The 72089-nt window shown below is 44.5% G+C and overlaps 2 protein-coding genes across 5 annotated transcripts in view; one reads left to right on the top strand and one right to left on the bottom strand.

Annotated features, from left to right (window-relative positions):
- Positions 1–34112: 34112 nt before the first annotated feature.
- On the bottom strand, positions 34113–61840 carry ITIH6 (inter-alpha-trypsin inhibitor heavy chain family member 6; the record flags this gene model as incomplete). Its single annotated transcript, XM_079765795.1, has 13 exons — positions 34113–34324; positions 35213–35590; positions 36488–36601; positions 36783–36818; positions 37852–37944; positions 39893–41959; positions 42899–43070; positions 46963–47079; positions 51808–51977; positions 54087–54334; positions 55148–55258; positions 60245–60399; positions 61739–61840. The coding sequence occupies 13 exons, from the start codon at positions 61838–61840 to the stop codon at positions 34113–34115; spliced, it is 3975 nt and encodes a 1324-aa protein (XP_079621921.1).
- A 9035-nt stretch (positions 61841–70875) lies between these two features.
- The window catches only part of LOC307095823 (melanoma-associated antigen D2), an 8251-nt gene continuing 7037 nt past the window's right edge, over positions 70876–72089 (top strand). For 2 of the 4 annotated variants that reach the window (XM_079765385.1, XM_079765384.1), the window contains exon 1: positions 70876–70959. The gene's annotated coding sequence lies outside the window, so the exon portion shown is untranslated. Of the gene's footprint in view, positions 71036–71506; positions 71579–72089 lie in introns of those variants that run through there. The other 2 variants (XM_079765386.1, XM_079765387.1) reach the window with 2 other exon arrangements.

Raw genomic sequence — 72089 nt, 5'->3', positions numbered from 1 at the left:
AGAGGACATGAAGAGCCATTTCTCCAAAGAAGATATACAGATGGCAAATAGACATATGAAAAGATGCTTAACAGCACTAATTATCAGTGAAATGCAAGTCAAAACCACAATGAGATGCCACCTCGTACCAGTCAGAATAGCTATTATCAAAAAGTCAAGAACTAACAAGTGTTGGTGAGGATGTGGAGAAAAGGGAACCCTTGTATTGTTGGTGGGAATGCATATTGCTATAGCCACTATGAAAAACAGTATGTAGATTCCTTCAAAAAACTCAACTAGAACTACCATTTGACCCAGCAATTCCACTTCTGGGTGTTTATCCAAAGAAAACAAAAACACTAATTCAAAAGATATATGCACTCCCATGTTCATTGCAGCGTTCTTTACAATATAGATGAATAGATAATGAAGATGTAGTGTATATACAATGGAATATTACTCTGCAATAAAAAGAACAAAATGTTGCCATTTGCAATAACATGGATGATCTAGAGGGTATTATGCTAAGTGAAATAAGTCAGGCAGAGAAAGACAAATACCACATGATTTCATTTATATGTGGAATCTAAAAACAAAAGAAACAAAAAGACAGACTCATAGAAACTTATGGTTGCCAGAAGAGAGTGAGGTGGGAGAGATGGGTGAAAAAAGTGAAGGGAAATATAGTTCATCTTGTGATAACTTTTCAAAGTGACAGATGATTACTAGACTTAGTATGGTGATCATAACATATATATGGAAGATAAAATGTTAAATCACTATATAGTATACCTGAAATGAATGTGATATTGTATATCAACTTAAATAAAAAATGTCTAATACCATGATTTTTAATAAATTTACAGAATTGTGGTTTCATTACCTCAATCCATTTTTAGAACAGTTACATTATTCTCCCTCAAATCCTTTATGCCCATGAACCCTTAATCCCAATTCCCATCCTGAACTCCAAGCAACCATTAACCTAGTTTCTGTCTCTAATAGATTTGCTTTTTCTAAACATTTCATATAAATAAAATCATATTATATGGAGTCTTTTGCCTTTGGGCTCTCTCAGCATAATGTTTTTGAGTTTACTCCATAAAGTTGCATATTTCAGTAGTCCTTTCCTTTTAATGTGGAATAATGCTCCATTTTAGGGCCCTATGACATTTTATTTATTTAGTCACTGGATGATGTATACTTGAATTTTTTCCATAGCGTGTCTATTGTGATGTTGCTATAAACATTTATGCCCAAAATTTGAGTGAACATATGTTTCTATTTTCCATGCTTTGCTACTAAGAGTGGAGTTGCTGCATAATATAATAAAATTGTTTAACTTGTTAGGAAATAGCCAAGCCATTTTCCAGAGGCTGCATTATATTTACATTTCCACCAGCAATGAATGAAAGTTTCTTCAAATTCTATTAAACTTTTGTTATTGTCTGTTTTAAAAAATATATATTTCTTTATTGATTTCAAAGAGAAAGGAAGAGGGAGAGAGAGAAACATCAATGATGAGAGAGAATTCATTGGTCAGCTGCCTCCTGCACACCCCCCACCGGGGATCAAGCCCACAACTCGGGTATGTGCCCTTGGCTGGAATCGAACCCGGGACCCTTCAGTCCGCAGGCCAACACTCTATCCACTGAGCCAAACCAGCTAGGGCTATTGTCTGTTTTTTAAAAAATATATTTTTATTGATTTCAGAGAGGAAGGGAAAGAGAGAGAGACAGAAACATCAATGATGAGAGAAAGAATCATTGATCGGCTGCCTCCTGCTCACCCACTACTGGGAATCGAGCCTGCAACTGGGCATGTGCCCTGACTGGGAATTGAACCATAATAGGTCTATGCTCAACCACTGAGCGACCACAGCCAGGCTCTATTTTTTATTATTATAGCAATTCTAGCAGCTGTACAGTAGCATCTCATTGTGGTTTAATTTGCATTACTCTTATGACTAATTATGTTGAGAATTTTCACATGTGCTTATTAGCCATTCTTGGCTTGTCTTTGGTGTAATGTCTACACAAATTGTTTGTTTGTTTATCTAGTGGGGTTGTTTGTCTTCATATTGTTGAATTGTAAGCATTATTTATATATTGCAGATATAAGTCCTTTATATGAAATATTATTTGCGAGTATTTTATCATAGTCAATGGCTTGTCTTTTTATTTCCTTAATTGTATCTTCTGAAGTGCAATCATTTTAAATTTTAAAGAAATCCAATTTAACAATTTTTTTGAATCATGCTTTTGTTGTCATATTTAAGAGCACTTTGCTTAACTCAAGTCCATAAAGGTTTTTCCCTATGTTTTCTTTTAAAATTTTATAGTTTTATCTCTTACATTTAGGTCTGTGATCCATTTTAGTTCATTTTTGTATAGGTATGAGGCCAGAGTCTAAGTTTATATATATACAATTCTTCTTTAAAAATACCCTCACTTGAGGATATATTTATTGATTTTGTGTGTGTGAGAGAGAAATATCAATGTGAGAGAGACACATTGATTGGTTGCCTCCTACACCCATCCCCTCAGTGTGCTGGACGATGCTCTAACCACTGCTCAACCACCTGCCAGGGCATTCATAGTATTCTTTAATAATCCTTTATATTGCTGTGGTATCAATTGTAACTTCTCTTTCATTTCTGATTTTATATATTTTGGGCACTTTCTCTTTTTTTCTTGATGATTCTGGCTAAAGGTTTGTCAAATTTTCTTATTTTTTTAAAGAACCAGCTCTTTGTTTAATTGATTTCTTTCTTTTGTTTTAATTTCTATTTTGTTTATTTCTGCTCTGATCTTTACTATTTCCTTCCTTCTACTTACTTTGGCTTTTTTTTTTCTAGTTCTTTTAGGCATAATGTTAGGTTGTTTATTTTGGATTTTCTTGTTTGTTGAGGTAGGCTTGTATAGCTACGAACTTCCTCTTAGAAATGCTTTCTCTGCATCCCATAAATTTTGGGGAGTTGTGTTTTCATTTTCATTTGTCTCAAGGTATTTTGGGATTTCCTGTTTGATTTACTCTTTGATCCTTTGGTTTTTTAGTGGCATGTTGTTTAGTCTTCAAGGGCATTTGTTTTTTCCCAGTTTTCTTCTTGTAATTGATTTCTCGTTTCATAGCATTGTGGTTGTAAAAGATGCATGACGTGATTTCAGTTTTTTAAAAAATTTTATTGAGATTTGAAAAGAATGTGTATTCCGCAGTTTTTGGAAGACATGTTCTATAAATATCTATTCAGTCAATTTGGTCTAATGTGAGGGTAAAGGGCATTGTTTCCTTGATTTTCTGTCCAGATGGTTTGTCCATTGATTTAAATGGGTTCAAGTCCCCTACTATTATTGTAGATTGTCAACTTCTCCCTTTATGGCTGTTAATTTTTGTTTTATATATTTAAGTGTTTCCATTTGGGTATACTGTATAGATGTTTGCCATTATTATATCCTCTTCTTTCATTGACCCGTTTATCATTATGCAATGTCCTCCTTTGTCTCTCCTTTTTTTAAAAAAATATTTTTATTGATTTCAGAGAGGAAGGGAGAGAAGAGATAGAAACATCAGTGATGAGAGAGAATCATTGATCAACTGCCTCCTACATGCCCCCTACTGGGGATTGAACCCACAACCCAGACATGTACCCTGACCAGGAATTGAACTATGACCTCCTGGTTCATAGGTTGATGCTCAACCACTGTGGAAGGCAGAGGTACTGAGGCGCGCGCGTGGAAAGGGCAGGCAACTGAGTGTGCAGCTTGCTTTCTCAAGTGGGAGGGAGATAAAAGCTCCCGACTGCACTGAACTCCAGTTCTGGGTGAGACTCTAGGGACCCAGACTCATATGGGGAGAAACTGGACTGTCTGGCAGTGGGCAGAACTCGAGGGTGGCTTTCTCTTAGAGGTGCTTGCAGCGATTACCACAGGACACTGAGACACAGGGGCCTATTAGGGCAGGGCTGACGGGAAACCAATGCTGTCTGCTCTGCCCTGAGACTCTACCCCATCCAAGCTGAGCACAGAGGCTTTTGCAAGTCTTGTCTCATAAGGGTGTCTCCAGCACAGAAGTTCTCCCAGCGTAGACACAGCTGATCCTCACAGCCAATTGGCCTGGAGGTCAGTTCCTCCCAGTGACACCAACAACAATCAAGGCTTAACTACAACAAGACTGTGCATACAGCCCACAAAGGGGTGCACCAAGAGTGTCCACCTCAGGTAACTGGGGAGGCTGAGCCACTGGGCCCTATAGGATACCTAGCACACAAAGCTACTCTATTAACTCAGGGAAGCAGCCAAAATGCAGAGACAAAGAAACAGATCACAAATGAAAGAAGTGGAGGAAAGCAAACTATTGGATATAGAGTTCAAAACCACGGTTATAAGGTTTTTCAAGAATTTTCTAGAAAAGGCCGATAAACTTAGCAAGACCCTCGAGGATATGAAAAAGGACCAACTAGAAATTAAGCATACACTGACTGAAATAAAAAATATTATACAGAGATCTAACAGCAGACTAGAGGATGGCAAGAATCAAGTCAAAGATTTGAAATACAAAGAAGCAAAAAACACTCAACTGGAAAAGCAAAAAGAAATAAGAATAAAAAAATATGAAGATAGTGTAAGGAGCCTCTGGGACAACTTCAAATGTACCAACATCAGAATTATGGGGGTGCCAGAAGAAGAGAGAGAGCAAGATACTGAAAACTTATTTGAAGAAATAATGACTGAAAACTTCCCCCACCTGGTGAAAGAAATAGACTTACAAGTCCAGGAAGCGCACAGAACCCCAAACAAAAGGAATCCAAAGAGGACCACATCAAGACACATCATAATTAAAATGCCAAGAGCAAAAGACAAAGAGAGAATATTAAAAGCAGCAAGAGAAAAACAGTTACCTACAAGGGAGCACCCATACGATTGTCAGCTGATTTCTCAACAGAAACTATGCAGGCCAGACAGGAGTTGCAAGAAATATTCAAAGTGATGAATAGCAAGAACCTACAACCAAGATTACTCTACCCAGCAAAGCTATCATTCAGAATTGAAGGTCAGATAAAGAGCTTCACAGATAAGAAAAAGCTAAAGGAGTTCATCACCACCAAACCAGTATTATATGAAATGCTGAAAGGTATTCTTTAAGAAGAGGAAGAAGAAAAAAAAGGTAAAGATAAAAATTATGAACAACAAATACATATCTATCAACAAGTGAATCTAAAACTCAAGTGAATTAAAAATCTGAGGAACAGAATAAACTGGTGAATATAATAGAATCAGGGGCATAGAATGGGAGTGGATTGATAATTCTCAGGGGGAAAGGGGTGTCTGTGTGGGGGGTACGGGAAGAGACTGGAAAAAAATCATACACTTATGGATGAGGACAGTGGTGAGGGGTAAGGGCAGAGGGTGGGGTGGGAACCGGGTGGAGGGGAGTTATAGGGGAAAAAAGAGGAACAGTTGTAATAATCTGAACAATAAAGATTTATTAAATTAAAAATATATATTTTATTGATTTTTACAGAGAGTAAGGGAGAGGTATAGAAAGTTAGAAACATCAATGAAAGAGAAACATTGATCAGCTGCCTCGTGTATGCCCCCTACTGGGGATGTGCCCGCAATCAAGGTACATGCCCTTGACCAGAATCGAACCCAGGACCCTTCAGTTTGTGGGGCCGACGCTCTATCCACTGAGCCAAACCGGTTTTGGCCCTTCCTGATTCTTAATCACTACACTGTGTCTCTGCCCCTTTTACCAGTCTTGATATGGCTTCTTTATATCCTCAGTTACATGACTTCTGTTCAGCTAGTCTTCAGGTGGTTCTCAATGATGGTTGTTCTATAATTTAGTTGTAATTTTGATGTGGTCCTGGGAGGAGGCAAGCACAGCATTTATATACTCTGCCATCTTGACTGAAAGTCTTAATTATAGTTGTTTTTAATTCCTGGTCTGATAATTCCAACACCACTGCCATATCTGAGTCTGGTTCTGGTGCTTACTTTATTTCTTCAAACTTTTTTTTTTTAATGTTTAGTATGCCTTATAGGTTTTTAAAAAATAGCCAGACATCATGTACTGGGTTAAATGAACTGCTGTAAATAGGTCTTTAGTAATGTAGTAAGGTATGGGGAGGGGAAACTTTCTATCTATATATATAAAAGGCTAATATGCAAAGTGTCCCCTCAGGAGTTCGAGCGGGAGACTGGGAGTTCAATTGCTTGCTATGACATGTGCTGACCACCAGGGGTGGCATGGAACATGGCAGGCCACCAGCAACGGTGGTGGGGCACTGAGGGAGCAAGGGAAGGAGGAGGCGGGGAGGTGGGGAGGCAGGGAGGCAGGGAAGCGGGGAATCTGATCAGCCCTGATCGCTGGCCAGGTCCAGGGACCCTACCCATGCACAAATTTTGTGCACCAGCCTCTAGTAGGTCTATGATTAGGTCTAAGTTTTTTAGTGAGCCTGTACTTCTGGACTGTGAACTTAACAAGTGTTTCTCAGTGTTTTTTTCTCTCCCATTAGGTAGAACAGGATGTCTATAGGCAGATGGAGTTGGGTATTTCTTTTGTCCTAGTTTAGTTAGGCTTTAATAACACCCGAATAGTTTAAGCTCGGGTAAAAGAGATTCTCTTGAGGGGAGGCCTTGTTGAAAAGATCCACATTCTCTGGCATATTTCAACATGGTTCCTTTTAACTCCCCCTTGCTAGAAGTATGAAGGGACTTTGATACTCACTGTAAGAGCCTGTTTGAGCTTTTGAAAGTAAAACTCACAAATGTGTGAGGTCCCTCTGACTGCCTCCCCCTGAAGTTTTATCTCTCAGACTGAGCCATACTGAGCCTCCAGCAATTTATCAATTACTAGAAGCCTGGTGCATGAAATTCGTGCACAGGGGGCTGGGGATGTTCCTCAGCCCAGCCTGCACTGTCTCCAATCTGAGACCCCTCAAGGGATGTCTGACTGCCTGTTGGGATAGGGCCTAAACGGGCAATCGGAAATCCCTCTCACAATCCAGGACTGCTGGCGCCCAACCGCTCACCTGCCTGCCTGCCTGATTGCCCCTAAGCGCTTCTGCCTGCCAGCCTGATCACCCCCTAACCACTCCCATGCCAGCCTGATCGATGCCTAACTGCTCCCCTGCTGGCCTGATTGACCCTAACTTCCCTCCCCTGCTGGCCTAGTTGCCCCTAACTGCCCTCCCCTGCAGGCCTGATCATCCCCAACTGCCCTCCCCTGCTGGCCTGGTCACTGCTAACTGCCCTCCCTTGCCAGCCTGGTCGCTCCTAACTGCTCTTTCCTGCAGGCCTGGTCCTCCCCAACTTCCCTCCCCTGCAGGCCTTGTCCCCCTCAACTGTCCTCCCCTGGAGGCCTGGTCACCCCCAACTGCTCTCCTCTGCTGGCCCAGTCACCCCTAATTGCCCTCCCCTGCAGGCCTGATCACACACAACTGCCCTCCCCTGTAGGCCTGGTCACCCCCAACTGCCCTCCTCTGCATGCCTGATCGCCCACAACTGTCATCCCCTGCTGGCCATCTTGTGTCCACATGGGGGCAGCCATCTTTGACCACATGGGGGCGGCCATCTTGTGTGTTGGAGTGATGGTCAATTTGCATATTACCCTTTTATTAAATAGGATAGTTCAGGTTTTCCTACCCTGATCTACTCGGAGTTTTCTGCTCATGGGTTTCTGTTTTAGTAAGTTGTGATTGTCTGTATTTGCCTGTCTGTCTCCAGTTTGGGGGGCAGTGGTTTACTCTGTAACCTAACTTTTCTAATGGATCCAAGAAGAGGTACTGATTTGTTAAAATGTTTTGCATTTTACTAGTTGTTAGGATTAAGTGAGGACTTCTAAGGTCCTTACATAATAGACTGGTTCTTATTTTTTATTATTCCTGTATTTCCAAACATATTATTATTTTTTTTAAAATATATTTTTATTGATTTCAGAGAGGAAGGGAGAGGGAGAGAGAGATAGAAACATCAATGATGAGAGAGGATCATTGATTGGCTGCCTCCTGCACGCTCCCCACTGGGGATCGAGCCCACAACCTGGGCATATGCCCTGACTGGGAATTGAACCGGTGACCTCTTGGTTCCTGGGTTGATGCTCAACCGCTGAGCTACACCAGGCTGGGCCAAACATATTATTATATTGATACATGTTTTTGTTGATAGAATAATATTAATCTAATCCTCCTGATCAATCTAATCTTTCTGATCAAAATAATATTAACCAAATCCTTCTACCAGCAAAACATAATGTACAAAATATCCTCAAAATCCTTGACTATGTAGAATATTTTACAACTATTCATTGCATACATGTTTCTAACAATTTCTCCTGACTTTAATATGATATTTTCCTTCCTGAGCAGTACTACCAACAAAAACCCTTTGTTACCATACTTATCTAAGTGGCTTGATATGCTCCAAATCAGTGATTAGAAGGAGAAGACTATGTGGCCTTCAGGTATGTACCCTAGAAAGGGGTGCTCAAATTTTATTAACATAGTGAGTGAGGAGAGTAAATTGATATTTAGGGGAATCTGGGGGACAGGGCTAGAATAAGCCTACTGCAAGTGGGAAATTAGATTTCTTAGACATCCTATGCTTTATCTTAAAAATTCATTTGAGTTTTGCCCTGGCCGATGTGACTCAGTTGGTTGAGTGTTGCCGCATGCACTGAGAGGTCACTGGTTTGATTCCCCATCAGGGCACATGCCTGGGTTGCAGACTTGATCCCCAGTAGGGGGCATGCCGTAGGCAGCTGATCACTTTTTTTTCTCTCTCTCTCCCTTCTTCTCTCTGTAAAATCAACACAAAACATATTAAAAAAATTCATTTGAGTTTTGTATTCTCCATAATATATCTGTTATTTTCATGTAAAATAATACTTCTAATGACTCCCAATGCACAGTGTTCTGGTGTGTCCTTAGCATGTGTTCCATAAGGAAGAAACACTTTATATCAGTTATGCTATGGCTGCATTTTATAGACTCAAAATAACAGTGGTTTAAAAAAGACAGGAATAGACTTCTCTTTTATGTAAAAGTTCCAAGCTGATATGTCAGATTGGCTTTGTGAATTCTGTCCACAGCCTAGGCTTCTTCCATCTTGTTACTCCACAATCACTAAGTGGTTGATTACATCCATATGATACATAGGATTAGCGATCAATGCTGAGGCTATTGCAGCGATTCACCTGATGGTAGCTCAGATTAGCCTAGTGAAGGCAAAGATTGAGAAACCTGGATAGATTCAGGAAATGTGTAAAAGAAAGGTAGACATAAATTAGTGATAAGTTGGCTATAGGGATTGGTGATGTGAGAGAGGGAAAGTTACCAAGTATGTGTCCTACCTGGTGGGATAGATGATGATGATGACTGTCATAGAGATAGGGAAACTTGGAAGAGAAATGAAGTTGAGTTTCGTTTGGGTATGTTGAGGCAATACTGAGTAGTTATTAAGGATACTAGATGCCCAGTGCATGATTGAATCATGCACGTGTAGGGTCCCCTACACGCTTTCGCTTTCGATCACGGGAGAGCTGGGTGCCTGAGCGGACAGGCACCACGCTTTTGCTTTTGATCGCTGGTGCACCAGGCCTTTCAGAAGCCTCCAGCGCAGCAGAGGCTTCTGAAAGGCCTGGTGCCTGAGCGGACAGGCACCCAGCTCCCCCGCTTTTGATGGTCCACGGTGGGACGTGAGCTCGCTGCCCCAGAGGCCCCTTCTGTGCCGCAGCACAGCCATGGCGCAGATGCTGAGCTCGAGCCGCCACTGGCGACGCGAATTCAGCATCCCGCCGGCCCAATTGGCCACCCGGCCACCCCGAATCCCGCCCCCCCCGCGCCTCCTGGCCAATCGTGGGCATAGCGAAGGTACGGTCAATTTGCATATTTGTCTATTATTAGGTAGGATGGGTGCTGAAGTCATATAGAGTGGGATTGAACTGCTAACTCCATATCTAGAAGTCAGTTCTTAACCCTCTCTGTGCCTCAATTTCCTTATTTATAAAATGCAGATAATTATGCTACTTCATATGGTTGTTATGAAGATTAAGTATCTTAGTATATTTAAAGTGCTTAGAATAGTGCCAGGGGCAGAGGAAATGTTAAATAACTGGAAGCTTAGTGGAGTTATAAATATAGGTCTGGAGTTCAGAGGAGGCATCAGAGCTAGAGATACAGCTTTTAAGTGTGCGGAAAAGATTTAACATAGCAGGCTTGGCAGCTATCCTTTGAAGAGCCTGATTGTAAGGTTGGCTGTTGGCTGTAAGTTGGATCTCAGGAGGGTTTTCACCATTCCCAGAACTGACATGAGTGGCTCACTATGCCGAAAATGTCCATAATAAACCATGTGATTTATTCTGAACACTTCCTTTCATTCCTGGAGTCTGGAATTTTGGTACATGCTAGGCAGAGGGTACCTACATAGAGGGTATCTACATGACTAGTCCCAGTAAAAAATCCTGGGTGCTGAGTCTATGATGAACCACTCTGGTAAAGATTTCACATGGCTTGACACACCAGTTGCTAGAGGAATTAAGCATGTCCTATGTGACACCAGTAGAAGAGGAATCTTGGAGGTTCCCTCCAGACTTTGTCCTGTCCGCCTTTCTATTTGCTTATTTTGTTTGTATCCCTTTACTGTAACGAATTTTAGCCAAAAGTATGGCGATATGCTGAGTCTTATGAGTCCTCCTAATGTTACTGAATTTGGAGATGGTCTTAAGGACTCTTGACACCGTGACACATATAGAAATAGGTAGTGATTGAAGTCATCAGTAGTAATAAAATTTCTAAGAAAAGAAAGAGGCTAGGGGGAAGACTAGAACTGAGTCTTGAGGAACCACATTTAATGGTCAAGTTAAGGAAGATTACCTCCCAAACATATGAAGAAAAAAGTAGCAGGGTCAGAGAAAAACCTGAAGATTTTTGTTGTCCTGCAAACAAAGGAATAGAAGTTGTAAGTAAGAGGAGTGGCTAATAGTGTTAAATGATGCTGAAATGTCAAGTAAGATGAAGACCGAGAAGGGTTTGTTTGGATTGGGTAGCAGTATGAGTGAGAAATGAATGTTCACTAATTATTTTGGTGCCTTCAGGGTGGCTTGGGGGCTTAGCAAAGCTTATTCAGAGATTACTTTTTAAAGATTAATACTTCAATTATTAAAGTGTCAAGTCCTAGTTCTCCCTTAAGCTTTTAAAGTCAGTCAACAAATCTTATTATACTATGCATAAGTCTAGCAATGTTGGCAACATTTATGCAGCCTTTGATTAATATTTGGTCCCACTTCCAAATTTAGACTCCTTAGCTCCATTTTACAAATGAGCAAACTGAGAGTCAGAGAGGTTAAATTACTTGCTCAAGGTCACAAGGTCCTAGGTATGTCTAATTCCTCAGTCCCATGCTCTTTTCATTAAACCACGTTCTCTCATAATGATGTTGTGTATTTTATTTCACAGACTCCACCTTCTTTTCTTGTGGCTCTATTTGCCCTTATATTCTTTTTTGTTAAAATATATTTTTATTGATTTCAGAGAGTAAAGGAGAGGGAGAGAGAGATATGGAAACATTAATGATGAGAGAGAATCATCAATTGGCTGCCTCCTGCACACCCCCCACTGGGGATCGAGCCTGCAACCTGGGCATGTGCCTGACCAGGAATTGAACCGTGACCTGGTTCATAGGTTGATGCTCAATCACTGAACCATGCTGGTTGGGCTGCCCCTGTATTCTTAAAATCTGTGAAATACTGTCCAGACTGTTACCAGGAGTCAACTTCTAGGGAAAGATTACTAGACTTTTTTTTTTTTCCTCCCCACAAGGGACCCTGGAAGATGAAATTGCCCAGCTGAGAAAGGCACAGAGATCTGAGGCAGGCCTTTCACTTCCTCTTTCTAGGGTAACAGCAGTTTCTGGGAAGCTGCTGTTACCTATCTTAGGAATAGGTCCCACTTAAAGGGCAGAGACAGGAAGGTAACCCTTCATGCTGTTAAAGATTCCAGCTTTCCTGAATCTGTCACTTTCTAAGCTGCCTGCCCTACAGATTAATAAATGGTCAGAAAGCAGTGCCCCAGTCCCATTGGTTTCACACAGATCTTCTTAGATCTGACCCAGTGCCCAGACCTAGCACTTTACAGGGATTCCCTGCATTGATGGATGCGTGGATTGTTCTGCTGTGAACCATGTTGGAAAGGAGTGGCTGTGTCATTAGGAATGATGCCTGTCTCCCAGCATCTACAAAACAAGTGAAGTGTTGCCATGATGAATGGGAAGAGGACTGCAAACCTGAGTGTATATTCCAAGCTCTACCACTTACTAGATGAGTTACCAAACCACCATCAGCCCTGTCTGCATTGATATAAAGGGATTTGATCTATGTCTTGGGGTCTTTGTGGAGTGACACAATGCACCACATAGAGGTTCCATCAAGTTGTGATGATTCAGATTGTCTGTGCATGTGTCTCCCCCTCAACATTGTGAGCTGCTTAAGGGCAGGAACCCTGCCTGCATCATCTGTGCTCCCCCATATATCCTGAACACCACCCAGAACACAGGAGATGTCAGTAAATGCTTGCAAGCAAAGCTGAACCAGGTGCATCTCTTCATCTGAAAACGGAGGGAATTCAAGCTGGTGGTTCTTTGCAACTCTGACATTCTGTATTTCTATGGAAACGATCATGTGGCTATGTTGATAGCAACCTCCTTTACACAGAAAGTTAAATTTGCTGCATTGTGATCATTGCTATGCTGTTTTTAAATGTCTTTGAGCTGCATGTGAATAGGGCTGGGCCAGATGTGGTTCCTCACTTTCCACCAGGTTGGATGACACAGGCACAGAATTGTTTCACACACAAGAGATTTTGTACCATAGTAATGTGATTACCCATATAAATAGCATTCAATCATTTAGGAAAACACAGCTAGCATAAAATGCTTATAATCTTGGAAAATATTATGTAATATTTACTAAATCCTGTCACAAAGAGTTCTTTACCTTGGAGTCTGAGAAGCATTGGCTTACAAGGGTTCAGCCCTACAGGTAGTAATAAAGGTCTTTGTGAGGCAACTTTAGTAGAGTAAACTCTGTGGAGAGAGAAATCCACACATTTGTAGTTAGTGTGGGTGAAAACTGATTGAGATTAATTTCTTGGCTTTGGTTACTATTGGGGCTTACACCATATCATCGGCCTACAGAGATCTTTGAAAAAAATCTCCATTCCAGACAGTAGATGTTTTTGGTAATGCCTCGCCCAGGACAGGACCCTCTTTCCCATCACTCAATCCCTGAGCTGGCTCTCATCAATACAAATCTGACCCTGAAGTGCTCTTCACATGCATCAGGACAGTCCTTTCTCATATCAGGAGCCCCCTGCTTCTGCTCTGCCCATTTCTATTTGAGCCACACTCAGAGACTCATTCATGCCTGTCAAACACCAAGACCCTTACTCTACTCAGTACATGTGAGGACAACCTCCAACCTGATGTTGCTTGGCACGTCCTGGGCCACACCACCTGCTGTTCCCCCACTTATTTAAGCAGAAACCCTTACCCAGAACCCAGGGTCTTCCTCATTACTTTCAAGCTTCTGGTCAGCCATGCTCTGGTCCAGATCTGTTTCTCCCCTACAGGCAGAATAGGAATAACTATAGTTACCTTGACATGCATTAGAATCTTTTCCATTCTAGGAAGCCATCCCAGAATGCTCTATGTCCACGTCAGGGTCCTTCCCAAAATACAGGTGGGAGTCCTTCTAGTCTATACATGTAGTTTTATATTCAGTACTAGAGGCTCAGTGTACGAAATTTGTGCATGGGAGGGGGAGGGTCCCCTCAGCCCAGCCTGCACCCTCTCTAATCCGGGACCCCTCGGGGGATGGGATGTCCGACTGCTGGTTTAGGCCCAATTCCGGGGATCGGGCCTAAACCAGCAGTCGGACATCCCTCTCACAATCCTGGACTGCTGTCTCCTAACCGCTCACCTGCCTGCCTGCCTGATTGCCCCTAACTGACCCCCCTGCCACCCTGATCACCCTAAATGCCTCTGCCTGCCAGCCTGATCGCCCCCAACTGCCCTCCTCCACCGGCCTGGTTGCCCCTAACTGCCCCCTTCTGCCAGCCTGGTTGCCTCTAACTGCCCCCCTGCCAGCCTGGTTGCCCCCAACTGCCCCCCTTGCTGGCCTGGTCGCCCCACGCAGCCCCAGTTGTCCGTTCGGTTGTTTCGGTTGTGATGGTCGCTTAGGCTTATATATATATATATATATATATATATATATAGATATAGATATAGATATAGATATAGATATAGATATAGATATAGATATAGATATAGATATAGATATAGATATTGTCTATATCTTCTCAATGATACTTCTCACTAGTTTTTCCTAACACAGGGCTCTTATATTCTCTGTAAGCAAGCCTCAAGTCAGGCAGAGGAGTCCATCACTTTATCCATAGGCCTCTACTCAGTTCCACCTCCAGTAGGGACATTCTCCTGTATAGAACTGTGACCTGCTGAGTCCCACCCACATCGGAGACCTTCTTTTCCCAATAGGCTGATCTAAGAAGTCCTACCCAAACTTGGGTCTCTCTGTCCTGCCCACTCTTAGTGTTCTCTATAGGCTTTCCTCTGCTCAATCCCTTCCACAATGAAATTCTTCCCTTTTCTATATGCTCCATCCTCAGTCCCTTCTCATTAGAGGAATCCCACTTTACAAATCTATCTGCAGCTTTAGTCAACAATAGACTTGAGTTCTAATCTTGTCAGTATGTGTAGATCTATCTCATTCTGTTTAATTCTTGCACAGTACATGACCCTGTGCTGTGGAAACATTCCCGTTCATGGTATCACCCTTTTTGGTCTTCCTTCAGCCAAACCTGCACAAGAAATTTTCTGGACAATTTGTGGATTTGTCTGTATCTGTAGAGGTAGGATTTTTAGTAAGTGTTACCATTTGTAGGGGAACTCACTTAGAAATGCAACATGGCTTCATCAGGAAAGGCGTCTGGGAAATGTTGGACTCTCTGTTTAACCTTCCTGTGACTGATTGACTCTCTGTAGCCTCAGGCTTGGCTGACTACCCAGACAGCCGGAATACCGCCTCAAGATAAACGTCATACCCCTCGGAAGAACGTTAATGAATGTATAGAGTATGATAACTGCCTGAATCTGTTAACTTAGGAATGCATTGTTCTTTCTGGTGGTCTACGTGACTGCCCACCATATGGTTTTACTATTACCCCTATAAAAAAGAGACCCTGTCCTGGGAGGGGTGTGGGTAATTCCTGGCTGGCCACCACTGGCAGTGCAGCTGCTTTGCCTGTGTATGTAAGTTTCTCCTATTAAAGCTCTTATGAGTTTGAATAAGGCTACGTGTCAGTTCTTCAGAGTCAGTCCTTAATTTAACCTTCTGAGGCTTTTCCCCAACATCATTCAAATGATTTATGAGCCAATAACTGTTGTGGAAAAATAGCTGTGACTTCTGAAAGCCAGTCGGAGAAAGATAAATATCACATGATCTCACTCATACGTGGGTTATAATGATCAACATAATTTGATGAACAAGAATAGATCCAGAGACAAATGGCAGGGGAGGGGGCGTTTAGAGAGAAACCAAAGGACTTGTATGCATGCATATTAGCATAACCAATGGACACAGACACAGGGACAGAGGGAGCTTGCCCGGGGTGGGAATGGCGGGGGGGGGCGGGGGGAAGGGGGTCAATTGGGGAAAAAGGAGACATATGTAAAACTTTAGACAATAAAAAAATAAAATAAAGTCACATATCCTATATAAAAAGAAAAGAAGCTGAAAATGACACATTTGGGGCATCCTGTTACAGTCAGTACAGGATGAAGACTATAAAATCGTTAAGTGCAGAACATGTATTTAATGTCTAGTGTCTGAAGCCCAGGACGCAGCAACTAGGCCTTCTTCCCAGCGAGGTCATCTGCCTATACCCTGGAGTCTTACAGCCGCCACAGGAATTTCCTGCTCATCTCCCAAGACCTACCCTAAGGACTCCTCCTCTACCAAGACAGGAGCATAGATGGCAATACCTCTCTCAGAGGGTGTTTGGAGAGGGAGAGGTCAGGGCCCTGAAGATTCAGGCGGGCAAGGGTGAAACAGAGGCAGAGGAGTGTGCCACCTATGCGTCTGAGAAGGAGCAGCCAGAGAAGTAGAAGGGCAGAAATGAGTGGTGTTTCAGCAACCGGAAGGACACAGGGATTTGAGGAAGTAGCTGGCAAAGTGGTTCTGTGGCCATAGACAGACAGACGTCCAGGAGGTCTTGATATCCCCAAATTGTGAGGAGAATGTCCTATTGTGTACATTTCAGGGGAGGACTGGGGTTTAGCGTCCTCAGATTCGGGAAGAGTAAGAATCTGGCTGCGACTGGTGGTTGAGACCACAAGGGCAAATGAGATTACCCTGGGGAATTGTGCAGAGTAAGGAAAACAAAGAAGAAAAGGGGGCTCTGGCCTGGCCCTGAGGAACTTTAGCAACAGGGCTGTGCAGATGAGAGGGGTTGGGGAGACAGAGAGAGGAGTGGGTAGAAGGGGAAGAAGGGATAGCTGGTTTGGCTCAGTGGTTAGAGTGTTGGCCTGAGGATTGAAGGGTTCCATGTTCAATTCCAATCAAGGGCACGTGTACCTTGGTTGCAGGCCCATCCAGGTTGGGGCGTGTGTGGGAGGCACCAGGGCGTGTGCAGGAGGCAACCAATCGATGTGTTTCTCTCACATCAATGTTTCTCTCTCTGTGTCTCCCCCACTTCTTTCTACTCTCTCTAAAAATCAATGGAAAAAATCCTAGGGTGAGGATTAACAAAACAAAACAAAAAAAGAGGGGGAAGAAGGAAGGGAGGGGAGAGGGAGAGTTAGGGAAAAGAGGTAGGAGGAGAGGGTCATTCAGGAAGACAGGATTCTGGAGATGAGAGCCAGGAGCCCTTCCTACTGGTCCTAGAGTAGACTGAGCAAGGGACCAGGGTGAGCCTGCTTGCAGTGGGGGTGAGGGTCGAAGGGGAGATGAGATGAGCAGGCCAATCCCCAGAGTGTACATTCCACTTGTGAGAAGCTTGGCTGTGCTGTGGGTTGAGGTTGGAGGAGGGGAAAATATTGGTGTGGTATGCATAGTCCAGGGAGAAGTATTTTCTTTTTAATGACACACTAGACTTGTGCAGGTTTGAAACCTGTGGGGAAGGAGCCAGGAGAGCAGAGCCAGAGTTACAGAAGGACAGAGAGAAATGGAAAGAGTGACAAGAGATACAGTGATAAAAAGATTTAGTCAGAAACTAAGATGGATGATAGAGAATTAGAGAAAAACAGAGAAAGGGGCCCTGTCTGCATTGTTTGGGCTCGCCCTCCCTCCCCCCGCCCCCCAGGAGGCTCGAGAGACTTTGGGGAGGGTGTCAAAGAACCAGTGAAGAGATGTGCCCTGGGGCTCAGGCTGCATGGAGGAGTGGCAGTAGCTTGGTTATACTATTATTTTTCATTTTTCTTCTGGTTACCTTTGTAACAACGGATTCTATAGCTCTAGTTCTTAATTTTTCAAGTAAGTAATTTATGCTGTGGTTTTCACCAGTCGATTCAGCTTCCTCATTTACTTTTTGGCTCTGATGTCTAACTTCTTGAGTTAAAGCCTAATTTGATTGTTTGTTCTATTACCTGTACTTAATATCTCCACCTCATTTATGCAATTTATTTTTTCTTCTACCTCCCACCTACTGGCAGTCATTCTTTTCTTGTTACATTTTTAAAAATGGATTTTTTAGAGAGAGAGGGAGAGAAAGCGAGCTAGAAACTCAACGATGAGAGGGAATCATGGATCGGCTGCCTCCTGTACGACTCCCACGGGGGATCAAGCCCACAACCAGGCATGTGCCCTGACGATGACCTCATGGTTCATAGGTCAACGCTCAACCACTGAGCCATGCTGGCCAGGCTGTTGTTACATTTTAAATGTTGATAACATGTCTCTTCTGTTCCAAAAGCATAACTAAGTCTACCAGGCTTTGCATATGGGTTGATTCTAAAACTGAAAATCAGTACACACTATTTACATTATTGTGACTAAGTGAATCAACAGAGAGAACATTTCCAGGACATATGGAAGCCTATAGCATGTCCTGTGTACATGAGAGAGAGGTGATCCATTTAAGCAGTTGAATAAGGAAAGGGCCTCCTTACTGGGTGGCTGCAGTCCTGCAGTTGGGACTTGACAAGTAGAGCATGTCCTGGATTTTAGCCCCCACTTGCCCTTTTGACTTGGCAACTTTGTGCTGTGCACCAATTTCTTCCTTTTTTATTTTATTTTATTTTTAAATAATATATTTTATTGATTTTTTACAGAGAGGAAGGGAGAGGGATAGAGAGTTAGAAACATCGATGAGAGAGAAACATCGATCAGCTGCCTCCTGCACACCTCCTACTGGGGATGTGCCTGTAACCAAGGTACTTGCCCTTGACTGGAATCTTTAGTCTGCAGGCCGACACTCTATCCACTGAGCCAAACCGGTTAGGGCTCTTCCTTTTTTAATTTAAATTCTTTATTGTTGAAAGTGTTGCATATATCTCCTTTTCCCCTCATTGACCTCTCCCAGCCTGTTCCTGCCCCCAGCACAGGTCCTCACCCCCTTACTGTCTGTGTCCATTGGTTATGCTTATATGCATGCATACAAGTCCTTTGGTTGACATCTTATCTCCCCCCCGCCCCCCCACCCCATGCTGTGCACCAATTTCACAGCCCTATGTGGCTGCCCTGAACATTTCCCCTTTGGGTCAGCTGGGGTTCAGACACAGGTTGAATATGAAACTGTGTTCTCTGTATCTAATCCAGGTCTGGGGCCCGAGACTGAGTATCTCAAGGCAAAGGGCTTGAATAAAGGTAATACCTGGGATTGCCAAAATAGAGAACAGAAGTGGACTGAAAACCACTACCCAGCCTTGGTCTCCTGATATCTTGTCATTTCTATTTTTCCGTGGTGAAAAAAATAAAATCTTATCTCACCCAAGGCAGCCCCATTGATAAGGACTGACCTTTAAAACACTGTAAAAGTAGTGCCTACTCCATTGTGATTTTATGAGGATTAAATGAGATTTGCTATATTAAGCACTATTGACTGGCAATGAATGCTCAATAAATGTCAGCAAATTAACTTAGGATGAGTTAGTCACCCAGAGTAAAAGGTTTAGCGGGGAATAAAAAGACAGAGATGGGGCTGCTGGGCATAATGTTGGGCACCCAATAAGCCTTTAATAAGTAGTTACTGATGCCCAACTGATTAGGACATGAGTTTGAGAGGCAATGTGGAGTGGCCCTAAAAGCTTTGATGCTGGAGACAGGGAACTAGAATTATTGGCTGTGCCTCTTGTACAAATAAGGCTTCCTTCTTTCTGGACCACAGGTTCTTTTTTAAAAATATATTTTATTGATTTTTTATAGAGAGGAAGGGAGATAGTTAGAAACATCTATGAGAGAGAAACACCGATCAGCCGCCTCCCACACACCTCCCACTGGGGATGTGCCCGCAACCCAGGTACATGCCCTTGACCGGAACCGAACCTGGAACCCTTCAGTCCGCAGGCCGATGCTCCATCCACTGAGCCAAACCGACTAGGAGGTTCTTTAAAAAATTTTTTTTTTATTGATTTCAGAGAGGAAGGGAGAGGGAGAGAGAGATGGAAACATCAATGATGAGAGATGCCTCCTGCATGTTCCCTGCTGGGGATTGAGCTTGCAACCCAGGCATGTGCTCTGACTGGGAATCGAACCATGACCTCCTGGTTCATGGGTCAACACTCAACCACTGAGCCACACTGGCTGGGCTAGGCCACAGGTTCTTTTTTTTTTTTTTTGGCCACAGGTTCTTTATCTACCATAGACAATCACAGTCCTTCTGGCCATCTGCAGCTCCCTGAGCAGTGGCAAAGCAAGTATTCAAGAGAATGCTTTGGAAAGTCAAATGCATTTTCTTTAACAGTGTATTGATCATCTGGGAATTACACTGAGGCTATTAGGCCAACAGCCATTAAATGGGTAAAGTTACTCCTGGTGTCACACAAAGGCCTTATAAGGGGCTCATAGAAGCACCTAGTTTTAAGAGAATTAATTTTCAGATCCTCAACTTCAATATTTCCTCTTTTCTAACACTGATCTGCCTGAGTACCAGTTCTTCATTCCCTCTCCTTTAACAATCCTCTTTCTCTCTCTCTACAAAGAAAGGCGATCTCACACCAATCCAAACTCTTACCCTAGTGCCCTATCCCTGGAGTGACAAAAAGCTTCTGGGTATCCAATAAAGGGGACATTCCAAATAGTTGTTTTAGTGTTGAGAAACTGAGTTACTATACTACTAGGAAATACATCTTTTTGTGAACCAGATGTTTTCCAATTCGTTGCTTTCAACAAAATGGAAAAGAAGAACCTAATGGATTTGGCAGTTGGTAAATCATTCTAAATGATTTTGATGGTGGAGCAGTACGTAATTTTTAGCATGTAATTATAAGGAGTTCAAAGAATTGAGTGACATTGTTATAACACAGCCTCTTCCATTTACGTCTACTTGCTTACTTATCAGTGCTTCAATCTGTATAAATGAAAAACAGGAATAGAAGTGTTGCTTAATGCTGTTTCATTCTAGCAGTAAATTATATTGATCTGTGGATACATGAACTAATTTTTAAAAAGCTCCATTTATCTCATTAAGGGATGCATTTCCAAATTATTTTTACCTTTTATGCTACTTTTAAATTGTAATTTATGTTATTTTTATCAATTACATACTAACAGTTACCATCATTATAACAACTCAGTCTTTTAAAAAATCTTTATTGTTGAAAGTATTTCATAGGTCCTTCTTTTTCCCCCATTAACCTCTTCCAGCACACTCCTGTCCTCCCCTGCCCCAGGCCCTCAGCACCCCATTGACTGTGTCCACGGGAATAACAACTCAGTCTTGAAGGAAAAATTTAATACTTTGAGACTTATAGTCCCAGAAGATAAAAAATGTTATAGTAGTTGTTGTCATTGTTGCTGCTGATATATATGGTAACAGGGTGATCGAGAAATTATGTCAGATCCAGAGGCAGAGAAGCATCGACCAGACTGCCAGACATCAGAAGGAAGCTAGGGAAAGGTGGGCGAAAGGAGGAGAGATCAACCAAAGGACTTGTATGCATGAATATAAGCCTAACCAATGGACATGAACACCAGGGGGGTGAGGGCATGAGTGGGGGGGTGGGTTGGGGGGGTCAATGGAGGGATGAGGACACATATGTAATACCTTAATCAATAAAGAAATAAAAAAAATGTCAAACATAAAAATATTTTAGGAAGATAAAATTCTGTGGGGGAAGTGGAATGTAAATCAGCTGAAGGAGAAATGCTATAAAATTTCTGATAGTCACATGGCTATGGTCTTTAGAGCCCATTGGATAGATTTAAAAGAATGATGCGACAGTTGAATTGAAATGTGTACAGTGAGCTGAAAATGACAGCCTTTGAAAGTTGTTAAATATAATGAAAACATTTCAGATGTCAACTGAAAAATATACAAGGCGGTACAGTTTTCCAAGATCCTTTTAAATGGTATGTAAGCAAAAAGATAAAAGGCTATCACGCTTGCCTGAGGCCCATGATTCTTTTGAAGGTTAGTGCCAGGCCCTCACTAAGATCTCTACAGAGGACTTTGGGCTCTCTTAACTTTTGGAGACGTCACTGCATAACTTTTCAAACTAAAATGCCTCCACATCTCTCATTAAATATATGTTCCTTCTGTAACACATTTTGAAAGGATTGATATAGTTTTGCTTTTTGAAAACATTTGTCTATAAGTAACTCATTCAATTTGTAATTGGGTTAGATTGCCCAGCAATAAATTCTGCTGACTTGGGAACTTTTGTGATGTGAGAAAGTCTAATCTAAAAATTGTTTTCAAATGTAATGGATACTCCAAGTTTTATGAATTCTGAATTAAACAGTTAATAAAATTGACCAAATACTGTATTTTGTAGACATTTGAGTTCACATGAACTATTTTCAATTTTGCACTTTTCTTTTTATTTTTTAAAATTTATATATATATATATATATATATATATATATATATATATATATATTGATTTCAGAGAGGAAGGGAGAGGAAGGGAGAGATAGAAACATCAATGATGAGAGAGAATCATTGATCGGCTGCCTCCTGCATGCCCCACACTGGGAATCGAGCCCGCAACCTGGGCATGTGCCCTTGACGAATCGAACCTGGGACCCTTCAGTCTGCAGGCCAACACTCTATTCACTGAGCCAAACCGGCTAGGGCTGCACTTTTCTTTTTAAAAATATATATTTTTATTGATTTCATAGAGGAAGGGAGAGGGAGAAAGAGAGAGAGAAACGTCAACGATGAGAGAATCATTGATCAGCTGCCTCCTGCCCATCCCCTACTGGGGATTGAGTCCACAACCTGAGCCTGTGCCTTTGACTGGAATCGAACCCGGGACCTTTCAGTCCGCAGGCCAATGTTCAATGTTCTATCCACTGAGCCAAACTGGCGAGGGCTGCACTTTTCTTTTTTATATATTGGAACCAATACACTTATTTTCAGGTCTCAAATGCTCACTGGTCCTGAGAATGATATTTGTCATGCTCAGTTGTCTTGGGTAAGCAGTGGGTCCAATCAACCTCTGCAACTGTAGTGCCTAGCAGAGTGCCTGGCAAGGATCGGTTACTAAAGTTGAGTCAAGGAATGATGCTGATGCTCAAAGAGAGCACAAAAATGTTGGGAAAATAGAATAACAGTTATAGTGAGAAAAACACTGAATTGGGAATTTAGTGTTTCTCTGAATTTATTAGATTCTCTGTTTCATAAGTTCTACCTTAATTTGCATTCCCATATACGGTTGGTGTGAGAATGATAAAAAAGCCAGCTTGTAAATCAAACTAAGTGAAAAATTATAGAAAGTTTTTTCTTCTTTTTTTTTATTGAGGTATTATATGTGTACATATCTTTTTTTTTTCATGTGCGATTAGACATTGTGTACATATCTTACCATTGCCCCCCCACCCACCCCACACCCATACATGCCCTCACCCCCCAGAGTTTTGCGTCCATTGTTTATGCTTATATGCATGCATACAAGTCCTTCGTTTGATCTCTTATCTCCCCCACCTTTCCCTAACTTTCCCCCTGTAATTTGAAAGTCTGTTGCTTTACTGTCTCTGTATCTATCTTTTTGTTCATCAGTTTATAATGTTCTTTATTATCCATAAATTATAGAAAGTTTTGTCGTTCTTCAGATTCAATTGAATTCAACTTCATTCCTTGGGAGCTTGTCACGGGGTACTCTTGCTATGCAAATGTTGCTTACTGTTGCAAGCAACTGTCTGTGGAATAGTAAGTGAGAAGTCCTGACCATGAGATACATGTGAGCATTTTGTTTATCTGGAAAAAGAGAGTGAGTGTATCATCAATATTTGATTAACCAGGAGAATCTTATATTGAGACAGGTTAATGTTAAACAACTTTATGCTATCGAGGATAGTTTTAATTTCTCAAGCTAGTCTATTTGGCCCTTAGCTCTACTTTCCTGTAGAAATGGGATATATTCAGCTTGTTTTTTTTTTTTTTTTTTTTTAGCTTTTCAAACCTCAAACCTTTCTTCATTATCTAGTGAGCAGATGTAAGAAGGGTGGAAACAAGCAAAAAGATCCAGTCCAAGAGGCACAATTTCAGTCTTGATTTAACAGCCCTAGATGATCCTTTCTTGATTATCCATATTGACATTGATTACATTCAAAAGAACTTTCTGTACTGGATTCCTCAATCAACTGGAATGGACAAGTGAACATAGGTATAGGAGCTAAATGCCACCAATAGAGAACAATAGAGATACACAAGTAAAGACTCAAAATGAAAAATCAGTTCTTTTTTTCTTTTTAAACTATGTTTTTATTCATTTTAGAGAGAGAGGAAGGGAGTAGGATAGCGAGATAGACACATCAATGAGAGAAAGGGCACATATGTAATACTTTCAACAATAAAGACAAAAAACAAAGAAAGAAAGAAACATGGATGACAGAGAAACCTTAATTGGCTGCCTCCTGCACGCCCCCTACTGGGGATCCAGCCTGTAACCTGGGCAAATGCCCTGACCGGGAATCGAACCAGAGACTTCTTGATTCATGGGTTGATGCTCAACTACTGAACCACATTGACTGGGCAGTTCTTTTTAAAAAAATATTATTTTTAATTACAGATTACATTCAAATTTAACTTGTATTAGTTCCAAGTGTACAGTATACTGCTTAAACAATTATATACTTTCCAAAGTGACACCCCCTGATGTTTCCAGTACCCAACTGGCACCATACTTAGTTATTACAATATTATTGACAGTATTCCCTATGCTATACTTATATCCCATGACTATTTTATAATTACCAATTCATACCTCTTAATCCCTTCATTTTTTTCACCTGGTCTCCCAAACATCTTCCCCTCTGGCTACCATCAATCAGTCTGTTCTCTGTATCTATGAGTCTGTTTCTGTTTTGTTTGCTCATTTATTTTGTTTTGTTCTTTAGATTCCACATATAAGTGCAAGCATATGGTACTTGTGTTTCCCTGACTGACTTTTTTCATTTAGCATAGTACCCTAGAGTCTAAGTCATCCATGCTGTTGGAAATGGTAAGTTTTCAGTCATTTTTATGGTCCAGTAATATTTCCTTGTATATATGTACCATCTCTTCTTTATCTACTCATCTATATCTAGAAGTAGAATTGCTGGGACATAAAGCAATTTAATTTTTAATTTTTTGAGGATGCTCCACATTGTTTTCCACAGTGGCCGCACCAAATCTGCATTCCCATCAACAGTGCACAAGGGTTGCCTTTTCTCCACATCCTCGCCAACAGTTGTTGTTTGAGGATTTATTGATCATAGCCATTCTGACAGCAGTGAGGCAATATCTCATTGTGGTTTTAATTTGCATTTCTCTTATATTAGTGATGTTGAGCACCTTTCATATGTCTATTGGCCATTTGTATGTTCGCTTGGGTCTCTTCATGTCTTTTCCCCACTTTCTAATTGGGTTGTTTGTTTTTCTGGTGTTGAGTTGTCTGAGTTCTTTATAAATTTTGGGTATTAACCCCTTATCAAATGTATCATTGGTGAGTATTCTCCCAATCAGTAGGTCATCTTTTTGTTTTTTGATGGTTTCCTTTGCTGTACAAAAACTTTTTTAGTTTGATGTACTCCCATTTATTTATATTGTCTTTTGTTTCCCTTGCCCAAGGAGATATATCAGAAAAAATATTGCTAGGAGAAATGTTTGAGATTTTACTGCCTATTTTTCCCCCTAGGAGTTTTATGGCTTTGAGCCTTACATTTAAGTCTTTCATGCATTTAGAGTTTATTCTTGTGCATGGTGTAAGAAGGTGGCCTAGTGTCATTATTTTGCCCATATCTGTCCAATTTTCCTAACAGCATTTAATAAATAAACTGCCTTTACCCCATTGTGTGTTCTAGCCTCCTTTGTTATAGATTAATTGACCACCTAGGCATGGGTTTATTTCTGGGTTGCATTCTGTTCTAGTGATCTATCTATGTGTCTGTGTTTATGCCCATACCATGCTGTTTTTTAAAATATATTTTTATTTATTTCAGGGAAGAAGGGAGAGGAAGAGAATAGAGACATCAATGAGGAGAGAGAATCATTGATTGGCTGCCTCCTGTACACCTCTCACTGGTGGTTCCTGACCTGGAATCACACCATGACCTCCTGGTTCATAGGTCTACACTCAATCACTGAGCCACACCAGTCATGCCATATCATGCTGTTTAACTATTGTAGCCTTGTCAGTATAGTTTAATATTAGGTAGTGTGATATTTCCAACTTTGGTCTTTCTCAAGATTTCTACAACTATTCAGGGTCTTTTGTGGTCCCATATAACTTTTTGGATTATTTGTTCTAGTTCTGTGAAAATGCCACTGGTAATTTGAATAGGAATTGCATTGAACCTATAGATTGCTCTGGGTAGTATGGGCATTTTAATGATGCTAATTCTTTCTATTCATGAGTATGGTATTTACATCTTTAAGTTCTTTCTTTATTGTCTTATAATTTTTTTTGAGTACAAGTCTTTTATGTTCTTGGTTAAATTTATTCCTAGGTATTTTATTTTTTATGCAACTGTGAATGGGATTGTATTTTTTAGTTTCCTTTCCTGATAGTTCATTATTGGTGTATAAAAATACAACTGAATATTTATTTTGTATTCTGCTACTTTACTTAAATTATTATCTGTTCTAGTTGTTATTTATTGGAATCTTTAGGGTTCTCTGTATGTAGTATCATGTCATGTGCAAATAATGACTGTTTTACTTCTTTTCCATTTTGAATGCCTTTTTATTTCCTTTTCTTGTCTAATCGCTATGACTAGGACTTCCAGTGCTATATGGAAAAGAGTGGTGAAAGTCGACACCCTGTCTTGTTTCTGATCTTAAGGGAAACACGTAATTTGAGTATGATGTTAGCTTGAGTTTGTCATATATGGCCTTTATTATGTTGAGGTATGTACCCTCTATTCCCACTTTGCTTAGAGTTTTTATCATAAATAGGTGTGTTTTGTTAAATATTTTTCTGAATCTATTGATATGATCATATTTTTATATTTTATTTTGTTTATGAGGTATATCATGTTCATTGATTTGTAGATATTACATCCTAGAAATAAATCCCACTTGATCATGGTGCATGATATTTTTAATGTATTGCTGAATTCAGTTTGCTAATATTTTGTTGACAATTTTTGCATCTCTATGTTCATTGGAGATATTGTCCTATAATTTTATCCCTTTGAAGTATGGAGAGGGTAATCTTAAAAGTTATTTCTACCTTTGACTTTCTGTGGGGAATAATAATAACATCAGGTACCATGTATGTGTCAAGCCTTGAGCTGGGCACTATAAGTGTGTGCAATACACATGTAAATACATACACACATACAGACATACTTATTTTATATTTCAATCACATAGCCCTGCAAAATAGGATTAATTCCCTCCAATGTACAGAGCAGAGACTGAAACTTAGAGGGAGGAACTGACCGACTTGAGGTCACATAACATGGGAGAAGGAAATGGTGTGTGTGATCACCCCTTAAGTGGGTAAGTGTGGAGGAGATCGTTGCAAGACCTCAATCAGTCTGCACCGTCCAGCCATTTGTAGTAGGTATCTGTCTGTTGCTGACCTCAGAGTGGCTCTTGAGTTCTAGTCTGGGACCCTGGAGACACTGGTGATGTTCAACTACCCTCTAGGCATCTCAAGGGTTTTCTCGCTCCAATGTGAATAGGTACTCAGACAGCCAGTGACCAGGTAGGAACCAGATAAGAAAGCTGAGTTAAGGGTAGAGACTAAATGCAATATTCTCTTCCTCGTCTTTTCCTCTCTGAAGTTTACTCATCTTTGACGGTACAGACCAAGCTTCACTTCCTCTGGAAGCCCTCTCATCCTTAAACCTTGTTTTAGGGTTTTGGGTGCTGTTTTCCAAAGGGCTCTTGTGTTCGTGAAGCACTACAACCAGCCTGGAAGGAGGACAGGGAAGAAATCTCTCTCCCACTCACGACGTTTTCCTTCTAGTGCTGCTAGCTTACCATTCTTGGGAAATACTTATTGAGCAATTAGCTGCAGAATAAGGGGCTCCATTGTAGAAGCCCTGGGTAGGGTGGCAGTAAGACAGGCATAGTGGGCATTTACCACTATTTTTGGTTACCACTTCCTTTCCTGTTCCCTGCCTCATGAGCAGAACCCACCTGCCACCATGGAAGCTGAAAAAGCCACCTACTCATTTGCCTAGCCTCCTTTGCAACTAGAGCTTGGACACATGACTAGATTCCACCAATTGGATTGGCTTATTCTAGACTTGTAACCAGGAGTTCTTAAGGAAGTTGTAGCTGCATGGAATCTATTCTGGTGATGGGTTAGTGCAGTGGTCAGCAACCCGCGGCTTGCGAGCCACATGCGGCTCACGAGCCGCGGTTTGCCGCTCTGTTGACTAATGAGTTTGCCGACCACTGGGTTAGTGCAGTGTCAGTAGCTACATCTTGTTTCCAGAGGCAGTGGACGGATGGGTCAGTTGGGTGGGAAGTGCAAACGGTGGTATCCAGTTTCTAGTGGTGTCATGAGCAGTGCCTCCTCTGGGAAAATTCCTGGCTATGTTGTCTCTGTATCTGGTTTTCCAGCTCTCTCAGACTCTGTAAGCTATTTAATACCTGTTTAACAAATTCCTTTCTACTCAGATCAGCCAGAGTTTATTTCTATTGCTTACAGCTAAGACACATTGGGGGTTTTAGTCCTGGCTCTGCCATTGACTTGGTTTGTCCTTCAAAGTAAATCATGCACATTCTCTTGGTTTCACTTTTATTCTCTGTTAATAGCAACATTGCCAAATTGTTGATTCTACCTAACTTACGTAAAGGATAGAGTGGATCGAGTGTTATGACAGCAGTCGTTTGCTACTATGAAGAAACAGCTACATGATGATCACCTTCAGAGCTTACCACTGTCTTGTCATTTTGTGTCATGGCTTCTAGGAAGCTCTAGCTTTTTGCTTGCATTGCAGTAGCTTTATCCTGCACAGGTCTTCTGGTACAATTACTACTGGGTCCTTATTCCTTTGACCTGGTTTATAGTGTTTATTATAGCCATACCATTTATTCTAATGTAGTGATGTGATTGGTGATCTTTCCTGCAGCCATTTCACCCCTCATCCAATATGGAGCTGCCACATAGTCTTGTGGAGCTGACCCAACCCTTACATCCAAGAATGGGCCCAGATTTGGCTTAAGCCAGGTAGCACACACTCTATATCCCAGGACACAATGATTGGTTCTAAAGTGGGTATGGACCCAAGTTAGAGTGAAGCTCAGGACTTTTGTTTAGTGATTGTTGCTTCTGCAGTCACCCTGTGATTAGGGGAGTCAAGCTTAGGGTAGAGTGACTCTGTGGAAGGCAGAGTGGAGAGATAGAAAGAAGCTGGATGTTGCCTTGGTGACCTGGTTCAGCATTCATCTGAAACCTACCCTACTTCTTTTTATTTTCTTAAATAAATATTTTTATTGATTTCAGAAAGGAAGGGAAAGGGATAGAGAGATAGAAACATCAACAATGAGAGAGAATCATTGATCGGCTGCACGCCCACACTGGAGATCGAGCCCGCAACCCAGGCATGTGCCCTGACTGGGAATCGAATCTTGACCTCCTGGTTCATAGGTTGACACTCAACCACTGAGCCATGCCAGCAGGGCTGAAACCTACCCTACTGAATTTTTTCAGTTGTTGAGCCAACAACTTCCCTTTATTAAGGCAAGTTGAGTTGGATTTCCTACGGCTTGTAACCAAAATCATCCTAACAAAGAAATCTATGAAATCTCAAGACGTTTGGAGAAAGAGGTGAGATTAATTAATGAATAGATGTTTGGGAAGCCTATAGACACCTAAAACTAATGTAGGCTCCCCACCAAAGCCTACCTCTTTTCCTATGTTCCTTCATCTTTAGAAATAGATGCATCATTCACAGTTGTCCAAGGTAGAAATAAACATGGAAGTCATGCTAGACTCTTTTCTCTCTCACCTGCAATTAAATCAGTTGTCATGATTTCTCCCTTCTACATCTTTATTATCTCTGCAATCTGCCCTCTTTAAAAATATTTTATTGATTCAGAGAGGAAGGGAGAGGGAGAGAGAGATAGAAACATCAATGATGAGAAAGAACCATTGATGAGCTGCCTCCTGCATGCTCCTCACTGGGGATCGAGCCCACAACCTGAGCATGTGCCCTTGACTGGAATCGAACCATGACGTCCTGGTTCATAGGTGGATGCTCAATCATTGTGTCATGCTGGCCAGGCCAATCTGCCCTCTTTAACCCATTATCACTGCCATAGTTTAGTGTTTCTGTGTGCCTCAGAAACTATTTCCCAGTGTTTGTGTGTCCCAGTGTGTGTAGGTTTAAGTGTTGGCTACAAGTGCCTGTGTTTTTCAGTGTTTGTGTTTTTCAGTCTGTACCAGTATGTCCCAATTTCTGAGGACCCAAGTGTTTGTGTGTTCCATTATCTGTGTACAACATTTGCATGTGTCAGTATCTATGTGTCTCAGTGTCTGCATGTCCCAGTGGTTGTTTGTATCAGTGTCTGTGCACCCTGTTTTACTCTGCCTGGGTGTTTCAGTGACTGTGTCTCCCAGTGTCTGTACCTCTAAGTGTCTATGTGTCTCAGGGGCTTTGTCCCAGTGTCTATACACCCAAGTGTCTGTGTGTCTCAATGCTATGTATCCAAGTGTATTTGAACCTCACTATAAGTCTCAATTTCTGTGTTTACCTCAACTGTGCACCAGTATCTGTGTGTTGAAAAGACTGTGAGTCAGTGTCTGTATATTTCCCAGTATCTGTAATGTAGATCACCGGCTGCCAACCGGTGGTCTGCGGACCACTGGTGGTCCATGAGGCCCAAAAGGTTGGCGATCACTGATGTAGATCATAGCCTCTCTGTACTTTAATGCCTGGGTGTCTTATTATCTGTTTATGTCCTATTGACTATATATTCTTGTGTCTGTGTCTTGGTGTCTGTATACATCCCAATATCTGCATTCCTCAGTTTCTATATGTCTTAGCATTTGTGTACCCCAGTAGCCATTTGCATGTTGCATGTGTCTCTTAGTTTCAGTGTTTCTGTATTCCTCAGTATCTGTAGCCCAGTGTCTGTGTGCCTTAGTGTCTGTATCTATTGTCTGTTTCCCAGTGTCAGCATATTACTATATGTTTCTAAGCTTCGTTTTGGTGTGCTTCAGCCTCTGTATCCCAGCTTCCTATGTCCCAGTGGTGTGTATCCCAGTGTGTGTGTGTCTGTCCCAGGTTCTATGTGTCCTTCTGTCTGTGTATCCCAGTGTCTGTGTGTACCTGTGTAGCAATATCTGGTCCCATTGTCTCTGTCTGCCAGCATCTCTGTATGTTCTGATATCTGTTCTAGTGTCCATGTGTGTTAAATGTTGGTATGTGTCAGTGTCTGCCTGTTTGCGAATGGCTGTGTGTATCTTAATATCTGCACCAGCAAGTTTTTGGTTGTGTTCCAATGTCTGCATATTTCAGTCTCCCAAGGTTTCTGTGTCCCAATGTCTGTGTTCTGGTGTCTGTGGTTTCCATTGTTTATTGTGGTCCAGTATCTGCATGTCCTTGATCCCTCATAAGTCTGTGAGTTTGTGTCCCATTCTTTATGCATTCCTGTGTTGTACATCCTATTAGTCTATGTGTTTCAGTGTCTGTATATCCCCATCTCTGAGTGTCCCTGAGTCTCTGTTTGTATTACCCTGCTTCTATGTCCTTATCTCTGTGTGTCCCTTATCTCTGTGTTTTAGTGCCTTATGCATCTTGTCCTTTAATGTACTTGAGTGTTTGCACATCCTGAGCCTCTGCAATCTACTGTCTATGTCTCCCTGTCTCAGTGTGCCCATGGATCTTTGTGTCTCATTGTCTGGGCATGCATTGAGCCTCTGTGTTCAAGTGTTTGTGCATTCCTTTTTGTGCATCACTGAGTTTTTGTGTGTTCCCGATACTTTACATGTCCTTGAATCTTTGCATGTGATCTAATGTCTGTGCATCTCTGTGTCTGGGTATTCCTATCTCTATACTTCCCCAAGTTTTTCCCTGAACCTTGGTGATCCAGTTTAAGTGTATCCCCTAGTCTCTGTATTCCTGTGTTTGCGTATCTTTCTCTGAGCATCTATATTTGTGTCTGTGCTCATGAACCTGCATATGCCTTCTTCCATGTGCCCTTTGTTGGTAAGTCCATGAGTCTGTCTCTGGGACTTTGCTCTCCATGTCTGTGATTTGGTATTTATCCCACTTCTCCATTTAGTTTCCCCAGCTTTTGACAGTGTCTTTGTATTATTGTTTCTTTAGTTGCTGTGGCTGTGTCTCAAGTTGTTCTGTACTCAAGAACTCTTTCTCCTTTTGAGCCTTTGATATTTTCCTCTGGGTCACCATTACTGTGTTCTTGTTCCTAAGAGTCTGTTTGTCAGAGTGTCCCTCTGCATCTGTTTCTTTTTCTGTCTGGCTCTGTCCCTGGTTTTGTTTTGAACTGACTCACCACTTCTGTGTCCCCATTTCTCTGTGTCTGGTGTTGGGATCCACATCTTTTTATTTTCAAGTCACTATCTCTGTGTTCCTGTGTCTGATTCACAGTTCCCATCCCTTTATTTTCATTTGTGGCCTTGGTTGCCTGTTTGTGTGTCTTTATTTCTGGGTGTGCCCAGGTATATCTTGATTCTGTGTCTTTGAATCCCTGCTTTTCTGGATAGATTTCCTTGTCACTGCGTCTCTGACCATTTGCTTATGTTCTGTGTGTCTGATTCTATGTCTATCTTGATCCTACCAGATACATCCCTGTGTTTCTGTTCTTATGTCTAGCTTGTGTCCATATGACTGTATTTGTGGGTGCACATGCCCATTTCCACTTCTTCTAGGGGCTCTGTCTCTGAATTCCTGTGTCCCTGTCACAGTGTCCCCATTATATCTGGAATCCACTTGCCTGTCCTTACTAGTATATCTGTTATCTTGCCTGACCCCCATCTCTTTGCTGGTTTTTGTCACTGTTCATGTGTCTGCATCCCCATGTCTTTGTCACTGGATCTCTGAATATATAAATCTGTGCTCCTGTCTCATTCTTAGTGTGCTCCTCTGCATGTGACTATGTCCTTGGGTCTTTGTCATCAAGTATGGGTCGGTGTAACGTCTGTTTCTATATACTTGTAGGTCTCTGGCCCTGTATTCTCTTCTCATCCCCGACCCCATATACACAAGTCAGCATGTCAGTGTGTCTATGTGTTTCTACTTCTTTGTCCTTGGTGTCTTGGACTATGGTCTTGACTGATGCCTCCTGTTTACCTTTGTCTTTATGTGTTGCTGTGTGTCTTGACACTTCTACTCCTGTGTCTGGATCTCTGTGCATATGTATCTCTTAGTTTGTATGTTGTTATGTTTCAGTGTCTTCATAATAGTCATTGTGTGCCTATCCCTGGTGATCTTATTTTTGTCTCCCTGACTCTTTGTGACAGGCACAGTACCTCAAAATGGGGAGATATAGGCCTAGCAAGAGAACTATGGGTTTATGTCCCTGATGCTGTCACTCTGGCTCCCTGTCCCCTTCTTTGTATGCCCATGTTTCCCTATGTCTATTCTCTTAGTTTTGAGATCCTTATGCCTTGTGTTTCTGAATGTCTCTACCACACTGTTTCTCCATCTGTGTCTGTGTCCTTGTTGGTGTCCTTGTGTGTGATCCTGTGTCTTTGGTTGTATGTATGTGTGCGTGTGTCTACTGCTGTGTCATTGGTTCCTTTTTGTTCATTCATTCACTCATTCATTCAGTAAATATTTACTAAGCACCTATTATGTGCCAGGCACTGAGGATACATAGATGATTCAGAAAAGGTCCTTGCCCTCAAAGAGCTCACAGTCTAAGTCAGGGATCCAGACAAGTAAACTGATAATTACTACATAGTATGATATATGCTATGAGTGTGGATGGAATGGGGTGAGCTATAGGAACAAAGACAGGGACTGAATTTAATCCAGGAGAGGGGCTAAGGAAGGACTTCTAGAGAAGATGACAGCTAAGACTTGAAGGATGTGTAAAATCCACCTACATGAAGACAAGGAACAGGGTCTCATGCAGAAGGAAAAATACAGGCAAAGGCCCAGTGGTGGGAGAGAACATGGTTTGTTAAGGGAACCCCAAGAGCCTTAAATACACCATGGGAGCCAGAGAAGGTTGTGAGTAGGGCCAGCTGCTCTGTCAGTTTTTTGTTTTAAGAAAGTCATCTCTAAAGTTGGTGTGGAGTACGGATTGAATAGAGTGAACACTGGAGACAGGAAGAACTGTGAGGAGGCAGGAGTCCCTAAGTCTCTAGGTCCATAGATACGCATGTCTGTGTGTGTTTGTATGTCTTTGTATGTGTGTCACTTAGTGCATGTGTGTGTGTGCTTCCCTATGTGTGTCTTCATGCTCCTAGGTCTTTGTTTCTGGCTCACCCCTTGCCCTGGCCTCTGGGTATCCCAAACTCAGGTCTCCTGGTTCTGGGGTTCAGGGGCCATCACAGGACATAGGCAAGGTAGGGGCGGCCCAGCAGCTGTTGTACATGAGAGCGGTTCACTAGCCAGCAGGAAGACCAGCGGGGCAGCAGCCTTGGAGAGTCCTTTAGCAGCTTCTTGCCTAGAACCACAGGCACATCTGGGCCTTGGTGCCTCCGCAGGAATGGCCCTGTAGACCCTGCCACCAGTTGGATGTCTGCGTGCTGGAACTGCCCTGAGGGAGAAAAATGCAGAGCCAGTCAGGGCACTGGCCTGAGTCCCCACTGAGAACTCTGAAAAGACCCTAAAGCAGGAAATCTAGAAGGAAAAGAGGGAGGGATGAGGGGAAGCAAAGGCCTGGAGGAGGGAAGAGGCTGGGTGTTGTGGGAAATGAGCAGCCATGGGACAGGAGTGTATTATGGAAGGAGTGTATCAAGGCAGCAGAAGGGGAGGAGTCAGGCATTGAGGCAGACAGGGCAGATTGGAGGGAAGGGCAGGAGAGGAGTGGGGAGGCCCAGAGGAAGTAAGAATATATGTCCAACCCAGCATCACTGCCCAAACTCTTCGGTGTGGGCCTCTGCTCAGGTTCTGCCAATGTCTTCTGACCTACAGTCTGACTTCCTGCAGTCCCCCTTCACAGAAACCCCAGAAGGATCTTTGTTACACCCATATCTGACTGTATCTTTCTCCTGCTTATAACTTTTTATAGTTCCCCACTGTCTTCAGGATAAATCCAAACTCCTCGTCCGGGCATTCTGCTCTGACCACTCAGGCTCCATTTCTTTTAGCCTCCATTGCTTTCCTCTACCACTTTTGGTCAGCCTTTTGGACTGTGGGTCTCTCTCCTCTAGGGGATTTTTCTTTGGCTCTAAGGCTGGGCAAGGTGCCCCACCCTGGGTTCCTCCAGTGCCTTGGGCTGCTTTATATCTAGTACTGATAGATCCTGAGATCACTCTCCAGGTCTGGGTCTGTATTCTCCCAAGGGCAGACCTTGGCTCTGTTTTTCTTTGTAGTTGAGGGGCGGGGAGGGCAGGATCCTCAGTGCTCACTGGCCTTTCACCTTAGCAGAGTCTCTCTTGGGACTGGTGCTCCCTGGCCCTTCTCAGCCTCAGCAAACACTTACCCAGCAGGCCACGGGCCAAGGTGCTAAGGCCTGAGCCATTGACCACATAGAACCCCAGATGGGGTAGTTGGAGGCTGCTGGGGTGCCTGTAGCGGTGCCGGAGGATTAGGAACTCGAGGTGGCGCCCAACGCGGAGGGTGAAGCGGGCTGCAGCAGCCACATGGAGCTCTAGCTGGGACCTCCTCAGCAGGGCAGGCTGGTCCCAGGACAGAAGCAAGGTACCCTCGCCTTGCACAGATATGGAATTGCGAGTGATGTTGATAGTGTAGGCCCGGGGTTTGTCTGTGGTGACTGTGATGATATGAAAGTAGGTGCGGATCTGGTCCCTGTGGCCTGGTCTTGGTGGTGCCCCAAGCAGCTGTCCATGCACATGCAGCCCTGGAGAGAGAAGAGTCCGTGCCTGGAACATGGTCTTTCACATAGTCATTTGTTTGGTCACCCACAGCACAGACAGGGCCCAGGGTGCTGATTTGTGGTTAGAGAGCTAGCTCCTGGGAAAAGTGCTTCTACCACAGCCCATCCAGCTGCTCCTTCCTGTGCAATGTATGGACATAATTGTAGCTTGCACATGTTCACCTCGGTGGGGCTGTTTGCAAGCATGTGTTTGCTTCTGAGTGTGTAAATTTATATGTCTGATTATGTTTACATGGGTATCTCTGAACCTACCAGTACAACTGTACATATTTGGGGAAGGTGCTATGTTAGAGTGTCTATTTTTTTTTCTTGGTTGTATGTTTATGTGTGTCTCTAGATATGTTAGTGCTATATGTCTTGGTGAATAGTTTATGTTGTGTGTTTCTGGCTGTGTGTTGGTAGATACTGATGTGTCTCTGGGTGTGTCATGGTGAGTATTTGTGTGCATTGGTGTGTTTTGTATGTCTAGAGTAGCAGAGTATGTGTGTCTGTGAGTGTTGAATTCCTAGGATATCAGTGCATGTATGTCTGAGTGTGCTGATGTTTGTGTCATTGTGTATATCTGAGCATGTATTGTATGTCAATGTGGATCTGGGTACATAGTTATATGTTACTGTGTGTAGGTATGGAGGGTGTCGAAATATGTGTCTGGCTTTATATATACTGTGTGCCCTAGTGTGTGTATATACATACATATATGTGAGTGTGTTGATGTTAGAGTATATTTATGTGTGTTTTCATGTGTCTGGGTGTTTACTTGTGCTGTGTGTTTGTGAGGATTAGTCCACAGATGTCTGGGGGTGTTGACATGAGTATATCTGACTACGGTGTTATATGGAGTGGAGTCCTTGGGGCTCTCACCTGCCTTTGGGTCATCTATGAGCTGTAGCAGGTCCCCTGGGCGCCCATCCAGTGTGAAGCATATTCTCTCTTCTGAGCGTGGGATGTGGACCACAAAGTGGGGGTCACCGTCCACTGCAAGGCAGGAGACAAACTTCTGAGGTTATGGCCTTAGAAGTAATGGGTTGGGGGAGAGAACAAGGGAGAGGAGGGGAATGTAGGAGGCCATGTTTATTTCCCAAGCGAAAGCCCAGCCCCATTTTCAGTGCACAAGCTGTCCTTTACTCACACAGTACAGTGACAGTGGCTGGCTTACCTGAGGATGAGAAGGTGAAGATGCTTGGTAACATGCCTGCAAAGGAGAGGAGGACTGTGTTGGTAAGAGACTGATCTGTCACATTTCTAGGAACTCTGGAACACTCTGGCCTCTCAGCCATCTCCTCCCAGATACGGGTCAAATTCCTGAGCTCACATTTAAGTCTTTTCTGGAATCTAGCCCCTGTCTAGCTCTCCACTCTTCTCTTTATGCTCCAGCCCAACTGAACTATTGTTATGCGTGCCCTGCCTTCTCTTGCTAGCCACCCATTGCTTTTGTTTTTCTCTGCCTGGAATGTTTTCTTTTCCTTAGCTACCAAGAATCCATTTCTAGTTATCTTTCCTGGCCAACTCAACTGCTATTTTTCTCTTATGCTCTGCCTGGTAGGTAGAATCCTAACATGGCACCCAAGATTCCCCAGTTTACACATCCTGTGAAATCTCCAGGACTGTGATATAATGAGATATCACTCTCATAAATAGGTTATGTTATGTGGTTCAGTTGACCTTAAAATAGGAAGATTATCCAGATGGGCCTAACCTAGTCACACGAGCCCTTTAAATATGGGTCAGAGAAGTCAGAGAGATTTGAAGTATGAGAAGGATTTGACATGAGATTCTCCATGGCTGTCTTTAAAGATGGAGGGGGCCATGTGGCTAGGAATGCAGAAGAGCTCTAGGACATGAGAATGGTCCAGGTGGCCTCTAGAAGCCAAGAGTGACTTCCAATCAACAGCCAGCAAGCAGACAGGAATCTCAGTCCTACAAACATTTTGCCAACAACCTGAATGCCCTTGGAAGATGAGAACTTAATCTGATAGACACCTTTATTTCAATTTTTGAGACCCTAAGCAGAAAATCCAACTAACCTGTGCCCAGACTTCTAACATACAAAATTGTGAGATAATTAAAGGGTGTTGCTTGAAGTTACTAAGTTTGTGGTAATTTGTTAAGCAGCAATGGAAAACGAATGCATTGCCTCTCCTCTGGACTCAAACAATGCCTATGAGAATGCTAACTGAATGGAAATGAAAGCTTAGGGATCTTTGTCAGTGGAGTTCCTTGTTCACCTTTGGCTAGCCCGGCAGAGCTCCCCTGAGATTCCATCATGCCTCCAGCTCCTTCCAGGATATCTTCAGAATTGTCTTCCCAATGTGGATTTCCTGCCAAGTGCAAAAGAAATGGAAGAAATCTTTCACACTCTCAAGGCAAAGATGCTCTGGACCTACCAAAGGGCACACTTGCTTTCTGACTAGGAGTGTCCTCACTGGCTTTCCAATTTGACTGGCATATTGCCAAGACTAGGACCTTATGCTCTCCACAGCATCGTAGTCTTTCAAGCTCATTTATGCTTAAAATTCTTCCTCATAGCACTCATTCATTCATTCATTCATTCAGGTACTGTTTAGGCATCAGGGATATAGTGGTGAATGAGGTAGTCATGATTTTTGACCTGATGTTCATATTTTAATCAGGGAGGCAGACATGAATGAAATCATAATTATCAATGGTGATATCCTATATAACAAAGCGCTAATATGCTAATTAACCAAATAGCTGAATGACCGTCCAGAAGGTCCCAGACAAAGCTGGGGTTGCGAGGGCCGGCCAAGGCTGCGAGGGCCAAGCCCCTTGCACGAATTTTGTGCATCGGGCCTCTAGTATACTATAACAAATAATAGAGTGATTGGGGGAGTTAACAGATACTTGACATAGTCTGGGATGGTGAGATGGGTGGAAAGGACATCTGAGTTGAGATCAAAGTCATGAGCTGGAGTGTGAGTAGCAACAGAAAAGATGAGGGTGGTAGGAAGGGGACAGGGCAAGGCAGGTCAGAAAGATTACCAAGCAGAGGGAACAGCTTGAAAGAGGTCCCTGAGTGGAGGTGTAAGTGGGAGCAGGGGCCATTGGAGGACCAGAGAGGAGGCCAGTGGGCCTAGAGTTCAGAGAGTGAGTGGGAGAAGGTGAGGTCAGAGAGGTATGAGGTAGAGGGAAGGTCATGAAGGCCAGAAATAGGACTTTGGGCTCATTCTAGGTATGAAGGGGAAATCTTAGGGGGTTAACTAGGGAAGGGAAATGAAGTAATGTGTTAAAAGATCTGTTTGGCTGCTGTGGGAGAATGGCTAAGTGTTTCTCTAAAGAGAGCAGGGAGGCCAGTGAGGAGGCTGGAATGGTTGTCTAGGTGAGACACAATGGTATTCTGTCCTACAGTAGTGATAGTTGGGGTAGTGAAAAGTGGGTGCATTGGCAAATATATTAGAGGTAACGTTGTCAGTAACTGAAGATGAACGAGATGTTGGGAGGGGGTGGTGGTGAGGGAGAGGAGCATGTCAAAGATGTCATGCCCAAATTTGTGTCCCTGTGACTTACTGCCACCCCCAAGTGATTCTAATCCTGCCCTATAAGGTCACCCAGGAGATGTCACTCCTCTCAAGAAAGCAAAATAGTGGAGTGGTGAAGCACATTCAGTCTGGGACCAGATTATGTACATTCAAATCTCTTACTATCAGTGTGACATGGAGCAAGTTACTTCACCTCTCTGTGCTTCAGTTTCCACAGGTGTGAAATGCAAATACTAAGAATTTATTGTGAGGATTAAATGAGGGACTAAAGTAGAGCAGTAGCTGCACCTAGAAAGAGCTCAAAATGTTAAGTGTTATTATTTCACAGTTTTTGGGGAAAGTTAAAGATAATTGTCATCATCTTCCCTAATTTTTATACCCCTTTCATTAAACAGTGCTGTTCACAGAACACAAAAGAACCAATCAGACCTTCCTTGCCCAGTGATGCTCCCATTTATAATCCCACACCCCTCCCCTACTTGGAAAGCATGAGCAGTTGTTTTTTCCAACAAAGCAAATGTCAAAGCCCCAGCTTGGCCAGGTTGTTTCTGTTTAGCCTCCCCAGTTTTAACATCCCTTCTCTCCCAGGGCCTCATTCTGTGCTTATGTACTGAGGCCCAGAGAAGCTAAGTAGCTGGTTCAAAGTTTCAAAACAAGCAAGCAGCTGTACTATCACTGGAATCTGCACAAGTCTTGCACACTCCTAATTCCTGGTGCTCTCCATTCAGTCCTCCCTCTCATGCCTTGCCCTCTTGCCCATGACACTCACCATTTTCGTCAGGAGTGAGGAAGGTATAGAAAGCCGGTGGGTTCAAGGACTCCACAAACTTGGACTCCACCATCGACTCAGACAGTAGCTCTAGTTCCTCAGGGAGAATGAGCAGGCTGACTGCCTCAGGGAGGGTGCTAGAAGGCAGCAAGACTGGCAGGTTTGGGGGGCTGCCTTCGGGCATAGGCCTGGAGCTGTTGGGTAGACCCATTGTTGGGACTCCTGACACAGATGGTCCCAGAATTTCCCCTGTGCTTTGGGGCCCTGACAGCAGGTCATGCTGATGCCAGAGCCTTCCAGGGGGCAGCAGAGAGGGCAGTGTGGGATGAAAGGGAGTAGGGATGGGTTCTCCAAGGACAGGAGTGGTTGTGTTACTGCTGGGACTTGTGGGATTTGAGATTGTGCTTGGGACTGTGCTTAGGCTTCGAGGAGGTGGGGGCCTGGGTCTGACAGGCCTGGAGGGTAATGGGGTTTTGGGTTTATTGGGGATCGGTGTCCTAGGTTTAGAAAGTGATAAGCTTGGGGAAGTTTGATGAGGTGGGACACTAGGTTTAAGAGGTGACGGGACTTTAGGTGTCTTGGGTAAGAGGATCCCAGGTCTAGGGTGTGACAGGTCGCTTAGGGTCTTTGGAACAGGAACCCTTGGTCTGGTGTGTGGTGGATATTTGGGGATCTGAAGTGTGGAGACTCCAGGCCTGGGCCGTGGCAGATTTTTGGGAGACTGTGGTGTGAGTACCCTAGGCTGGGGGTGTGAGGTGGCATCCAGTTTAGGTTGTGATGGAGCACCAGGTTTGGAATGCAATGAAGTGACATTTTTCATAATGCCAACTTTGGACTGGAATGGGGTGCCAGGATTCATAGGTGGGACTTGTGTCTCAGAAATGATAGGTAATAGGGTCCCAGGATTCTGGTGAGGTGGAATGCTGGGCTTCATAAGCACAGAGGCACCAGAATTTGAGGGCACAAGGGCAGCAGGTTTTGTCCTGAGAGTTGGCTGAGTCAAAGTGCCAGAATCGTGTTGTGCTGGAATTTTGGGCCTTGGGTGTGCTGGGGTGGATACAGTACTAGGGCTCTGACCCAGGGGCTCCAAGTCCCTGGAACTGCCCATCTTCTTTGTAGAGGCAGTTGTTGAGGATAAGTAAAACTTTGAGTTTACAAGCCTTGATTTAGGAGGGATCTTGGGCACCAAGGTTGGCCGGGCTGTGCCTGCCCCTAGGCCATGCCTGCTGGTGGAAGAGGGCATGATGGTTCCTGGCCCAGCTGTGGTGGAAGTCTGTCTCCTGGCCTTCTCACTGGCCTCTTTGGGCTGCACCATGACCAATGAAGTCAGAGGTGTGACGAAGTTGTATTCAAGGGACAGGTTGAGGACTTTGGCAGCCAACAGGTGGCGAGTGGTGGTGTCACGGGCTCGGAAGCGTGCCTCCAGCAGTTCTCCAATGGTGACATAGGCCCAGAGGCGGCGGATGAAGTGGGCTACATTGGGGGCTGGTTCACCTGGGCAACCAAAGGCCTTCTGGCTGCTGTTGGTGGCCACCTCACTGTGGCGGGCCACGAGAAGCTGACCTTTAGGACCACGGGCTGCCAGGTGGATGCCCAGTTCCTGCTCACCTGGCTGCACCAGGCCTGCCACCACCAGCTCTGAGCCACCAAAGTAGTTGGGGAAAAGAGCCCAAGGGGAGGCCCCAACCAAGCCGCCCAGGTAGTCCAGACGCACATCTGCCAGCAGAGGCATGGAAATCTCCTCATAGAGGCCCTGCAGCTGTAGGGCTGCATCGGTGTCTTCGTATATGCGCCGGGCTGCTCCTCGATTCTCCAGGGACAGGCGACGTAGCAGTGGGAAGTCAGCATCATCCCCAAAGGCCAAGCTGAAAAGGGCCACCCTGTTGTCCAGTGCCTGACGGACATTGGAGAGGATCACACTGGGAGTCGTCACGCCCGCGGTGGGCTCCCCATCTGTCAGGAAGATGATGAGAGGGATCCTCCCCACACTGGAGCCCCTCCCAGGCTCCTGGTTGCTATGGTTCAGCACTGAAGCAGCTGCCAGCAGAGCAGTGTTGATGTCCGTCCCTAATTGGGGAGCAGACTGTGAGACCATCTTTTCTAGTTACTTCTACACCTATTGCAGACACACTAGACACCTCACCAATCTCCCAGTCATATCACCTGATCTTTGCTCACACTCTTTCTACTGTTCATCCTTCCCAAGTCCCCACCTCCGCACAGGCTTCCTGAGAGCTGACCGTGGGGCCTGCATGTCCTTGGCTTTTCTCACTCCCTATCTCAGACTGTGCTTTGCCTGTTTCTAGGAGGGAATGTTTCATTCTCTAGTCAGATTGGCAGCTCCTCAAGGACAATACCCCACAATTCCAGGGCAAGAAAGGGCCGAATTGACAGGAATTGATGGTGGGTGGGGAGACTTCAGTAATTGTTTGAGAAACAATTGATCAAAAGCCAGAATCAGGGCAGCAACTTACTCAAAGGCTTGGAAATAAATATCTAGATTATTGATTAAAAAAAAAAAAGTCTTAGCCCTAAGCGGTTTGGCTCAGTGGATAGAGTGTCGGCCTGCGGACTCAAGGGTCCCAGGTTCGATTCCAGTCAAGGGCATGTACCTTGGTTGCGGGCACATCCCCAGTAGGGAGTGTGCAGGAGGCAGCTGATCGATGTTTCTCTCACATCGATGTTTCTAACTTTCTATCCCTCTCCCTTCCTCTCTGTAAAAAATCAATAAAATATATTAAATAAAAGTCTTAGCAAAGTCTTCTATGTGCTTTAAAGAACAGGAAACTTAGATCCAAAGGGGGAATATGCCCTAAAACACATGGAGAATCAACTGTGCTATTTCCACTAGGAAAAGAAACCCATAGGCACATATTTGTGTAAAATGTAATCATGATATTCCGGGCACTGTGAGAGGTGAGGTGGATGGGGGAATGAAGGGAGCATTTTAAGAATTTTCCACATCACCACAGCCTGCCCATTTGGGTGGGTAGGTCTAATACTTACAACCATCAGCTTCCATGTGGCTCAGGTAGTCCTTGGCACTGTGTACATTCTGGATGGTGGCCTGGATGGAGCCTCCAGTTTTCCAGACACTAACCGTGTCAGAAAAGGAGATGATGTTGAAGTAGTCGTTGGCCCGCAGGTCACCAAGAATCACATTCATGGCCTTTTTAGTCTGTGGGATATGGACAAAGTGAAGGAAATGGACCAATACTTGAGGTCTTGCTCAAGTTAGAAAGGCTCTTTGTGTATAGGGTACTAAGATCTAGGACTCTCTGATCCCAACATCCTGTGGGTATAGGATGCTCAGGTCAAAATGCTCTATAGGCTCTATGGCCCAAAGCCCAGAACGACACTGTCCAATGGCAGCTTCTAGCCACATGGAGTCTTAAAATGTAAATGTAAGTTTGTTAAAACCAAAGAAAAAATTTCTAATTCTGTTTTTTCACTTGAAGCAGCCATATTTCAAGTGGCCAGTGGTTACTGTACTGGAAACTTCAGAACTTTAAAACATTTCCATCATTGAAAAGGTTCTATTGGACAGTGGTGGTCTGGAAGGTTCAAGCTCTATGCTTCCAGAGACTTAGGATTCATGTGTTCCATAGTTCCTGGACCCCATGACCCAGAATTCAATGATTCCAGGGCCCTTAAGTTTAAGAGCTTTATGATTCCAGGTCTTTATAGCTGTCTTTCAATGACCTTGCATGCTTGGTTCTGTTTCATCTAATCTGTTCTTCTACCTCACCCTCTGTTTCTTCCAGTCTGGTCTTTTCACCAGCCCCCAGATAACCCAAATTCTATTTTGTCTCTCACAACTGTTGCTCTTGTTGTGTCCTTTAGATAGCAGACCTTCCCACTTCCCCTTTCCTTATTCATATTTTCACTGTTCCTTCAGTTCTCCTTCTCTGGGCAGCCCTTCAGTGAATGCTTACTCTGACCCATGCCATTCACACCCAGACATTCTTCTTCCCAGACTGTTTACTGACTGTCTTATGTGGAATATTTTCACCCTCCATCCAGATATTGAGCCCTCTGAGGACAAGGCTTAGAATACATCTTCCTCCTGGCTCCCTTCTCATGACACTACTTAGCACAGGGCTAGGCACATAGGAACTGGGAACTGTGTTTCTAACTGGCTCTGAAGTCTATAGTGGGTTCAATAAATAGAACATGTGGATTCTAGTATTAGGTACCATTTATAGGATACTTCTATGTTCAAGGAACTGTGAAAAATGCTTTAGGTGCATTCGCTCATTTAATCCTCACAGCAACACAATGAAGAAGATATTAATATTATCCTCATTTTACAGGTGATGACACTGAGGCTCAGTGAACAGGGTAAATAGGTTCAAGTCTATAGGCAGTTCAGTAAATAGGGTATGTGGGGTCTTATGATGCTGGACAGTGTCAGTGAGCCACAGTTCCCAATCAGCGACACAATCATGAGGGTAAGCAACAGATACTCTACAGTATTTCTTTTTTGGATATTGTGTGTTGTGCTTTCACATCCCATCATGTCACAAAAGGTCAGTCTATGTCATCTGTTTCTGGTGAGAAGAAGATGAGGAAGGCAATTACTCTTGAGATGAAACTCAAGATAATTGCCCAATTGTAGGCTCATGTAAGCCCTTTGAGCACATTTAAAGGCAGGCTATGATGTTTGGTAGGTTAGTTGTATTAAATGCATTTTGACATGATATTTTCAACTTATGATGGGTTTATTGGGTACATAACCCCATCATGGGTCGGGGAGCATCTGTACCTTGTAACAGAGTAGTCCCAATTATTCCCTCCTGTTCCTTATAACACTGCTGACATTAATTTCACTTATCAGTAAGCTATATTCACTGAATACATTATTGCTATTATTATTTTGAACAACCTGTTTTCTGTTAGATAACTTAAAAATAAAATATTTGCTGTTACCTTCATTTATTCCTTCTCTAATTCTCTTTCTTTTTTTATGTAGATCCAAGTGTCTGAGATATACTATTTTTCTTCTCTCTGAAGAATTTCTTTAAACATTTACCTGTTTGAGGCAGGTCTACTAGCAACAATTCCCTCAACTTTTGCCTGCTTGATAAAGTATTTCTTTCACTTTGGATGGACAATGATGCTGTACACAGAATTCTAGCGTGTTTTTCCCCCCTCTTAACACTTTAAACATTGTACTCCACTTTTTTGTTTTTTGCTTGCGTAGTTTCTCAAGAGAAATCTTATGTAATTCTTATCCTTGTTCCTCCATAAGTAAAGTGTTATTTCCTATGAGCTTTTTAAAGGATTTTCTTTTTGTCTTTGATTTTCTGAAGTTTGAATAGGATGTGCCTATCTGTGGATTATTTGGTATTTCCTGTTTAGTGTTCTTTGACCTTCCTGGACCTATGATTTGATGGTTGGCATTTATTTTGGAAAATTTATATCTATTCATTCCTTCAACTATTTCTTCTGTTACTGTCTCTCTTCTCCTTCTGTTATTCTCATTACAACATATGTCACACTTTTGTAATTGTATGCAGTTATTGGATATTATGTAGGGTTTTTTTCTCATTTTTTTCTTTGCTTTTCAGGTTGGGAAGTTTCTATTGACATATCTTCAAGCTCATCGATTCCATGTTCAGGCTCCTAATGAGCCACCAAAGACATTCTTCATTCCTGTTACTGTATTTTCTATTTCTAGCATTTCCTTTTAATTTTCTTAGGGTATCTATATTTGTTTACATTTGTTCTTGCATGTTGTCCACTTTCTCCATTAGAGCCCTTAGCGTATTGATTAGTTATTTAAAATTCTCACTCTGATCATTCCAACACACCAGTCTGGTTCTGATGTTGATTTATCTCTTCAGACTGTGTTTTTTCTTTTAGCATGTCTTCTAAGTTTTTGTTGAAAGCCAGAGATTATGTATCAAGTAAAAGGTACTGAGGTAAATAGGACTTCAATGTCAGGTTTTATGTTTACTTGGCTAGAAGTGCAATTGCGTTTGCCGCTGGCTGCAATTGCAGGTGTCAGAGGCTAAAATTTCTTTTAGGGTTCCTGTTTTTATCTACTCTGTTTGTCTTGTGTATCCCTAGAGATCCTTTCATAAATTGTGTGTAGGCTTCCAGTTCTTTCAGCTGAAACCTCCTGTTGCTCTGCAAAAGACATGTTGATATAGTGGCAATGTATTGGGGGAGGGGAAACATTGCATAGTTCTATCATTATGACTCACTCTTTTAGGGCAACTGTGCCCCTGGAATATGACTGTCACAAGTTCTCCTCAGCTTTGAGAAATAGGAAGGCTAGAAAGGTTTGGAATTAGCTATATCCTTTTCTCTATAAGGAAGGCTAAAGGGAGACAATTTTCAATATTTACCCCAAGTTTGGCTACACTTTGGTAAAACAAAAGTCAGTTAGCCTTAGGTCCCATGGGCTTTGTGGTTCAGAACGTCAAGGTATAAAGGCTATACTGTCCCAGAACACTGAACCTTATAACTCTAGACACCCAGAGTACCATGGTTATAAATACTGCTTCCAGAACATTAAGGATTCAGGCTCTAAAGTCAATCTTTTTGGCTAACGGCTCTGTTTCAAGGGCGCTTTGGGAGAAGGGCTACAAAATTTAAGTCTAGATGGAACAGGACTCTATGGTTTCTATGCACTACAATGCTGTATTTTTCTGGCGTTGAAGTAAAAAATAACTTAATTTAAAAGCCTGTGGCCTTGGAAATGTTCAGAGTCTAAAATGACTAAGGTTTTATTTATTGTTTGACTCAGGTGTTTGATATACCAGAGCACTCTAGCTCAGAGACTCTGCAATGCTGGGACCTTCTGAGCCCAGGAGTTTGGTGGTGCAGGGTCTCAATGGCTCAGGCCCCACAGTCCAATGTTTCAACGTTCCTCATATTCTGCGGCTCCAGGTCTACTGGCTCCTGATATGTAAGGTACCAGGAGCCTAAAGTGGGGCCAGGCCTATAAGATCAAAGAGCGATGGGATGAGAGGCGCTGGCCGCAGGGACCCAATGTTGCAGCACTCTCTGCTTGCTAAGACTTAACAAGGAGAGGTCTGAGAGGTCACCAGGCTGCTTGTTACCTGCTTCATCTTGGTACCAAACATGGAGCCGCTCACATCAATAACGAACACCACATTTTTCTCAACAGGTGGAAGGCCTCTGGGGGCAAAGTAGTGAATGAAATGGCCATCGTAAATCTGGACAAAAGAAAGGAAAGCACAGAACAGCGAAAGCTGGTTTAAATCAGGTCCGCTCTAAGTCTCCTCCATAACAGCCCCTTTGCTGCCCAGGCCTTATCCCTGTTCCTAGTTAAAGAGGCGTGTGTGCGATTGTTTCTTCAATGTCCATCTCTTCCAGCAGAACTGTGTCTCTTCTGTTCGGACTGTCAGTCTAGGAGCTGCCCCAGAGCCGTGGAGACTGGCTTGGGGCCCAGGGCTCCAAGGAGCAGGATCTCTGTAAAATGTGAGTTCCTGTCCATGAGAGCTGGGCTTGCACAGTCTCGAGGGCCCCTAGGGACATTTTGCCTGGGCTCCAGGAACTGTAACTATTGTTTTAACCTCCCTCTATAGAGTGAGCCTGGGGCCCAGCTCCATGGCTGCCAGGGGCTGGGAGTGTGCAGGGCCTCCCTCTCCTCCTTCAGCCTCCTTTCTGCTGTTGCTGGGCAGAGCAGGGAGGGGAGGAGGGAGCAGAGGCTGAGGGAGCTGCTTGTTCAGAGGGGATTGGTTAGACCAGGTGCAGATGCCTGAGGCTGTGGGGGCTGTGATTGGCTGCCGCCCCCTCCCCCTACTCCAAATCTCCCTCTGCAGAGCCTGGGGGCTGGGACAGCTGAGGGAAGGTAGGAGGGAGCTGGGAGGGCCCCCAGGACCAGTGTCAGCTCAGCCTAGAGAAGTATGGGCTTGCTGAGGGTCTGAGCTGCCCAGCAGCCTGAAGCTGGCTCTGTCCTGGGATAAACAGCTTCCTCTCCTCACTGCCATGCAGGCACCCTCTGATCACAAGGCTGGGGACACCATGTCCTCTTCTCTCAGGGGATCTCAGAAGACAGGGGAGGACATCTTGGCCTTCCCCCCACCCCAGCCTTTGAGTTCATTCCCAAGTCCATGTGCAGGCCCTGTGTGCACTTTTCCCCGGCACCTACAGCAGCTCCCAGAGGCCTGGGTCCACCGCCCTGCAACGGCCCAAGCCAAGGGCAGAGGCCAGCAGCCCTCCTCTGTTCCTCCCCTACCTGGCTAAGCGAGAGTCTCTGGACCAAGCACACACCCACCTCTCCATGGTTCCAGGCTCACAGGTGGCCCCACACCTCACATGCTATAAGCCAGAGGCACGACACAGGTCACCAACCTCTCACGCTCACCTCAGCTGGCATGCCCTTCCACTCTCAGGATTGTCTCCCTCTCTTCTTCATGAAGGAAATTCAGGACACCAGGCCATGTTCCTTGCACTGCCCCCCCTCTCCTTGCTCAGGGGCCACATCCCCATATGCCCCTTCTCTCTACTCAAAGACAAAAGAATCCCGCCCTGGACCCCATGGACTCCCAGCCTCTCGCACCTGCTCCACCAGTCAGGCCCATACACTCCAATTTCAGAATAAAAATGTTTATGCGTTTTCCATCCACTAAGACAAACCCCATTGGTCCCAATCCCACCCAACTGCAAGCCAGCGTCTCCCCCTGTAGCATGCCATGGAAATGATTTGGACACTCATAAGGGTCTTCTCATCTCCATCTCACTCCTCCACCGACCACAGACTGGGTCTCACCTCCACCACACAATGACCTTTTCTCACCAAAGGCAACAATGGCCAGCTGGTTTCCAAACTCAGGGAGTATATTCCAATTTTCATCCAACTGCACTTCCCTGATGAACTCACAATGGATCATTTTCTCCGATTTCTTCAAAAACCTTTACCCGGGGATCTGAGATGGTGAACTCTCCTTATTTTCCTACCATCTCTGGTATGTGTACTTCAGTCTCTTTCTTGGGCTGCATTTTCTCCCCCCCCCCCACCCCCGTCCCCCGTCTCTTCAGCAGTGCTTCCCAATATGTTTGCACCATGGCATGCCAGAAAATGATTATGTTTGTGTAGCACAATGGAGGGAAGTGGTGGGAATTTACAGCTCTGAGCAGATTGTTGGCAGCTGGTGGGGCCGGACACCCTGAGGGTTGAGATCAATAGCTCCTTGCATGGGAATCTAGGCCTTAGCCACTGCCATCCTGGAGCGGCCTTGTGGCTCTGCACATTGTCCCTGGGTCATCTGGCTAGCACTTTGGTTTCAACTGCCCAGGCTCCACTGATGACTTCACATGTCTTGCTCCTGTCCAATGTTTTCCACTCTCTCCCCTCTACAGCTGCACACCCACTCACTATTGGACCTGTTCCCTTCGACGTCTGAAGAGGCCTCCAATGGATGCTGCACAAACAGTAAATTCATTCTCTGCCTCCATCCTATCCCTGAGCACCTTTGTCATTGAAGGCAGCGTCATCCACATGGCCACTCCAGATACAACCCCGCGGGACACTCCTCAATCCTGCTGTGGCCTCCTTCCTGCACTCAACCAGCCACAAGCTCCTCCTGGATTCTTTTGCTGGGTATCTCAGGTCCACCCCTCCTCTCCATCCCAAACGCACACAGCCCAAACTCAGGTGTTTCTGTCCTGTTTCCCTGCTTCTATTGTGGCCCTTTCCAAGCGTATGTCCATGCAGTTCCTGCTTGATCTGGCCTTTCTAACCAAAACCTCATAATGCCATTCCCTCTCTTGGCTGCCTGGTCACCTCAAGACAAATGGCATGCCCCTTTCATGCCCTTCAGCCTTTGAACCTTCAGTCTCAGCTTTTGCCATTTCTTGTGCCTGGAATCTATGCTCTGGGAACTCCAATCCACTTGAAGTTCCCTATGCACCCATGGATAGTTCCAGCCCCCCTTCTTTGTCTCATGCAAAGTCCCCCTCCCAACTTGGTGCACTTCTTGACATTCTTAAAGACCAAAGTTTTAAAAAGTCCCAAGTTCATCTGTACGTCCTCCAGAGAGCCACCTTGTCTCCTCTCGATGGCTTCCATCAGAACTTGTGTTGTCATTGAGAGAGCGCTTCTCATCTTGTGTCAGTATTGGCTCTCCGTGTTTCACCCAGAGACAGTGAACAGGATCTGTATGTGATTCGCCTCAGCTTTCCAACATCAGCCAACAGTGGGCATGACACCTATCACCTTCCCAGGGAGTCCTGACTGAATGACTGAAGGGTGAGGTGCTGGCCTTTGAAATTGGCCGTAGTTGAGTGGGAAAGGGAGGTGAATTGAGGGTTCGTGGTGAGGGGATGCAGGAGTCAGGACACACAGTGGATGGGAGTGTGGGTCATCGCATGGAATGCCCAATCCCACCTATTGTACCTCCATTTCTACTCCAGGCAATGGTGAAAAAGGTATAGAATGAAGCAGCAGACAAATACCTTTACCCACACACCATGGAACAGCAGGTCAAGGCCCCTGCTGCCACCTACTGGCAGGGTACCCTCAGCTCCTATTCTGAGAGGACAAATGACTGTTATTCCCCCTACACAGCAGGCTGGCTGTGCCACGCCCCTGTGCCCCTGCACACACTGTCTCTCCTGTCTCTGCATGGGCTTCCCATCACGCTACCTGCCCAGGTGGAGGCGGGCTCTATTCGTTTTTGCCATGCTAATTTAAGGCCAACCCCTCTAGGAAGGCTTTCTTAAAACCCTTCTCAGTGGTGTCCACACATCGCCCATTCCAGGTTTGTACACTCTAGGACGTGTTATGAATGTTAAGGCTCCATGTATCTGTCCCTATAAAGACTAGGACATTCCGGAGGGAGAGTAGGTTCTGTGTCCAAGGCTCTTCTGAGTTCTCAGAGTCAGTGGGGACATTACTGGGCTAGAGTAGCTCTGCTTGGTGGAGTTGTGCCCACCTATGAATTACTGAACAAATGAGTGCATGAGGGGAGGTGTAACCAAAGGACTCTATTAGCCCGAGGAAGAGAGAGGAATTGTGAGTGGGGTGTGGTCATCAGGGAGGTGGTGTGTCAGCAAGGTCTTTAGGGACAAGGAGGACACTGGCCAGTCGGGAAAGAAGGGAGAAGATATCCCCAGGGCAGCAGAGAGAAGGAGAAATGCTCAGACACAGATGAAGGCAGGTCCAGGTGCTTTGGGGGGAGAGGTGTGTGGTGTGGTGGGGAGGCAGCTGGAGGGTCAGTGTGCACTGAAGGCAGTGAGCGGTGTGGCGGGAAAGGCAGGGGCACCAGACATCTGAGGCTGCTGTGCCATCGTTCTCACAAAGCCGGGGTCTTGGATCAGTGCTCTACCCGCCCAGTAGTGCAGGGGACCTCTGCTTATTCTTAGGATTGTGAGAGCTCAGGATTTAGGAGATCCCTGCTTAGGAAGATGGCTCTGAGGGGGCAAAAGGAATTTTTAAAACTTGGCGATAGCAAGAAAGTCCAAGAGAACATGGGAGCATCAGAGCTGCAGAACGTGTGAGAGCCCCTGAGTGTGAGAGACCTATGACTGGCCAATAGCTCACTTTCTAAAAGGACTGGTTCTGGGGCAGGGATGGGCTAGAGGGGGTAGATGGGGGGGGGGGAGGGGGACATATGTAATACTTTCAACAATAAATATTTCTTAAAATAAATAAATTAAATTAAATAAATGGACTGGTTAAGAGTGGGCTATGGATTGATTTAATTAGAAATGATGCATTTGGAGCTTGATTCAATTTCTAGAGTTCCAGGTCCCCAGTGCTCTGGGGGAGCACATGTGCCTCCCCACGTGTGAAGTCACGTGTCACACACCTTCCTGGTCTGGTTTGCTAGTCCTCACTAATCCCTTGGGAGAAGGAAATGAGCCACTTGTGGAAATCAGGTTATCTCCAGGGCTGTGACTCCAGAGCTCAGGCTCTCTCCATCCCCCTGGCCCCTCACCTGCACGTCGCCAATGATGTCCTCCATGATAACATCATACTGGACCACAAAGTCGGCCATGATGCCTGAGCTGGAGAAGGCAGCCTGGTCCTTCAGTGTGGGGCAGAAGGTGACTCGCACACAGGTCTCTCCCTTCTCAATTCTTGTGGCTGGGGGCGGGCCAGCCTCACCTGTATGGGTGGGGAGGGATGGGGTAGGATGGCATGGAGGGCTCACTAGCAGGAAGCCAAGCAAGGGGACAGCAAAAGGAACAATAGCCGGGGAGGGAGAGAAGGAGCCCCTGCACCACCTGCTGCTCCTCCTGCCTACAATGCCATTCCACCTGCCCAAATGCCACACTCCTTCCTCTGCAAATCCTAGAACCAGCTCTGCCTGCTCTGCCTCTGCCAGCAAGCCTACCCAGCCCGGCAGACCCAGGCCTCCCCTCAGCCCCCAGGCTCTGGGAGGCTGACCCCCATGCACACCTTGGCCCTGGCTCGCTTGCCATCCATCCTGAGGCCTAGTGTCATGTCCCCAGGTAGACCAGCAGCCTGGCTCTGCTGCCAGACAGGCCGTGTGCTGTGTGTTGTGGAGAGAGACAGACGCACAGACAGGGCCCGGGTTTCCCCCTGTGCCCCTTACTGCTGTGGGAAATTGCAGTCCATCAGGGTTCTCCTCTGGGATAGAATTTCATGTGTTTTCTCCCCCCTCTGCCCCCTGCCTCTCAGGATCACGTGTGTGAATAGGCCGTTCACGCCTCATGGAAACAGAGGACTCTCTGGTCCCGGATGTTTGCTGAGCTGGCCATAAGATCAACTCCTCTGGAATTGCAGTCCAAGACAAATGTCCTTTTAGACATGTCTCTGTGCCTCTTCTTTCCAGAAAATGAAAACTTGGGAAATCTGCCACCTGCTCCCCCTTTTCTGCTACAGCTGTCAGGAAGTTGAGGGGCAAACTGAGGCCCCATACTCTCTGAGGCCCCTGCCTACATACATTCCCCCTGGCTTCCTTCCTTTCAGAGGTCTTTGTTCTGTCTTTATCCCCACAGGACTGGCTCTCCCCTCTGTTTTAACCTTTAAGGAGCAGGGGGAGGGAGCTGCCATTTTTAGCCTGGGGTGTAAGAGGGCAGGCTCCAAGGGCTCGGAGGCTGCCTGTGGGGCCCTGGACACTCATTCCCACTCTCTCAGCCTCAGTCTCCCCAGGATTATAGCTCCTATTTCACAGACAGTGCTTGTGGGGATTAAAAGAGACTATGTAAAGCATGTGAAGCCATCCTTGCATCTTAGTAATTGCTCAATCATTCTAAGGATTGCCGTTTTCATCAAACCTTCCTTCCCCTGCAGCAGGGCTTTGCAGGGAGGAGTCTTATCACATGCTCGCCGTGGTCCTGGGCCACAGGTGGCATCTCCTCCTTGTGCAGATGGAAGAGTGAAGCAGAGCACTTGAGGGGTTTGCCTGCGCCCCCACCTTAGGGGACGGTCAAAGCTGGGATTGGAGCCCATGTCTGTGTGTCCGTCTCTCCTTCCGTGTACCACTCTGTCACTCTGGTTCTCAGGGTCAAACTAGGCAGGAGCTCCAAGCTGAAGAGCTTGGTGGGGGTGGCCACAGGCCCCGGTGATTTCTCTGTCCCCGTCCACTCATCTCTCAGAGGAGGTGTATGGGCCGGGTCAGTGGTTCTCCGACCTGGGCAGACTCCACGTTCACCTGCCACCTGGTCAGAAACAGGTTCTTGGGTCCCTCCCCAACCTACTGAATCGGACTCCAGAGGTGGGGTCCCGGAATCTGTACCCCTAACATGGGGGTTCTGATGTCGCCAGTCTGGCCTTCACACACCCCTAGATGAAACTTACAGCAAGGCTGGCAGCCAGGACATCTCTGGCCCACAGCGCCTGAGACCACATCCTCAAGGACAGCCTGCAGTAGTGTGTGCTCTCCGCCCACTGCCCTTCCCTTCTCAGCCCTGATTCCACAGCAAAGCAAGATCTGGCTTCCACAACCCTCTGCATTGTTAACACATGATTTCATTGAGCCCACCCAGCAAACCCTCCCCTAATCTTTATTTTTTCATGAGGAAAATCAGAACTCTGGGAAGTGGTTGGACTTGCTCTTTCACATAGCTTGCAAAGATCAGGCCAAGTTTTTAACCCTCAAAACTTTAACTACTGACATGTTTTCTTCTCTTTTTTTTTCAATGTGAGCGCAGAGCAGAAGAGGTACTAGAAGGAAGCCCAGGGAGAAGGGGAATGTTCCCATTCAGGGAAGGCCAGTCTCATGGCTGACCCGTAGTTCTGCCCACATACTTGTGTGGGTGTTGGTGCGCAGGCGGCTGGTCCTCAGAGGTGGTACGTGAACATAGCCAATGCCCGTCCTTTCTGACACTGTGACCTCTATACTTAGCCTTGTCACCAATTGGCCAGGCCTCAGGCTCACCACCAGCTGGTATTGGCCCTGGTGCCGCTGCAGCAGTTCCTCATAGGCCAGGGAAAAAGTCACCTCTGTGCCTGCTGCCAGGCTGGTGGAGATGCGGAACTTTTCTGATTCCCGGTCCCTGGGCATGAAAGGGAGGAGGGTGGGAAGGGATGGGATGTCACGAGGGGGAGGGGAGCTATTAGATGACCTAGTTCTGCCCATCCCCGTCCCAGCCCTAGCAGACCTGACAAGGCTTCTAGTTTTACTAAGTCTCTTGCCCACAGTTAGTCATCCACTCAATAATCCGTCTCTCTCCTTCATTCACCCTACTCAATATTCTTCCTTAGAAATTCTATCAGAGGAATTCTATTATAAGGAAACTCTGCCAGTAAAAATCTGAATCTAGGATAGAACAATAAGGGGCTAATGATTTGTTTTACCAAAAGAGTTTTCAATCTACACAGGATGCCTCTTCCCCTTCCCACAGCCCCTCACGCCCACCCCTCTCCCATGCTTTAGACTCAGCTTGTGTCAGTTTGCAGTGGTCAAACGTAATATTTACGTGCTTGATGAAATTCTTTTGGAAGCTGGGAGGAAACATTGAAGGAACACAATACATTTCTGCCAGCAGAATGGAACTCAGTTAGGAAACAGGATTTGCTTTAGAAAAATCTCACTTGAACACAACCTTACCGGAAGGTGCCAATTCTTAAACAAGCCACATCCTGCTGGCAGGAGGAAAGTGGAAATGGAGAAGTAAACTCCCATTTATTGAGCACCTACTCTTTTACAGGCCAAATGAACTCACGCCATCTTCATGCAATTCCATGAAGTAGAGATCATTGGCCCCACTTTACCAAAGTAGAGACTGAGACCCAGAGAGAACATGTGTAAGCCCCGGATCATACAGCTAAGATGTACTTGCCATGCTTCAGATTGGATGGAGCCTTACCTGATGCCTACATGAGCAGCTGTCTTTCCCTGCTGATGGGCTTCCTCATAGATTTTCTTTGCCTGGTGCTTTTCTTTGATTTCTGCAATGTAGACTTTATTGTTGATGGTCCTGATGGAGCAGGAAAGAGGAAGGCCAGAAAGAGACAGAGAAATAAAAATAGATGGTCAGAGACAGAGAGAAAGAGACACATAAAGAAGAAGAAGAAGAAGAAGAAGAAGAAGAAGAAGAAGAAGAAGAAGAAGAAGAAGAAGGAGAAGAAGAAGAAGAACAACAAGAACAAGAACAAGAACAAGAACAAGAACAAGAACAAGAACAAGAACAAGAACAAGAACAAGAACAAGAAGAATGATGATGGAGGATGGGGAGAGAGAAAAAGGGCAGAAGAGTACCATAAAGCCAGAGTGAGAGCACGAACAAGAGAAAAGAGGAGAAGTGAGGGAGATAAAAGCAGGTGAAGCAGTTATCATTATCTCTACTTGTCATATGGGGAAATAGAAACAGTTGGTATATGAGGGACCTGATGTTAGGACTTTATGTTTCCCAAAGTGTTGAATGAATTCCATGTTTTGGCATGTAAAATAATTTTAGGTGGTACATAACCGAACATTTTCATTATAGTTGCTATGTTTTTACTGTAATGTGTATTGAACATATAAGTAGCATGTTTAACCCATGAGCTCATAGATATTGTTGCTTAGAATAAAAATTATATCTATTTAAAGAAACTATATTAAGTAAATAATATGGTAGGTGGTACAGGCGGTAAAAATTGTGAAAGTAGAATGCAAATTGCTGCAAAGGCATCTGGCTCAGAGACTGATGGGATACTAATGGAATTGTTTACCCCTGTTTTTCCCATTGCTCTAAGAAGGTAATAAAGTGTAAAGGACTTCAAAGAAGGGAGAGAGCATTTTTGCTCAAGTCTTCAAGAAAGGGTCCTGAGGATGTGGCCTTGGTGTTGGGCCTGAAAGACAGGGAGGATTTGGATAAATAATCCTCATTGGCCTTGCCTTCTGAGTCTCCATTGCTGCCTCCTTCTCTTTTCTTTTCCCTTCTTCTCCTTCCCCTCCCGTCCCCTCCCCTCCTCTCCCTTTCTCTTTCCTTCCACTCGTCTTTCTATAGTCACTTTCTAGGTGAGATCACCTAGTCACGTGGCTTTAAATATCATTTATAGAGAGATTACGCCTAAATCTATGTATCTCAAGTGTGTACCTGTCCCCTGAACTTCAGACCTCTATATCTAATTGCTTACTTGGTATCTCCACTAGAATGTCCAATAGGCACCTAAAGCTTAACATATTCAAAACTGAGTTGCTGGTATCTCCTCCACCTCCCCAGTCTGCTCCTGCCCTGGTTTTCCTTATCTCAGGAAGTAGTTGTTCAGCTGAAAATCTTAGAGTCATGCTTGCCTCCCTTCTTCCTCTCACACTCCACATCTAATCCATCAGGGAATTTGGACTCTATCTTTAGATACATTCACAATCTACTTCCCACCACTCCTATAATTGCTACCCTTGTCCAAACTACCAACATCTTTTGCTCAGATAAATGCGATAGCTTCCTAACTGGCCCCCCTCTTTAAAACATTGCCTCCTTATTATCTATTCTTTTCACACCAGTAAGATATATCTTGTTAAATCCCAAGTCAGTGTCCCCCCCCCTTTTTTTTTTGCTCAGAATTCTCTGTGGCCCCATCTCAACTCAGAGTAAAAGCCAAAGTCCTCACCAGGGCTCCCAGTGCCCTATACAGTCTGGCTCACTGTCACTTCTTTAACCCCATCTCCTCCTATACTCCCCCCATTCATTGTACACCAGCCACACTGGCCTCTTTGCTGTTTCTTGAATTTGTTCAGCGCACTCGTGTCTCAGAGCCTTTGCAATTACTGTTCCTTTTGTTTGCAACACTCTTCCTCCAGATCTTTGCAAGTCTTATACCCTCACTTCTTTCAGGTCTTTGCTCAAATGTCATTTTCTCAGAGACATCTTTGGCCACTCTAAAGTAACACCTTCCCTCTCACATTCTATTTCCCTTGATCTACTTTCTACTTCTTTGTAGCACTTCTCATCCACAAAGTGACCTATAGTCCCTTGTTTATATTTTCCTCCTCTCTTTTCTCCACTGGACTGTGGGCTTCTTCTTTTTTTTAAAATATATTTTATTGATTTTTTACAGAGAGGAAGGGAGAGGGATAGAAAGCTAGAAACATCGATGAGAGAGAAACATCGACCAGCTGCCTCCTGCACACCCCCCACCAGGGATGTGCCCGCAACCAACGTACATGCCCTTGACCGGAATTGAACCTGGGACCCTTCAGTCCACAGGCCGACGCTCTATCCACTGAGCCAAACCGGTTTTGGCAGACTGTGGGCTTCTTGAGGGCAGGGCTTTCATCTGTCTTATTTGCTGCTGTATTCTAGTGCCTAGAATATGGCCTGGCACACAGCAGGTACTCAACAATTATTTGTGGAATGGGCATTCCAGAGAAACAGCAGGAAAACACAGAGGGTGTTTCAGGGAATAGCAAGTAGTTAAGTCAGATTTGGCTGGAGCAGAGGGGCAAGGAAAGGAGGTGTGGAGAGAAGTTTGGAGTGGTTGGGTGGGCCTAGAGAATAAAGGGCTTTGAACACCAGACTCAATAAACTCATATGGCAGTGAAAACTTTTGCTATGGAGAATGAGAGTCATGGATAAATCTTAAAAAGTGAAGGGTTGGGTCAGAGCTAGCCTTTGAGGAGTGATAGATAGCTCAGTGTCCTAGAGAACATTACTGCGACTCTGTAAGAGGCAGGAACAGCAGTCTCTATTTTATAACTGGAGAAACTGAGGCACAGGTATTGGGGTGGTGATGGGCGGGGATAAAGTTATATGACCAAAGCAGCAGCTTCTGGGGATACTTGAGGAGGATATGCAGACTGCAGAAGAGACCACTCAGGCGGGAAGTGTTTCTAGGCAGCTGAAACAGACTAGTGGTTGGGCTAGTGTGGGGGTGGGTCGAGCTGGCACTGCCCCAAAGTCTCCTGGGGGGTGTGGGGGTGTAGGGTGGAGCTGGTCTGGCAGCAACACACTGGGGTCTCTGTGTGTGTCTGTTGCCTCCAGCCAGCATACTTTCCACAGAGTCTGCCCAAGAACATTTCCTCCAGCCTGCTTTGCTTAGTTTAAATTTTTTTTTCCTCTTGGTGTGTTTTTTTTTTTCTATTGAAGCAAAAGTCCAAATTCTGTCTGAGTGCTTGGCCCTTGCATCATTTGGCCAACAAGCTTTCTGGTTAGCCCCCATACTTCATGCTTGTTTGCCTTTAGTCCCCCCGGGTCCTTCACATGCAGTGATCCTGGTCCCTTCTCTTACCCATAGGAAAATCCTGCTTCCAGGAAGCCCTCCTTGACTACCCCATACCTCTACCCTGAAGTCTATACCAGGAGCACACCTCTCACCTCCTCCAACCAACCTGTCCTCTCTTCAGGATAGTGCCATCTACCCATTAAGACCAGGAGGTTCCTGATGACAAAGCCCAGGCTCCAGGCCTGCTGTTGAGGCTCATAGGCTATTTACTGCACAATCCCCCTCCCCCGCTGCCGGGAGGGAGTCTGAGCAAGGGCTGAAACTCTGCCTGTGCCAGCCTCACCCATCTGCCAAATCTGAGTCCCTCTCCCCAAAGCCAAGCACCCTTTTCTAACTCACACTAAGGTGCTATATGGGTTAATGACCCTCCCATCCCAAGCTTCCCCTTATCTGCTCCTCCTCCCATGCTCACCATCTAAAGGAAGGCACTGTCATCTACTGGGTCAGACAAGCTGAAACCAGTTTACTTACCACCCATATACATCAGGCTGCTTCTTCCCTGTTATGGTCTCTCAAATTCCACAGCCGAGGCACATCTCCAGCCCTCAGCATCCCTCATGCTGCTCCAGGTTCCCGACTGAGCTCCCTGCTGCCGGGCTGGTCCCACCAGTCCACCCCCACCCCCCACTTCATTATCATCACTCCTTGCTTAAAACTTCACCAGGTCTCCTCATTATAGGCCACAGTTATGTCTACAATGAGGTGCTCACGTTACATGGGGTGCTGGGACAAATGATGAGGGTGTGGGAAAGGAATAACACTCTGCTTATAAGATTTCTCTTTCTCATCCTTTATGTTTTCACATATGCTTTATAATGTATCTAATATATTTGCTCAGTAGTCTATTTATGTAATTTGTGAATTAACAGATATACATATTTGGGGAGTACATGGTCCAGTTTTTCCTAATGGGTGTCCAAACACAAGACAGTTTGAGGCCATCAAGTGATGGTAGGTACTTGGTCTGGCATGGGAAGCCCTCCGCCACCTAGTCTTTCTTACCTCTCCAGTCTCACTTCGGACCTCTCTCTTCCCCAGCTTGTGCCCTACACTCCAGTGACACTGAGGTCCCTGCAGTTCCCCTAATGAGGGAACATTTATTTGCTCCCGGATTCCTTTCATCCACATTCCCCAGCACTACCCTAACCCTGCTTGCCTGGTGAACATCTCATATTTCAAGCCTCAGTTTAGGGGTCATCTTTGTGAGGCCTTCTCTGAGTGTCTAGGGATGGGGAACTGACCACTGTCTCCTGATAACCCTCACCATTCCTACCATCCTATACTCACTTCTCTTTGTTTCCAGCAACTTTATTAATATGATCTCTTTCCTTTTCCATGTCCCCAGTTAGACCATGGCCTCTTTGGGAGCAGGGACCACGTGCAATTCATTTTCCTCTTTCCGTAGTACCCAGTGCAGTGTGAGTTAGTCGCTATCAGTGTTTGTTAAAAAATAAGTAAGCTAATATTATCAAGGACTTATCATGTGCCGAGCACTGCTTTTGGCATGTATTTTCACATATATGAACTCATTTAATCCTTGCAGGTAGGTTCTCATTTTATCTCCATTTTACCAATGTGTAAAATGAGACTCTGGGAAGTATCTTGTCCTGAGTCCCATAGCTGGCAGAGCCAGGATTCAAACTCAAGAAGTCTGACCTCAGAGTGCATGCTCTTCATCACTGTGCTCTGCTAAAAAACAGAGAATGAATGAATGTACGCACGAATGAATGAAGCGGTGAGCTTGGAAGCAGACTTACATAGTAAAATTGGAGATAAAGGCCAGGCGAGGCAGATCCAGGTCAAAGATGGCTTCATGGGCCTCAGCATGTGGATTGAACAGGACAGAGGTGACCAAAGTGTGGGCATAGCGGGAAACCACAGTAGACCGCATGGAATAACTCGTCATCAACAGCTGGGAGAGAAGGCAGGAAGGTGGGTTACATAGATTCTATCCTTGGGCTCGTAGACTAGTATTTTGGAACCCAGGACTCCTGGATAGGCCCGAGAAACTGAGGTCTAGAGGGGAAAAACAATCTCTGTCCTCCATTTTGTGCACCAGTGAGCTTTACCAAGTCTCAGAACCAAAGACTCACAGAAGATCACAAATCAAGGGACCTTTGAATAAGTGTGTCTTCAACTTTAATGTACACATAAATCTCCCGGAGGTCTTGTGAATATGTAGATTCTCATTCAGCAATTTTTTTGGTGTAGGATTCTAACTTCCTAACAAGCTTCCAGGTGATGCTAATGTTGTTGCTGGTCCACAGATTTTACTTTGAGTAGCAAAGCTTTATAATATAACAGAGCAGCCCTGGCTGGGAGGCTCAGTTGTTGGAGCATCGTTCTGTACACCAAAAGGTTGCGGGATCAATTCCCAGTCAGGGCACATACCTAGGTTGCGAGTTTGATCCCTGGTCAAGGAGCATTTGGGAGGCAACCGATTGATAGCTCTCCCCGCCCCCCCCCCCCCCCCGCCGCTCTAAAAACCAATAAAAACACATCCTCAGGTGAGGATTTAATATACATATGTACATATATATACACACAGAGCAGCTGTCATTCATTGAGCCATACTCTGTGCAAGGCAATGTGATTATATATTTATCAATATATAATCTATCAATCTAATCTTCCTCTTTAAGAGCTCAGGTGTAACGAATCAGACTTGATAAGTGCAATCACACAACTAAAGCATAATGAGCATTTGGCATCCACAGTCTTATTTAATCCCCACATTGGCTCTATGAGCTAGCCACTATTATTGTCCACATTTTATGGATGTGTTAACTGGGCCCAGAGGCTGAGGTCACACAGCAAGTAAGATATTGATCTTCTTCCTCATCTTTCCTGAAGCCGTGGTCTCTCCATCTGCCCACACATAACGCACACCTACTTTATTAGCAGTATGCAGCAGTGGGAAATGAGGGCATTTGGGATCACATGGACCTAGGTTCAAATTCTGATTCTGCCACTTCCTGTGTCCTAACCTCTGAGCCTGTGTTTTCTTGTCTATGTGATGGGGATAGTCAAGCCTATGTCCCTGGGAAGCTGTCAGGACTAAATGAAATCATAACTCTAAGGTTCCTAATGCAGCATCTGACACATGTTCAACAAATACTATTTTCTCTGGTCCTAGATGATCAATGGTGGGCCCAAGTAAACAGATTGAATAACCTTCTCCTATCCCCACCCCCCAAGGAGCTAATTTTCTCACAAATCCCAGAGCTTGGTTCCCTTATCCCAAAACTGACCTTTGTGCTTGATGAGGGGGGGCCAGGAGGTCCCTGGTGTGTCAGTTCAAGGAGAATAGTCAGAAAAAGGCTGACACAGATGAGGCACCTCCACCCAGACATGATGCCACCTCTGGCCTGGGTCTGTTGTTCACGTCCAGAAGGTCTGAGCCCAATGTCCAAACTCTTGCTCTTTTAAACCTCCAGGTATCCCTTCTCTTGAGAGGGAGGGACTATCCTGAAGGGTGGAGAAGTCTCTGAATGTAGCATTGAGGCCCACACAAGTCAGGATTGTCCAAGAGCTGGGGTTGGCATCTTGCCTGGAGAGGGGCCAGTCCATGCCTCCCTTTTTCCCCTCATCCAGCTGTAAGATGAATGGAAACTAAACATGCTAGAGTGCTGGGTCTGTCTGTTTGCTATGTTGGCTCAGGGTGGGGTTTTTCTTTCCTATAAACATCCACAGGAGCCCAGTAACTGAGGCCAGAGAAAGGTCACTTAACATTGATCACCTTAAAAAGGTAGCAGATATAAGAGAGGGGTTGGTGGGGTAAGGTCACAATCCTGGTCCTTGCTGGCTCTGACTTTAACCTTGAGACACGAGGGACTTACTTAGGGTCCCATAAAAATTAGGGGTCCCACAGGCATGAGACTTACAGTCTCCAGAATAGTCAGTGGCCAAGACAAGCTAGGGCAAGGCTGCGAATATAACAGAGTGGTTCCAAATAGAAGCACTGGATTCAGACCATCTGGATTTGAATCTCAGTTCTGCCACTTACTGACTGTAATATTGAAGTTAATTAACTGCTCTGTAGCCTCAGTTTCCTCACCTATAAGATGAGGATAATCATAGCACCTACTTCATAAAGTTGTTATGAAAATTGAGGCTTTATTTTTGGAATGCTTGGTACATGGTAAGTATTCAGTAAATATCAGCTGCTAGGACTAGAGTGGGATAAGGCCCGATTGATATAAAAAGTATATGATGTGCCTGACCGGTGTGGGTCAGTGGATTTAGCGTGGTCCCATGGACCATGAGGTCCCAGTTTGATTCCCGGTCAGAGCACATGCCCAGGTTGCAAGCTCAATCCCCAGTAGGGGGCATGCAGGAGGCAGCCGATAGATGTTTGTTTCTATCTCTCCCTTTCTCTCTATCTAAAAATCAATAAAAACATATTTCTTAGAAAAGTATGGGATGCCCCCTGTCCTTGCAGAGACTTAGGTGGGAGGGAGGTTGGGTGATGCCAGGTTGCTATTCATCAGTCTGTCTTTGGGAACCAAGAGATACCCTAGACTGTGTCTGTTCGTACTGTGGAGGGTGACGGTGGGGAACAGAGCTGAGAAAGTGGAAATTACTCAAAGTTCTGCACACAGGACATCAGCATCAGTCAGAACCTCCATCCCTATACCTTTTCCACCCACATAGGGCACATGCAGCTACAGCACTTACTTTCAGCCACAATCTCTAACGATATTTTGCAAACCGTGTAGGGAACACTCCGACTTGTTCTATGGCATTTGATACCACAGAACAAAGCCTTCTCATTCTGGTATTTGGTCGACTCATTATCTGTCTGTTGCCACCTCCCTCACGTCTACACTAAATTTCCTATCAGAATTTTCTCATGGGGGAGAGCCCTAGCTAGAAAATAGCTTTGATTATACAATAGCAGAGAAACCCACATTGGCTACCTTTCCCCTTAACTAGGAAGGGATAACCAAACATTCTCAGAAAAATTAAGGGGACCTGCAACATGATTCAAAGAAACAAATAGAGCGATCTTGGAATTTTGGGAACAAAAGAGACTTTCAGGAAAAAAAAGATATTTTCAACAAAACCAAGAAGATATAACATGAGTGAAACAAGAACTAGAGGTCACAATACAGCTGCAATCAGAGAAAAGAAAGACTCCTTAGAAATGGAAAAGAAGTTGCTGAAATTAAAAACAAATTAACAGAAGGTCTGGGGGAATAATATTAAGGAAATTTCCCAGAATGTAGGACAAAAACCAAAGAAACACAATGAATGAAAGAAAATTTAAGAGATAGAGATGAATCCAGCAGGTTAACGTCTGAATAATAGGGACTCTAGACAGAGGGAAGAGAGAAAAACGAAGCATAATTTGTCAAAAGCACATTAGAAGTTAGTTTTCCAAAGCCGAAGAAGGAGCTCCAGAGCAGGTGCCCAGAACAGCAAACCCAGGAAACAGAGGTTCCAACCCAAGCAATTACCATTGCAGCAGCCTCCTCACTGGTCCTCTTGCTTCCCTCTTTGTTGCGCACCGCCTCCCCCCCCCCCCCCCCCCCGCCCAACCAGTATATTTTTACAACAAGAGGGATTCTTTTAAAACTCAAGCCAGATCCTCTCCCACCTCTGCTCCAAACCCTCCTATTTCCTATGCTATACTTTACATCCCCATGACGATGTAGTAGCTACCAATCTGTACTTCTCAATCCCTTCACCCTTTTCATCCAGGCCCCCAACACCTCTTGCCTCTGTCAACTATCAGTCTGTTCTCTGTACTTATGAGTCTATTTCTGTTTTGTTTGTTCTTTTATATTTTTCTTTAGATTCCACATATAAATGAAATAATAAACTATGTATGGTGCCAGGTGGGTACTGAAGATATCATGGGGGGAGGGGGATGACACTTTTTCAAGTATATGAATGTCTAAACACTATGCTATAGACCTGAAACTAATACAAAATCCTACTGAATATAAACTGTCATTGAAAAAAATCCCTCCTGTGGAATCCACTGTGGCTTACAGACCCTATAAGTCCCATTACCTATCTGTCCTCATTTGCTATTCTTGCCTTTCCTGCCTTCCTCCACTACTCTAGCAACCCTGACCTTTATGTTCTTCAAAAATGGCAGGCATGAGAAAAAACAAACATGCCAGGCTCACTCCCATTCCAGGGCCTTCACACTGACTGTTCTTTCTGTTTGGAATGTTCTTTCCCCAGATTCTCTCACCTTTTCCGAGTCTTTCTTTGACCAACCTATTTAAAATGGCAGTAACTTCCACCAGTTCTGGCATTCCCCATCCCTTTACACTGATTTATTTTACTCCATAGCATTTATCACATTTCAACGTGTTATATATATTTATGTATTTATCTGATTATTTTTCTCTCTCCCCTCACTAGAATATTAGTTCCATGGGAGTAAGGATGTCTGTATTCCTCACTGCTATATTCTCAGCTTCTAGAAGAGTGCCTTGGCCCATTGTAGACACTCAATAAATATTTGTTAAATGAATGAATAAAATGCAGGCCAATGATTCAAGAAAAAAAAAGACTTTTAGAAACACACACACACTCTCTCTGTCTCTCTCTCTCCCTGTCTCTCTCTGAAACTGTTTAAGAAAATAATAAGCCCCACCAGCATGGCTCAGTGGTTGAGCATCGATCTATGAACCAGGAGGACATGGTTTGATTCCTGGTCAGAGCACATACCTGGGTTGTGGGCTTGAACCCCAGTGTGGGGTGTGTAGGAGGCAGCTGATCAATGATTCTTTCTCATCATTGATGTTTCTCTCTCTCTCTCTCTCCCTGTTAATCTCTGAAATTAATAAAAATATATTAAAAAGAAAATAATGGTCCAAATATAAAGCAAAATAAAATATAAAATGATTATAAGAAGCTGATGGAATATAATTGAGATTCCATTTGACCTTGATGGTTGAAACAGTCTTCTTTGAAAGGATAAAAAATTGTGACGTTGGAATTGGAGAGAAGGAAGTGTATTTCTGGCTAACATCTTGGCTGGCTTTTGAAAAATATTTACATAGTAATGATAATGTAGGTGTTGTTTATTGGTTTTCGTGTTTTAGAGTCAACCCGGGGCAAAGCAGGAAAGACCTGGCCGTGGCTGCAGAACAAGATGTAAATGTTAATAACCTGGACCATGTAAAGGAAAGATTAAACTGACAAAGTGGCTCATTGAATTGGCATGGGGAAGGCAGTGGCCTTGATATCTTTGTCCTAAAAAGTGGGCAGTCCACATTATATGTTTAAAATGGGTGGAATAAAGAATGGAGGTTTGAGGGCACTTTTTTTCCAATATGAAAATAATCAAGAACACCAAAAAGAAATCTCAGTGTTAAATACAGCAATGGAGTGGGTGGCAAAGCAAGGTAGTGTACATCAACAAAGTTCTCATTGCCATACTGGGGAATCAATAGGCTATTGTCTAAATGTTATAAACCAAGAAACAAAGTATATACATATTATCTCGAGTTTGAAGGGAACAATCAGCAGAATAAAAACAAGAACTGTTAAAAGTTTGTTTTGAGACAGTAGGATGGAGAAGGGGAGGCTCTTCTGCCCTGTTTGATTTGTTGCCATGCACACACATGCATTTAATAAATATAAAATCTTTTATTTATTTATTTATTTTTATTGATTTCAGAGAGGAAGCGAAAGGAAGAGAGAGATAGAAACATCAATGATGAGAGAGAATCATTGATTGGCTGCCTCCTGCACACCCCACACTGGGGATCGAGCCCATAACCCAGTCATGTGCCCTTGACTGGAATGGAACCTGGGACCCTTCAGTCCGCAGGCCGATGCTCTGTCCACTGAGCCAAACCAGCTAGGGCAAATATAAAATCTTTAAAAATTATGTTTATCTCACAACAACAAAGTGATTATATATCTTATGACACTTTATGACACTATCAAAATATGTATGTGGATATCCAGTTAGACTTACCTCCACAGAAGAAATTCATACTGTAATGCACCTCACATATGTTTATGAAGAGAGTTGAAAAGGATATGCTGGGACCTAAAACATTAGAAGTAGTAGAGCGTAGTGGTGAAGGCTCTAGTATTTGACATCACCCTGATGGGATGCAAGTCATTTCTTTGTCATTCACCAGTTGCTTTGCTATGAACAAGGTACCTCCCTCAACTCCAATTCTGTGTTCTGGAAAGTGAAGCTAATATTTATACAGTAGACATGTAAGCCCCTCAAGAGCAAGGGCCACCTCTGTAGAGGTCCCTTATACATAGTTGGTGCTCAACGTCTGTTGCACGGCTTGAATGTACCTCACAAACGTGTGCTGAGGAAGAACTCAATGTGCAAAGAGCAGGGGGAGAAGGAGTATTGTTCCAAAAGTGGGTAGCCGGTTTTCTTATCTATGGGCAATGTGCCTTCAGTTTAACATGTAGTCATTTTTTTTTTTTTTTTTGCTGTGGAATGATACCCCTCAGAGCTTAGAGGGTACAAAATTAATTAAATTGCCCTGCACATAAAAGGAGGAAAAAAATGAGATTCTGCCAAGCTCAAGAGAGGACATAGGAACCTAGAAATGGAAAGGAGGTGGGGGGGGGCCTGCACCCACTGTATGTTAGAGGGAAGAAAGGGCCCAATAGTGATAGTGATGGGGAGTGGGGCCTTGGAGAGGGGCTGAGGAAATATAAAGCACAGGAAAGTGTGATGCCCAACTTTAAGTTGCTACACTGTGCTGCATGACTTAAATGCCCAAAGAGGTGGTAGGAACCCTTGGAAGGAAGCTATTACCACCTGCTCTCAGCCTTACTGATTTTGTACAGTTTGGGAGAAGGGCAATATGTTAGAAGAGGATTGGTGGTGAGGATATTCTGGGTTTCTTATTTCAGCTCCAGGCTTCTGAAATCTTGGATGTCCCGGGATTAGGCACTCGCATCCCCTGATACTCTGTCTGTCCTTATCTTCTGAACAGAGCTGCCTGTGATAAATCAGCTTTTCCTCTTTTCCCTTAGTTGATATGTAGGATCTACATGATCTCGGGTATTTGCCTGCTGATCTATGGCTGCTGGAAACCAGTCTGGGACTCAGTTACCTAGGTTCTTCAGAGTTTATGGGTAGATACTGAAGGTCAAAAGATTCCAAGAGTTTATAAGGGGAAGGAGGTTTATAAGGCCTGGTCAAAGGGTGAAGATTGTGAGCACATTTTTCTTTTTAAAAAAATACATTTTATTGATTTCAGAGAGGAAGGGAGAGGGAGAGAGAGTTAGAAACATCAATGATGAGAGAGAATCATTGATTGGCTGCCTTCTGCAGGCTCCACACTGGTGCTTGAGCCTGCAACCCGGGCATGTGCCCTGACCGGGAATCGAACCTTGATCTCCTGGTTCATAGGTCGACTCTCAACCACTGAGCCAAGTCGGCTGGGCTTGTCTTTTTTCTCAAGTTTTCTCCCTGTTCTCTGATCCCCAGGACATAAGGTGAGGGTGGTTATAGTATTGCGTTACGAAGGTGGGGGCACTGAGAGGGGACTGGGGAAGTGTGACTTTGAAAATCTTTGGAAATGCCTCTCTAATGGACTTGGACTGAGCTTTTGCCTGAGCCCCTTGAATCCAATATCTCCTAAGGTTCCGAGTCTGCATTCCTTGAAAGTTACTCCATGATCCCAAAGGCTACTTGAAATGTGCGGAATTTAAAATGGTGGAGCTTGAAACAGAGGGTAGATGTCACAGAGTGTGTTGTTCCATGATGAAGAAATCATATGAGCAAAGGTTCTAAAGCAAGAGAAGGCAGGGCAATCTGATAATAGTTGTTTTGCGTGGTTGGAAAATATAGATAGTGGTCAGAAAAACAGCAAGAAAAAGGCTGGAAAACGAGTTAGGGCTAGATTTTTGGAAAGCCTTGAAATAAGGTAGAGGCATTTCTTATTTCTTTTTTTCGGGGCTGAGGCATGTCTTTGAAAGAGTAGTCTACAGTCATTGTCATGAACACCTCACCTGCCATTCACATCTCAGCCCACTTCAATCAGGAAACTGCTGCGTGGCAGACTCCCAAATAACAATGGCTTAAAGAAGACATACATGTATTTATCTCACCTAAAAGAAATCCAGAGGTAGGTAGCCTAAAGCTGGTAGGGTGGCACCAAGAAATTGTTAGAGATCCAGGTTCTTTTTAGTTTACTGCTCCACTATTCTTAGGGTGTGACCCTCGTTCTCCTCTATTAAAAAAAATATTTTTATTGATTTCAGAGAGGATGGGAGAGGGAGAGAGAAACATTAATGATGAGAGAGAATTGTTGATCTGGTGCATTCTGCACGCCCCACACTGGGGGATCGAGCCCGCAACCTGGGCATGTGCCCTGACAGGAAATCAAACCGTGACCTCCTGGTTCATAGGTCGACACTCAACCACCGAGCCACGTCGGCTGGGCTTGCCCCCATCCATTTAATTCCAGGAGGCTATGTGTCCAGCTAAAAATTAGATATTCTATTACTAAGGGGGGGGGATGAATTTGGGGGTAATCAATTAGCAATCTATGCTACAAATCTCTACTGAAATAATCCCTTCCGAAGTCACCAGAGACCAGACCACTGCCTGATTATTAAAACCCTAGACATTTTTTCAGGCCTTTTCTTGACCTCTTGGTAGCATTCAATACTACTGACCCCTCCCTCCTTTTGAAACATTCTCTTCCTTTGGTTTTGTGACAGGGCTTTCTCCTGCTTTTCTCCCTTTCTCCTTGGTCACTACTTATTTTCCTCCACCTATGGTCTCTAGCGCTCTTCCCTGGGCCCCCTCTAAGGCTATACATTCTTCCCAGATACTCTTGCCGTTTCCCATAGATTAAAGAATCATTCATGTATTGATGACTCCTAGTTCCATAACCTCAGCCAAAACTCTTGACTGAACTTCAGACATGTATATTCAACTGTCTGTGGGACATTTCCACTCAGATGTCCCACAGACACCTCAAAATCAATGCTCAGTTGCCCCTACATTCATATTCCATATATCAGTGAAAGGGGTTACCATCCACACGTTTGATCTCTCCAGTCAGATCTCCAAGAGTTCCCTTTGACACTTCCCTAACCCTTTCTCCACATCTAATTATTCATAAAGTCTTGTTTGTTTGTTTTTTTATCTCTCTAAGATCTTCTGAATCCAATCACTTCTCACCACCTCTACTGCCACCACTCTAGGTCAAACCACAATCATTGTTTATCTGGACGACTACTGTCCCTCTTTCCAGGAAGTCATCTAACCCATGCTCCTTATGGTTTAGGGTGTTCTCTCTAAAACTTAAGTCTATGTCCTATCCAAGCCTAAAACCCTTCAACAATCTCTCAGCGCTCTCTGGATCAAGACCAAAGCCTTTATCTTGGCATTTAAAGCTTGCCATGATTTGGAAGAGATGAATCCTTATACAGAACAAAATCTGGAATGATCAAACACTTAAATGTAAATAATAAAGCCATAAAAGTGCCTGGAATAAAACAGTGGGGGAATAGAGAGCAGGAAAGCACCGCTAAGCACGAAGGAGAATCCAGTTGTGATAAAGAAAAACCTAATACATTTCACTATATAATAATTAAACCCTTTTGTATAGCAAAGACAATCATAAATAACATGACAAATATTTGTAATATATGTGACACATAAACGTATGAAAGATGTCATTTGGTGGGGATGCTATTTAATGTACCTTTTGAGAATAAGTCGACAAATTTTGTATCAAAATGGAAGACTTTTTTGTGGCATTTGAGTCAGCCAAAAAAATACCATAAATAACAACAACAACAAAAGTTCAATACAAATACAAGGATGCTCCTTGTAGCTTATAATAGTAAAAAAAAAAAAAAAAAAAAAAAAAAAAAAAAGAACAATCTAAATGTCCATGTATCCTGGACTGGTTAAATAAATTATGGGACATCTATACAAGATAAAATTATGCCACTGTCAAGAAAAATGTGCAGTGTGGAAAATCGATTAGAATAGATAAGTGGAAAAACAGGTCACAGGACAGTAGGTATAGTGTACCCTTTGTGGACAGAAAACCCAGATTAATGTATGAACAGAAAAAAATCTGGAAGAATGTATATAAAAATGTGAGTAGTGGTTATTTCTGGGAGAGAGATAAGTGTAGCCTTTCATTGGTATGCTAAATATTTCTGCATGATTTGAATTTTCACAACACGTTACCTTTGTAATAAGAAAGAATAAAGATATAAAAATAAATACATTCAATGAATGAATTGCTTTGAGGGAGTGGTTTTGGTTGGAAGGGCTTCAGACCGAGCCTGGTACAGTGGCATAAACACGAGCTTTGGCGTCAGACAGCCCTGAGCGGGGCCTCATTGCCCCACCCCCGAGGAAGGAGAAGGGGGGTGGCAGGGGGCTGCGGAAAGGGGCTGGGCTGGGCTGGGCTGGCTGTTGCTGTAGTCCAGGAGGCTGAGACTTCGAGAGGGACTGAGAGAGGGCAGACGCATCCCGGACTCACTCGAGGACAAGGTGAGGGACGCTGAGATTGGGATTTCCTGGCCAGCCAGCCAGTGGTTCCAGCTCCCTCGAACCTGTAGCCAGGCAGGTGGGCAGTTATGACCGCATCCCTGCAGCTGTGCACGGAGTGACCTGGCGTGGCATGTAGGCAACCAGGAGGACTTAGAGAAGAGCAGGCTGTACGGACTGGGGAGCAGACACCAGCGGAGAAGGGAGAGAAAAACGGAGAACCGGGCATGTTGGATGGCGGACAGGGAATCTGAAGGGGAACACCGAGGGGAAGTGCAAACCCAGAGAAAATATGGGATGCAGAGAAGGGTTAAGGAATACGGGGGAAAGGGGTGCATAGGTAACACGGAGGGGGATGCAAGAAGGGGAATGAAGAGTTCCATAGGGTACAGAGGGAATGCGTTGGGGAACAGGGAGCAGGAAGCGAGGCAGAGGGAATACGGAGGGGGGTTTAAGGAATGAAGAGCAGGGAATGGGGGAAGGGCAGACTGGTTGAGACCGAGGCCCCCTAGGGAGGCGGAAAGGGGCGGGACCACTTCCGGCCTGGAGGGGGGAGGGCAGTCTCCGAGTTTCGGAGGGGCTCGGAGGGAGTGGACGCACTCTGGAACTGGAGGAGGACGAGGTGAGTAGCAGCGGGGACCTGCTCTGGATAGGAGACCGGCCGGGGTCAGCCCCACCCTCTGGGAATCTGGACAAAACGTGCCCCGAGGACCGGATCGCTCTGGATCCATCCGGCGGAGAAGGGAGGGGATTGGACCCGGTTTGTCTGTGCCCAGGACGGAATCACTAGCTCGATACTGACTTGAGGAGGGGGTGTTTTAGGGAAGGGGCAGAACCCAGATGTGCTTTGCCTGTTTGGAGGGGGGCGTGTTATGAAAAAGGGCGGGACCAGGCGGTCCTGTGGACGCGGGCTGGGAGTGAGCAGGGGAGGAGCCAGGACCACCGGACCGGGTGACAATTTGAAAAGCAGGCTTGCTGGGGAGGGGGCGGGACCGAAGGCTCCTGCGGACCTGGAGGGAGGCGTGTTGGGAAAGGGTACCGGACTGAGTCCGCGACTATGGCGCATGCGTACTACGGATCGTTAGAAAGGGGCGTGCAGAGAAAGGCCCGCACCAAGAGCCGGCCAGCTGCCC

The sequence above is a fragment of the Cnephaeus nilssonii genome (assembly GCF_951640355.1).
Source record: "Cnephaeus nilssonii genome assembly, chromosome: X".
In the NCBI taxonomy this organism is placed as follows: Eukaryota; Metazoa; Chordata; class Mammalia; order Chiroptera; family Vespertilionidae; genus Cnephaeus; species Cnephaeus nilssonii.
Note: the sequence above shows the minus strand (reverse complement) of the source record. Positions and strands in the feature narration are given on the sequence as shown.